The sequence below is a fragment of the Pezoporus occidentalis genome, unplaced genomic scaffold (assembly GCF_034315485.1).
Source record: "Pezoporus occidentalis ecotype Australia unplaced genomic scaffold, CSIRO_AGI_Poc_V1 ctg261, whole genome shotgun sequence".
Taxonomy (NCBI): domain Eukaryota; kingdom Metazoa; phylum Chordata; class Aves; order Psittaciformes; family Psittacidae; genus Pezoporus; species Pezoporus occidentalis.
The window spans coordinates 118,702-184,630 of record NW_026914513.1 but is presented as its reverse complement, the minus strand read 5'-3'; the positions used below and the strand labels follow the sequence as shown (position 1 = coordinate 184,630).

Below are 65,929 nucleotides of genomic sequence, written 5' to 3'. Positions count from 1 at the left end.
CTATTTTGTAGTCACGTATCTTTATTTTGAATAATGTGCAATCCTTGTTCACCAGTCTTCCCTTGATTCCATATGACAGCAGAAGAAGCAGACAAGAGACCTATCAAGCTGTCTTTCCTGAAGGGACTGAGCAACCTGGTCGAGTGGAAGGTGTCTCTGCCCATGGCAGGTGAGTTGGAACTAGATGATCTCTAAGGTCCCTTCCAACCCAAAACATTCTACGATTCTATGACTGCCTTCACACACAGCCTGAAGGTGTCACTTGCCTTCACTCAAGTGAATGGCATAGTCTGAATCTTCTGCTCTTTGTTTTGTTTACAAAAGAAATTATTCCATGCTAAGACAAGGGCAGAAAAGTGGATAAATGTGAACCAGGAAACAAAATGTCAGCGAAACTCCAGTAAGAACTGCAGATCCTTCTGTCTTTGCTTTACACTGTAACCCTGCTCCAGTACTTCCTCACAGTGCCTTTTGCAATGAACATGAGAGACCATGTGCTGTATTCAAAAAGTCCATGTATGATACAGATGCTATTTGCCATATCAGTCTTGGCTGGAAGCCAAACAGCCAACAGGCCAGAATGGGTGCATGCTGCTGTGTTACCAGGAGAACCACCACCAGCAATGTACCCTGTCTGAAATTCTTTACATTAAGCTGCCAGTAATTTCCAGGTAGGAAAGTTAGGGTAGCATAACTTCCCATGCATAAAGGCAGAGGCCAAAATAACCTGGCTTCACATGGGACTGAGGGAGAAGGAGCCCAGCTTGCAGTCTTTCAGCAGGGTACTAAGCTTTATGATCTGCTAGTGCGGCTCTGAGACTGCAACGCAGCTATTAGGTGTTTGCTTCCCCTTGTGTAGCTAGACTTCCCTTCCTATGGCTTCTGCTCCACCACTTTACATATGTCTGTGATAGCCCAGGGTAACTCTTCTTTGCGGGAAGGAGGGCAGTTTTCCTCTATGCTCTTACCATGCATCGCCAAGAAGACTTTCAGCCCAGATAGAGATGCGGACCGCTGGAGAGCTGGGTGCTGCTGCAGGATGGCTCCGCAATGCCACCCACTGGGCAGCGCTGACCAGCCTAGGCACAGCACCAGGAGCAGGGACCCCACATCACTCATGGAGCAGCTCAGCTCAAGGAGCTGGAGACATGGCCATTCTGTCTCAGACCTTCTCACCTACCCTCTTGTCCCCTGCTCTATCACACCCCTGGTCAAAATAGCTTTTCTGTTTCCCCTCTCTCTTTCAGTGCTGGGCTGTCAAATTCCATTTCTAATTAGCAGCTCACAATCACAGTCTGGGAAAGGACCTTCAGAGATCCACTAGCCCACCTCTGCGCTTCCAAATAGGATTTACTAGAGCTACCTGGCAGGGAGGGTCTGTCAAATCATACTCCTTATTCAATATTTTTTTCCATACAAATACGCTTTTACACATGTTAAAATTGCATTTAGTTTTCTATCACACTAGAAGTTCTCATGAATGAGTGATGTGCTTAAGACCATAGACAGTTTGTGGGTTTTCATTTTAAATCTCCTGCTAGTTACTCTTCCCTTTCCCTTGCCAATTTCATTTTTCTTTTCTTGCTTGAAGACACAACTGCTCATTTGCTGTTGTGCCCTGGAAAGAATAGTGGTGTATGGTTCATTAAGACAGCAGCTTAAATACAAGCCCTTGTTTCCTATAGGACAAGTGATTTATAGGTGTTCAGTAATGGATTCCTGGTTGGAGCCCTCTAGGGCTTCCATTTCATTTTGTATCAATGGCAAGTTATGCTGAAGAGTCAGGTGTAATTGGCATTTGAGTTGTTTGGTAAGTTCATAGTACACCACTCTTTAGCACTCCCTGAATTTGCCTTACCATCAATCTTTACGGCACAGCATCAACATCATTACTGAGGTCCACATTTCACAGCAAGGCAGAAGTAATTTTTCACTTATTGCATTCCTTGCCTGTTCTCAGCTGATAACCTGTCTCCCCTGCAATGTTTTCACTTTCCTCTTACTCTGGAGGGTTTTGGTTCATTTCTGAACTACACAGCCAAATCACTATGAATAAGGCTTAGCATGTGCAATGTCTTAGGTTCTTCCAATTGATTATATTTTATCTCTGTATAAAGAACAGACACTTGATTTTTCAGGGCATCGCATCTTGTCAGCTGATGAAGAAAACATGATCCAAGCAGGAACCAGCCAGCTACCAAATGATGTTAAAAACTCTGATATATTGCATGGGTCATTACTTTTCTTCACGCACAAAAGGAAGGTGGAATTGGCTAAGCAAACTGCACATATTGTGTCAGTAGTAATATTTCTGTTCTGACCAGCATCAAAATTGTCTACTTGTGCTGAGATACAGAATCAAAACTAATATGTGTACTGCAACACGATGTATACAGTTCAGACTACCTGGACTCCTGGAAAGTGTTTGACACTGTCGCACATAACAATCTTGTCTCTAAACTGGAGAAGCATGGATTTGACAGATGGATCATTTGGTGAATAAGGAATTGGCTGGATGGTTGCACTCACACTTGCAGTCATAGCGTTGATGTCTGGGTGAAAACCAGCAATGAGTGGCGTTCCTCAGGGTATTGGGGCTGGTGCTGTTCAAACATCTTTGTCACTGACATGGACAGTGGGATTCAGTGCATTCTCAGCAAGTTTGCCGATGACACCAAGCTGTGTGGTTTGGTTGATATGCTGGAGGGAAAGAATGCCATCCAGAGGGACCTGGACATGCTTGAGAGGTGGGCCAATGACAACCTCATGAAGTTCAACAAGGCAAAGTGTGAGGTCCTGCATGTGGGTCAGGGACACTGCATATGCTCAGGCACAGCTAAAGGCTGGGTGGAGAATGGATTGAGAACAGCACTCTGAGAAGGACTTGGGGTGTTGGCTGATGAGAAGCTCAACATGAGCTGTGGCTGCCCCTTCCCTCACGGTGTTCAAGGCCAAGTTGGATGGGGCTTTGACCAACCTGGTCTAGTGGAAGGTATCCAGGCCCATGGCAGGGGGGTTGGAACTAGATGATCTTTAAGGTCCCTTCCAATCCAAAACATTCTGTGATTCTATGACTGTGCTGGTATGAAACCAGTCAAACAAAAAAGAAAGTTTTTTTTGGTTTTTTGTTTGTATTTTTTTTTTTAATAAACCAGGTCTATGTTTAGACCAAGGAGACCTCAGTTTCTAAGGCTGGGGTACACTGCCTGTCTGCACCCGGACTCCTTACTGGGGGTTGCACCACGCACCTCAGAGAGCACCAGCAGATAATTGTAGGTGTACCCTGAATGTTTCTGAGTTGCCCTGCACATTTCTGTAGGTTTGCAGTAACATTTTACTTCTTCATAAAAATTTTTCTTTTTTTCATGTTTGGTCTGTTTTCTCCTGGTTGCTAAAAAGAAGAAAGGGGATGAGGGCAGAAGGGGAAGCCCACACTAATTTATAAACACAATGGAAAAATGTTTAAGAAACACCTAATTACCCTGTGGTTGTAAATCTCCCTTTCTTTCCTTGTAGATCTAAAGTTGATGCTAAAAGATTTCCTTTCCATTCTAACTTTTTTAAACAACACCTGCATGTTTTTGAATTACTGTACTGCCCACGATTATTAATATTTCGAGTGTGTCAATGAAGAATGGATACATTCCATGACTTCAGCCCTTCTCATGGCCATTCAGCTTTGGCTCTAAAAAGCAGCACTACTTAAAAATACAGCTGAGCTTTACCCCACCTTGTTTCTCCATTTCTGTTTAAAATGATCACCATTTTAAATGATCACCAAGCAGCAGAGAGGAAGGAGGAATAGCTAGGACATACGTTCTAAAGAACATAACTGGTGTGACAAAGGCCATCAACTGCAAAGCTAAAGCAACTGCAAGCACCTCTCTTTTCTCTTGGCTGCTGAGTATAGCACACACCTTACTACAGGACAGATTTGCAAGAACTGCAAATCCATGCCTAAAGACAACAAAATGCAACACTAGTGCCTTGTCTGCAAGGTGATGTGCTACTGGTTTGATAGTTAGATCTCGTGTAGAAGCCAGATATGAATTATTCTTCACTTTGACTATCTGTGGAATTGCTCTCCATCTGAATCCATCCCTGATCATTTTCTTGAAAGTATCTTTGGCTGATTTATCAAAAAAAAAGCATAAAACTGATCATTTTTTCCAAGACACAAAATTATTATCCATTCAATGGACTTTTAACACTCATTCTGAAGCACTTACCTTTCATTTTTACTTTAATTTTAGGGTGAACTCAAGACCTAACAGTTTTATTATACTTATTTTTCTTGGTCATTAAGAAATTACATAATCCTTAACATTTCTTACTTTTCAAGTCTTCTGTCCTTGGTAAATCAAACTTACCATCTCTGCCAAATTACTATATCTTCATGTTCCTGTACGATTCCTGATAGAATAGAGGTAGTCACCTCAACTGCATCTTAAAATACAGGATTATAAAAAACTGCTATGATATTTGGCCTGCAAGTATCTCTGAGTTTTCTTTGGTACATAAGCCTCTCAAACAGAAAATGGTTTATTGTTTTAGACTAGATATTATTAGCTGCTATGGAAAAAAATAGGAATTATTGGGGAATTAAAAATAAAAAATCCCTTTTTAAAAAAAAAATTAGATTACAGATTACCAAACTCAAGTATTATACAATCAATGGAACAATACAGAAAGTAAACTGTCCTGTAGAAGCCATCATTTAAACTGAAGTGACTCCTGTTATCTCCCATGACTTCATTATGTCCTCCTCCTCCTCCTCCTCCTCTTTGCTTCTGTACTTCAACTAGAAGTTGTGGGAATGAAGCTAAGTTCAAGAGGTAGCCGGTATGTGGATCACTGCGTGATACACAGGTTTATAACTCCTAAAGCATGCCAATTGCTTGGCTTGCTAAGTGGTAAGCAAGGTCATGCTGAAACTCTTCTTATCAGGATGATCATTTTATCGATTCCCATTTTTCCTCCTGGAAGCTCATAGCCTTCCCAAAGCTTGTATCAAACTGCTTTATTTCCTCAGATATCTGCCCTTAGAAAAATTTAGTTTTAATGTGTCCAGTGAGTTTGGTACGTACTGGGTAGAACAGGGTTGACAAAGAAACAGTGTAGTCACATAAGCTTTTCTTTAAGAAACCATGTTGAAAACAGAAGTTATCAATGTTAGGCCTAAACCTGAAATCTTTCTTAGAGGTTTTAATCTACACTTGATTTAAAAAATACATATGCTGGATACTAATGTAAAAATCATCCCTTGAGACTAAATATAACATCTGTAAGAGAGGATTAGCTACTTTCTGTGTGTTAGGAAGCACAGCTCTTACTAGCAGATAGTGGTGTCCACCACCACTAGGACTTCTAAAATCCTCTCTCACTGCTCCTCATTTAAATGATGGCTATTCCTAAGGTCAGAGACAAGCACCTGGTAAATCCATATAAGCATGAAACAGGTTTGCAGAACGAAAGTTAAAAGATCCTTTATAACATAATGATTTCTTTCTGATTCTCAGCGTAAACCAACTAAACATTCTCATTCTGACAATAAATAACCTATACTGATCTTGGTCAGTATAATACCGGCCTCTTAAACTGCCCGCCTTCTACAAAATCTGCTGAGACCCCAACCAGCTAAAAACAGCATGGAAACATTACTGGTCAGAGATAAGGAACTCCTAAATTAATCACAAATTATTCTCTGTCAGGTCTGCTTGAAAAGATTTCTTCTGCTACATGGTAACAGAAGACAGTGTGCTATATCACCTTTACCTTGGATTTCTTAAGACTAAGCAGACTAAGAACTGATAGCACAATTTAAGGGAGTGTTTCAACATTTTAATTTGTGTTGCTTTACAAGTATAAAAGAAAACCTGTGTATCAGATCTTACATACTCTTATACACATAATAATCCTTACTAAACAATCCCTTGTGTGACTCGGGACTACACAAGTGAGTACAGTTTTCAACAATAGCCCTATAGTCTTCCATTCAACGCATACACCTCTAACATTTGTAGAGGAGAGTAAAATCACAGTCAACCTGCAGTAAAACATCACTCATTCATACACATACAACCTTTACGGCTAATATTATCCTCTCAGTGTAGCCACTGGGTGTGCTGGTAACAACACTAGACTGTCATTAACCTGAGAAAAAAAACTGCTTCTCCTAGCATTACAGCACACTTTAGAAAAGCAAGCTTGTCCTTTAAAACAAAGGTCTTAACAGAGTATCTTTGTCTCTATGACTCGCTCTCATATCTTCTTTCTACCAGCAATGGCAGCACAGCTAGATCAAAACATATACCAGCAGCAATACTTATATCTGCACTCCATGTTGCGGTGACATGAGGCACTGCAAAAGCAACAGCCTTCATGTTGCTGGAGTGTTTAAACTCTTTTTGGTTTGCCTGCACAACTAAGGCAAAACCACACAACAGCAATGTAACTTATGCAAATATCTTTAAATTTTCTCTCTCATAACAGTGATTTAAATATTCAGTTCCCTATGCATGCACTTCAGGAGATTGGTATAAAAATAGGAGGTGATATGGCATACTTGATAAAAATATGCATATACAGTAGCCTTCATCATTGGTATTGTGAAGTTAAATGGTACTTGCAATGCAACCACACTGGATTCCTGGCTGTGTAGCTCTCCTACTGGTAACTTCATTGTAGCACAAACATTTCACTGGCTGTTTGTGAAGCTTCCACTGTTCCCAAGTGGCCAAATCAGAACTGCACCATCATTGCATGGTATTCAAAGCCTGCTTTAAGGATCTGAGAGCTCTCTCTTTAGATACAAAGTACTTCTACATATGAAGCCACTTTTTTCCTCTCCAAAGACTAATGTTTCAACCCAAGGTACATCTGTAGATAGGCAACAGCCATAATTCCCTGATTATTGATGAGTATCCAACTGTGAAGTCAGATACTCAGTTTTAGCTAAGAACACCTGAAAATTTGTCCCTGTGTACTGAACTCCGCAGGTCTGGAAGCAAGGGGTTACAGTCTCACTTGCTCCTTTAACTCACTACTGGGAAAAAAAAAACAAAACACACATACAAAAAACAAAAAACAAAAAAAAAAAACCCACCAAAAAAAAAAGCACCCAAAACAAAAACCAAACCAAAAAAAACCCCACACAGAAAAGGAAAACAAACAAACAAACACAAAAACAAACAAACAAAAAAACAAACTTGAAATATTCTTCTGCGTCTAAAAAAAGTACAGAGAAACACTATACGGTACATCTACATACAGAAGGACAGAGAGATACCACAGTGTCTTCAAAGCATCACTTCACTATTCTATGCTCCTTGGAGATAGAAATTGAACTGAGGTGTTTGGTGTTTTCCCCAGATACATGAGGTACATTCCCATGGCAAGCTCAGGCCAAAAATTCCCATTGCCAGCCCCCAGTAATTTAATGAGAACTACATACACATACCACACAGAGACACATATTAAGCAAAATAAGAAACACAACTCCATTACAAAACTGAAGCATGAAGACATTCATTTACCATGCAGTAAGGAATCAAAACATCTTAGCTCTTTGCAGCACTGCATGTGACATATTTCATGGTAAATGACCTCAGACCTGAACTTGAGACACATCTAGTACAATGATGCTGATGTCATCCCAACTGAAGAACTTCACATCCTCCATGACAACAGGATGAAGGCTAAGCTTAGGACACTAGTTGATGCTTTTGGTCATAGATTACTTGTTTTCACTAGCAGCCACAATGGATAATATTCAAAAGAAATGCAAGGCGCTAAGCAAACAGAGTGCAAAAAGGTTTCACTCAATTTTTGAAAATAAAATTCGTTTTGGGTATTTCCAATAAACTCTTGGGTATCCAGCTGCTAAAGCTTTCTGAGCAACTTGTAAAATAACGGAACACTTTTATTCACGGTGATATAGTGCATAGAAGAAAAAGTCAGTAACTTTCATTTCCTCTTCCAGATTTCAAGCCTGTGATACTTCTGAAGTAAAGAAGTCAGAGGGTTTAGGACTACTGATATTAAACTAACCATAACATATAGCCTAAAAAAGGAGCACTCAGTGTCTTTTATCACCACATAAGTCACCGAGTTGCCTGCTTGGTGTACTACCAACTCCCTGACAATCAGTGTAGTGCTCATCTCTTAACTTTAGCCATCTGAAAAAGAGATGGAAGTCAAAACTAATTGTCAAGGCATCTGGTTAACACTGAATAATAGGTCTCCAGAGAATGATTCATATCACTTGCCTTAAGAGGGTGTTTATAAGACGGATTGAATCATTCCGTGGAGATGTGCTCTGGATTGCACCCACATGACTAGCTCACACTATCTGCCCAGCTTTCAGATATTTAAAGTTATATAAAGTGAACACCATCCTAATACTAGCTGATCACAAACGAAGTATTAGACAAATGATGTCAGAAAAATTAGCTATTCTAGAACATCCCAATTAATGTGTTAAATTTAATTCCCTTGCTAACAAGCAGCAAATGTGAAGGGTGAAACAGCGCAAAGCCAGTAACGCCTCTGTCAGTTCTCGGTAACAAGTCACATTTCAGTATTAGTGCTGGCTAATTGGCTGTTTCTTGGCAACCCAGACTACACTGCATTGTAGAAGTCCAACTCTTGTACCTCAGAGAGAAGTATTATCTTATTACACTTGATTAGAGTGTAAAAAGTCTGCAATTGGATCAAAGCAGACCACAGCTACAGTCAGTATATAGTCAAGGTCTATGCTCTGTTTCCATGCTAGGGTTGCATGCCATAATGACATTCTATCTGAAATAAAATGCCTTTCCTTCCATCCTCAGATTTCCTGAGTGAGATGAGCATCAGGCCAGTTCTTGAAGGATGTCTTCTATGGTGTCAAGTAAGCATGTGATAATAAACCTATGTGCAAGAAAACCCTGAAATAGAATTCTACAAAGAAAGACTGCTCTCAGTACACAAACACACAGAGATACACATACTCATACACTACATTTTCCACAAAGGTAAGCTTGTCAGTTATCATGCAGTACTACACCTGTAAGAAAGCAAACCCATCCACAAGACACAATGTCCAAGATACACAATGTTCCCAGCAGGTGATCTGCCATCTTCCAAAGGCACCTACTTGCTCCCAGGTGTACTAGGCATTGGAAGAAATGCTTTGATGAGGATTCCCCTTTTGAGAATATATTGTCTTGCTACTGCTCTGTGCTTCATCGGAATTTTCAGGAGATTTCACCTCTGCCTTGTCTATAAGTATGCTGGATTTGGGAGGCTTGCAAATAAAGCAGAGGAACTTGAAACAGGACAGCAGACCTTCAGAAATACTGGATGAGAACAGCTTTTTGCAAGGGTGGCAGAACTGGTAGAAGACCAACATGAAGAGGATAGCCATGCAGTAACCTATCAGGAGCTGCAAGACCAACAATGGGGCACATACATACAGGTAGATATCAGTTTTATAGATGTACCACATCAGCAGGAGGAATGCATTCTCGATGAATCGCAGCATGTAATACACAGTCAGTCGGTACCAATTTTGGGATTTGTTAATTAAGTCAGGATCATTGAGCTTCACCTGCACTGCTGACCAGCAGAACATGTTAATGCCAGCATACAGGAAGGTGAGAAGGCACAAGACAATGGTAGTGCCGACCCTGCTCAATGCCTTCTCTATGTTCTCAGGAAATGGGGACTTGCTTTGCCAGAAGAGAATCCATGGGTAGAAGAAAAAACCAAAGAAATTCACTAGCACAACGGGAAGTATCCAGATTTGAAGGACTGAACTGAAAAGGACCAACACCGTAACCCGTATAGCAATCTCAAAGCTTCTCCACATGAATATGCAGAGGTAGGCAGCTGGTTTCACGCTGACATCATAATCATCATACTTAATCTTAATAGCCAGGATGTTGCAGCGTAAGGCACCATATACAATTGACAGGAGAGAAAGGACCATAAAAATACCTACAAAGAGAAAAGACAGATCAGGACCTTCAGCTTAGCAGAAGTTAAAGACATTGCAGATTAACTGTTTTCACAGCAAAAATCCCCCATTCCTTGTATACACATCTAGGTTCTTACTCTAACCCTACCTCCTGTTTCAGACTCCATTTTTTACTTTTCCAAGTAGAAAGTAAAAATGCACTTAACAGAAGCATCTCTCCTCCTCCCCCTGATAGGGGCTGTTTGTACATATACTGTCCTTGGTAATTATATAGCTCAGTCATAAGAGTATCCAACCTGCTCTCAAACTCTCACAGTACTCTAAAAGGCAGAGGGGTGCCACTCCCTCCCCATACAGATGAAAAACTGCAAAATAGGAGCTGAAATATTGGAGTAATTTGGGCATGCAGATACCTCAGTGCTTGTGAAGTTCTGTGTCGTAGCAAATTGTCTAAAATGAAAAGCTCTGTGATGGAGCTCAAAATTGAAAGCCAGAGCAATTTAAACCCAGAACCACCTGCACATTCTCTGCCTGTGCAGACAGAGATCCTCAACTGTGTAAGATTTGCTCACCTGTCTACACTGTGTTTTCCTATACACCTATCTGTATCATGCATTTAAAATCAACACTTTTAAAAAATGTGTTTAAATTCAGATCAACTTTTAGTAACTCCCATCTATCCAGAAACCCTCAAATGAAGGTTTCATGGATTTTAAATTCTCAGAAAGTGAAGGCAGAAGCCAAGTGTTACCTGGCTTCCCCTCCAGCTGCAATAGGAGAAAAGCTTTCTGGCATTCCAGGAAGGAGTCTTGTCTTGCCACATTAAGTAGGTTCAAACATGCAAGAACCCGGATGCATAGAATAAACATCCATTGAGAAAGTACCTTGATGTTCAAAGTGCTAACTGCCCACAGTTCTGTTAGCATTTGCATACTTTCTTCACAGTTTTTACTGACATGCCAATTAGCTGCTGATTCAGGGGATTAATTTTAGGCATTCCCCAACCAATACTTCTCGTTTCAATCTAACATTTTGTCCATGCAAGGAACTTTCAATGAAACTAATCAAGCTTTCTGGTCATGCTACAGAACATTATATGCATCACATATAACAAAACGATCAGAGTTGGGAATTCTTGATTATGTCAATTACTGCTGCATTGCTTAGCAACCAGTGCTTTCTGCAGCATTCAATTAGTTTATGTGTCAATGTCCTACAAATGAACTGGATTCCCTGATTTGCTATAGCTCTATAGCCATGACTATCAGGACTTTTTCTAATTAAAGTTATTAATTTATAAGCACGACTTTGAAATTAACAAGAGAATTTCAGGATCTCTAACAACTTGCTAAGTGGATATTCTTTATAATTTTAGTTAACCTCTCTCCCACCCTGATCCTCAATCACCTCTGAATTATTCTGGAAAATAATTAATCCTTTATATCTAATTTTCCAATAGCACTAAGTTGAAAAATGTTTGCCATATTATATGGTAATTTTCTATAGGCCAGTTTGGTGGTGCATAAATTCTCAGAAGATGGTTACTTATTTGCTTGTTTAACACTTAGATTTTTATTAGGCGTTTTAAAATGTCTTTCTTACTCAGTAGTGTACTTGTTCGCAGAATTTGGTTGAAAGCAGAGCAGCAAGCAAGTGCAGTCAAGAACACTGCTTCACACCCTGTGGGTCTTCACAAGAATCTTTCCTGCAGTTTTGAGCCAGCTCTAGAACTGTGAAAGAACAACTAACCTCCAGCAGCTAATGAAACAAAAGAATATTCTCAAAGTTAAAGAAACAAAAACCCCTACACACTAGGTACAGGGTGCTGCTGTCCTGGAACTCTGCTTGCTTTCTGCTTTGATAAACTGGACATGCATCTTATTACCCAGCTTTATTTCAGGGATTTTTTAATCGATCTCAAACTTGTCTTAAAAACTCAAGCCTTTGAAAGAGCCATTTCTCTACTGATAGAAAACAGATCACTCGTGACTCTGGTTTAATATAGTAGCCCAGTCCTCTTTTCTCAAAAGCTCAGTACTGCCACCAAACCTTCAGTTCAAACATCACTTTTAGGTCTGTGTAAAAGATGGTCTGAAGCAACCACAAAGGGAAACAGAGGAGTGTGACCTTATTGTTGCTTTTACTCATACTGAGCATGCAAAGAAGTGAAAATTTGAAAGGCTCGGGAACAGTCCCAAATTCCCTAACAGCCCTTATAAAGGTGGCATTTCTCTTTTTCCTTCTTGCTCCTAGTAGGCTGAACTTTTCTTACAAATCAAAGGTGCACACTCAGTCATCCAGGGAGACACCAGTTTACTTTGTTTTTTTATTACGTGTTAAATCTTGTCAAGACCTGGTGCTTCCCACTTCAGAAATCTCTAAAAGAGTGAATTCTGCTGTAGATGAACTACATCACAAATACCTATTACTGAAATCTTATATTCTGCTGAAGAATCATAAGTTATCTATTTATATACTATAGTTTTCTAAACTGATAACCAGAACCCTTGAAAAATAAAGGCACTTTTTTACTTAGGGCAAGACACCTAGATATTTTTTTTTTTGCCTTAAGATATAATTTCAACACTTAAAACCAACTATTAATACTCAGACTATGTTGTTTAAACAATGAGAAAAGAAGTCTGCTTAATGAGTTGAGGAGAAGCAACAGCAGAAGCATCTTACAGATATCTAGTAAGACCACCTACAAAGCCGAGTCATGAACATTAGGAAAGTGACACTGCAAAATCAAAAAACCTACTATTCTTGAGGATGGCAGTGACTGCTGCAGATTTTCACTTAGAAAGAAGTACCTTCTTCAGCAGAATAATTTTACTTTTAAATGGTAAGAAATCCACCTTCTGAGATTATTTTGTCACTGTAAGCAACACTTGAAAAGATAACTTGACCGCCGTTAATAGCACAAAAACTTTAAGCTTACAAAAAGATCACTCTTACCAGAAACATATCTTCCACATTCAATACTGCACACTAAGAACTGGCCCTTTTTCAAGGGTAAGAGGCAAAGTCACAGAACCCCCACCTCCAGCTTGTGAGTTTTGTAATTAACTTGGGTCTTTTTGGCACCTCCTGGCCCTGCACTTCTCCAGGTGGTATTCCCTAAGTGAAGAGGTCTGGGTTATTGCCCAGTAAGTAAGTAAGTAAGTGGACCTGAGCCTGATGTCAGGCATCTCTTCAACACAAAGTAATAGCTGGCTCTAAGGCAATGCATGACACAGACAGATGCTGAAGCATTTAATACAGGGCAAAGCCCACATGCACAAGAGAGACCTTAGCTTCTGGTCTGGAGTGGCAATTACAAAGTCACACTGGGCATTTCATACACTAACAAGTTAGGAACTTCTTCCCAGTTATGCTGTAACCAAAGAAAGCCTAGAACTAGGACTCAGATTAGGCCATTACTGGTGGGTTTCCAATGTGGCATTTCACCCAACAACACTTCTATACATTTCATGCTGAACAGTCACCAAAGCTTTATGTCTTTCATCAGTAACCTAGAGGCTTTGTCCTGCTTTTAGTTCTCTTGATCTTATCTTCTTGATGAACAGTGAAATGACAATTTTGGAGAACACTGGCATGATCATCCAGAAGAAAACATCCAGCTAAATTAATGAATGTCAGGAAATACACAAGATGCAGCATGGTTCTTGTTGACAAAGTTCTAAGCAAGGATGCATGCTTTTTGCAGAACTGTTCAATTCAATAGTGGAAGCAGGAATGAGTTTCAAACATATCTGAAAGGGACAAGCCACACTATGTAGCATGATGGTAAACTTCTTTAGGTTCACAGCTGATACTGATCTCATTACCACTGACCAAGCAGAATTTACACATAATAACAGACAGGTTAGTGTAGGAATGCGGAAAAAAAAAAAAAAAAAAGAAAAGGAAATAATGAGACTCGTGAGGAGACAAGACAAAAAACGTGGAAATGAAAAGACAAGGAGACAGTGACATTTGTAACATAAATAAACGGAAAAAAAAATAGTGCACTTTGGAGGATCAGTGTCAAAACCAGGGAAGTTGAAGACATCTGAAGTGTGAAAGAGCTTGACTGTTAAATTTCTTTGATGATGCTGCAAGATCAAAAGGTTAAAGTCATGTATCCGTACATAAGAATAAACATGTACATACATCATGGTTTAAGCCCAGCTGGTAACTCAGAACCATGTAGCCGCTCACTCACTCCTACCCCCCAGCTTATTCCTCTCCCTGCTCCCAGAGGGATGGGGAGGAGAATCAAAAGAATGTAACTCCCATGGGTTGAGATAAGAACAGTCCAGTAATTAAGGTATAACACAAACCACTGCTGCTACCACCAATAATAATGATAAGGGAAATAACAAGGGGAGGGAATACAACTGCTCATCACTTGTTGACCAATACCCAGCCCGACCAGAGCAGTGATCTAGCCCTTCTGGGTAGCTGCCCCCAGTTTATATACTGGGCATGACATGCTGTGGTATGGAATACCTCTTTGGTTAGTTTGGGTCAGGTGTTCTATCTCTGCTTCCTCCCGGCTTCCCCTCCTCCCTGTCAGAGCATGAGACTCAGAAAGTCCTTGGTCAGAGTAAACATTACTGAGCAACAATCAAAAACATCAGTGTTACCAGCACTGTTCCCAGGCTGAAAGTCAAAACCACAGCACTGCACCAGCTATTAAGGAGAAGAAAAATGACTGCTACTGCTGAACCCAGGACAACACAACAAACCACAAGCTGACACTGTGCTATGCATCATTCCCATTTACTCTGGAGGCTGAATAATACTGGTGGATAGAAGGTACTACTGAAGGAATAAGGTGGCTGAAGAGATTGCAGAAAGTGTAAATATTTCAGAAGGTAAAACATACGCAAGAGGAAAGTGGTCAGGACTCTTGCTTTTCTGTTGAATGAGCTCTAACAGACATTGCTGCTGTTCCCAAAACACTGAGTAGACAAAAAAAAAGAAAAGAAAACCACTTTATATATATATACACACACACATATTTTCTTTAAATGTCTATATTTTAGAATTACACCTGCTATGGAGATGGCTCCTGAGAGACACGAGATGACTACTGCATTTGCTGGTGTGTTTACTGAACTCCCTGGTGAGCCAGCTTATCTCTGGTTGTTTAACTACACCCACAGAAGGTCACTTATCAGTCTGTGATTCAGAATTTATTTCAGCAGTGACTGAAAAAAAGTCAGAATAGGGAGTTACAAATCATTAAATATGAAATTCTCTAATCATCTGGAACACAGCACTTCACCTTGGCAATCATGACCAGTAAGGTCAACACCAGTAATAGAAGAAATACAATAAAAATGCCACCTGCAGCAACATGATTGGAAATTCTGCTAATTGCACCACTCAGCAAAGGATTCAGCTGCTTTGTTCTCATCCCACAGCACAGATGCCATGGTTATTCAAAGAGACTACCCTAGCTGTGAAGTAAGGTCAGGAGTAATGTCTTTCAAGTAACAACTGCTATGACCTTAAACAAGTACTTTTGTAAAAAGACCTTAACCTGTTGTAATATGGTTATGCACTGATTCATCCTTTGGAATACTAAAGTTTTCTGTTCTCTGAACTGAGGGGAGAATCCTGACATTATTATAAAGGCTTCTCTAAATATCTTAGTTCCTTAACTTGGTACAGTGCCAACCAAGGCACCAGAACTGAAGAAAGTGTTCCGATTCATAATGTGTTACCCAAGTCTCAGCCTCCCTAACTGTAACGCTGGTAAAGATCCCTGGCCTCTCAGGACCTCAGAGATGGAACGAGATATATTTCAGGGGAAACACACCTCCAGTTCACATAGCTGCCAAAGTCCCTTTTTACACCAAAAGGCTGGTTGTCCTATGACCCCCTGGAGTAGGTTCTTTATTTAGCAGTGTGCCAGCAAATCAAGACTGATTTTTCAATGAACTGGAGCAAGATGCAGAGTCCCACAGTCCTGGTAAGTCCATGTGGTGCAGCACTGTGTGGTGAAGGCTTAACATCTTGGGTCCAGAGATTAGATGGCCACATTTGCATAACAGCTTAGTGAGTCCTACCTTTAGATATCAAATTCAGGGTCTGGCATAAGTGAAGTCTGTTCACTCCCTCAGTCCATATTTAAAACCACATTCTTAAAAGTACACCTTCCTTATTGCAGCATAGAAAAGCATGTTCTGCACTGCACCCCACGGAATTTTCCAGAAAGTATGCTCAAAACTCAAAATGGAACAGAGGTAATTTTTTTGTTTTATCTCTTCAAGAAGACAGCTCAGTCCCTCCAGCTGCCTACCTGGCATGCCACAATAGCCAATTTATCAAATTACTGGTTTTATTGCAACCCAAGTATGCTACATGAATTGTCATAGTCTAAAATATGATCATATAAAGACAAACTTGAGAGCAACATCACCATCAAAACAAACATCAAAAGTTGTCAGGGAGATGAAACCTAGTACAAGTTTGATTCTTGTCCATGACAGCTATACCTGACTGCTGACATTTCTCGTCTCCCTCCCACCAAAATAGAGAGGTGAAAACAATAGCTCTACCTACTTCTGGCAGCTGTGATCTCCTGCTGCAGGACACAGATATAGAGCTGGAGCGTGAGCTGGGGTGCTGAGCCGAGGAATGCCTGGATCACAGATGCCCTGCTGAATGCAGACCTGTGCGTACACAGCTTGCCTTCAGCCTGTCCCACTTCTTTTTCAATTTCTTCTGAGTACCCATCCTTGGGCATCTGCCTCTTCTTTGTGATGCTGACATAGGGCTCTTCAACTCTGCCAGCATGGAAGTAAATGTAAAAGACTTCCACACACCTAGAAGCAAATCAGTAATTAATGTAACAGGAAAAAAATGCCTGCTGAGGTTCATCTCCTCCACCTGGCTGCCTCCGTAGGTAAAACTTGCTGGAATGCAGAGCCTCAAAGTCTCTGACAGGTCAGATTTGGCCAATGAGTTTGTAATGCACAAATAAAGCTTACCTTCTATTTACAAGTATCACACAATTACAAAGCACAGAACTATGCTTGTCTGAGAATTTCCTCCTCAGCTTGACTTTTTTCAACAACTGCAAGTCAGAGTTTACCGCAGCCTTTTAGGGGAAAGCTAACAGACCAAACTGATGAAAATTTAAATAAAAGCATACTGACTTTAATAAACTTATTTTTTCCCCCTAACAGGACCACTAGCAACTTTCAACTGCTCTAGATGGAAAGCAGTTTTAGGATCCTGTAGTATTATCCTTGACTCCCTAGGCATCAGCTACCATTATCACTAAAGCCGTTCAAAGTGCTGGTGTTCCAGAGGCTCCATTCACAGTGGTAACTTTCTATTTTCCCCTTATTAATCATTTCAGTCCCTGCCAGTCTTGTTCCATGTGGAAGACTCCATGCAGCCAAAAATAAAGTGTGAAAAATTAATAAAGCACATCTTATGAAGCCAACAGAGATTCTGAAACAAAAACACCAATTTTATTCCAAAATAAAGATCCCAGAACATTTTTGTCTCACTTAGTATTCACAGCCATCTATTCATCTTGAGCTGAGGGCAAGTCTGAAGCTATTACAGAAAATGAAATCTCAGCATCCGCCTCTGAACTCTTGCTGCGTGTCATTAGAAGTGGATACAGTCTAGGGACCCATCTAAGAAATATGCAGTAATCCCATAATACAGATTATGGGATTCATAAGACTACTGACTATAGCAAATACTATAATCAACACAATGTTGGGGTCTGGAGCAAGCATTTGATTCATGTATATTACCTAGGTATTAAGTAGAAGTATACTATGTTGTGATGGGAAATTTTATACCTGTATAGAAAAGCAAACACAACGTGAAACTGTCTAATGAACAAGCCTCAGAGCCAAAGGACACTTTTACCAGTAAAACGGAGAATAAAAATGGTATGTGCAAGCACTCACATTACAACAGTAACGATGCTCATCTTTTCCCCAAGGCCTGCCCATTCCATCCCACACAGAAAGTGTCTTGGAGACCATGCTTTCTGGGGCAAATAACAAATGCACTCAAGACTAGATGGAGCCACTGCCCAAGCAACTGCTTCAAACAGGAGCAGGCCGTCATCTGATAGAGATGAAAGAGCATTGATTGGTGCTTGAAAGAGCAAGCATTGGTAATTGATAGAGCAAGCACCAATCTAAATGTTTTAGTAAGCACTTGAAGAACCATCCAGGTGAGAAGAGCTCAGAACAGTGATGAAGAATCAATTCAGATCATACACGTGGTGGGTTACAACTGTGCCTGTGAAGTGCATTCTGAAGGGCTGGGCATCTTGTCTTTAAATGAACTGGCTTGTTCCTTTTTAGTATGAAACACAGCTAAGAGACAGTGCAAGAGAGGGTAGATTTAGATCAGACATTAAGAAGAAATTCTTCGCTATGAGGGTGGTGATGCACTGGAACAGCTTGACTAGAGAAGGTGTGGATGCCCCATCCCTGGAATTGTTCAAGGCCAGTTTGGATGGGGCTTTCAGCAACCCCATCTAGCAGAGGGTGTCTCTGCCCATGGCAGAAGGATTTTAACTAGATGATCTTGAATGTCCCTTCCAACCCAGACCTTTCTATGATTCCATGATAAAGCAATTGCTTCCTGCCAGTTTTCCTCCACAGTTACAGACTGCTACAGAATGGGAATTCACTGCTCATCACTGCTCCCCTCCAAAGCAACAGCAATGAGAGATCCCAACTTCTGCACAATCCATCTCCTGCAATGCAGTGATGTTTAGAGTACTTTCAATACATCCTCCCATGCTATCCACAGCAGAAGGCAAGCAGCTGGCCATTTTCACTGCATGTAATGGTAGTCTCAGTACAGGCTCAGAAAGAACTAAAGTTACTCTGAAGAAAATAAATGTCAGATCTACTCTTTACAGTGCAAAACAATAGATAAGTAAAAGATGGGGCTGCTTTCTCCCCTGCTGCCAGATCTTGGCAGAGAGAAGAGCTATACTTTTCAAGGATCCTGATGGTGTCTTCAAAGGGTGATTCAGCAGCCACACATTCTTCTTCTACACAGTCAGTAGGAGGAACAATCCTATATTTACACGCCTGCTGTGAGCAAGCACATCATTCTCTCTTTTAATCATGGATGCGTGGGATTTAAATGCAGGCAAAATAATGGTGTGAAGAGGGAGCAGGCAATAAAACCAGAACTTCCCTCAGCCAACAAGCACTCCCAAGAACAAATCTCTATTCAAGACCTATCCACACACTCTCATTGCCAATGTATAAACAGATTTCCCTAATGGCTCAATTTTTAGTAATTTCTTTTCTTTAGAGAAGCGTACAAAAGATTTGTCAGCCCTGCAGATTTACTTACCTGCATCAGGCAAAGATCCGTTCCTCACTCATTGTTCTACCTTCTATCTGCACTATCTGTTCTGTTCATCACATCATGGACACCTAACACACCTGCTCAAGAACAAGGGAAAAATGAGAAAGCCTGAAAAGGGTCTAGGTGTATTCTCCCCATCTAGAAAAAGAGAGAGATGCATCAACAGTTGTAAATTTTAGAGCTTGCAGAATCTCCTACAGCAAGGTCAGCCAAGTCCTACAGGGAAGAGAGGCTTTTAGACCTGTGCTATTCAGAACTACAAAACAAGTCACTAAGAAAGAGAGACTACTCATGAGACCTTCTGTTTCTGCACAATGTGACTGAAGGACTATCTGCACTGTTAAGAGCATTTTAGATTTCAAACTGCAGAACTGGGCAGCCAAAACATTAATGCCTCTGATGATTTCAGCCTATAGATGTTTTGATTTGTTTTTTGTTGGTTTGGGTTTTTTTCACTTCCTGCTTACAGAATCTAACTTTGACTGTAACAGCAGCTCCTCAGGCAGTTTGACGCAAACATCCTACTGCATCTGCTTTGCTGCTGTCTACACAATACTTAGACACACGTAATTGTTTCTCCTTATGCCCTGAGAAAAAAAGCTGGACCCCATTAAAAAAAAAACAAACCACAAATAAAACAACAAAAAATCCCCCCAACTCTATTGTAGTCTATTGTCTATATCCTTGTCCTGTTAAAATCTGAGGAAAATGGTCATTAGTGTCCTATAGAGAGGCCTGTTATCACAAAATCTCAGCATAGTTAGGGTTGGAAAGGACCTTAAGATCATCTAGTTCCACCCCCCTTGCCACGGGCAGGGACTTTCAGTGTTTTTCTGCAAGAGCAGTTCATCCTTCTGCAGACAGAGACATCTCCTGATTGCATGTTCCTTGTGAGGAAGAGCCTGTATGTCCACATTCAGCTAATAGAGCACTAGGGACTGTAGTTTCAGGGACACCAGCAGTCACTTAGCTTTCTTCTCAATGGAGCTGGTACCAGAAGAAAGCACTGCCAAGCTCACCGCAGTCTCTAGTGGATATGTCACTTCAGTACTGTCTGCAGTAAATTAGATCGCAGGAAACCACCACACCCAGCAGATTTATGGTTCAATACCACCAACACCCCCAACTCGTGACTATAAACCCCAACTGCTCAAGCCAGCTTGTCAGAAATCTGTACTACTAGCTTCAGCCCCCGACCTATCCATTGCTTGCAGAACAGAAAAGGGCAAGGAAGTTAACAGGGGTTTCTCTGGCACCCTTCATGAAGGGTTATTTGCACTTTGAATAAATCCCTAAGTGCAGGGCAGTACACTAGCAAAAATATATCCAGATATTTATTGGAATTGTAACACGACCTAAAATCTTGAGACAATCTCAGTGCTACAGGTGTCATTCAAATGAACAGGGAACAAAGAGACAGTTCTTGGATCAGGAACAGCTGATAATGAGCCAAAAAGCCTACCATGATTTTCTCTAAAGAAAAGAAAAATGTTAAATCTCTCGCTGATATTATGACATTGACTATTATTTAAAATAATTTTTTGTTATAATTTACTTTATGTGGAAAAAAAAATAGATCTAATTTTACAAAAAAAAAAGAGAGGGAGAGAGAGGGAGAGAGAGGGAGAGAGAGGGAGAGAGAGGGAGAGAGAGGGAGAGAGAGGGAGAGAGAGAGAGAGGGGGAGAGAGGGGGAGAGAGAGAGAGGGAGAGAGGGGAGAGAGAGGAGAGAGGGGAGAGAGGGGGAGAGAGGGGGAGAGAGGGGGAGAGAGGCAGTATCCAAATATATTTTCTAAGCATCCAGACAAAGCGTGTTCACAAGGAGTGCCACGGACCTGAAATACTGCAGGAATACCACATGGTCCCTAGAAACTTGCAGTCACTTTGTTCTAGCCAACTCTCTGCATAGTCTAAGGCATGCCTGCATCCTGGGGATCAGAGCCAGGCTACTTAAGGAGGTAGGAATTATACTCTACAAGTTGCTCTGAATATACAGAGAAGTTCTTAGACAGTGGGAGAAGGAATTAAAACTAGGTGCATTAACACTACTCTCCCAGTACAGCAGAAGTCCTCTGCATGAGAAGGGATGCTTCCTAATTTTAGTGCTTCCAGTGGTAGCAGCAGGACAGCAAGTGCCTCCTGAACAGGTGGAGTGTGGGTGTTTGGGGAAGGTGGTAGTATGCAAGAAGGTTTTATGAGAGAATGTACTTTTTCCCCCGTCACGGAGAGGATTCAAAATAGGCTGGATCATTTGGCTTGCAAAGCTAAATAGCCTCCTTCCCTGCCAAGATATTGCCAAACCATTCCCCAAAATTTAAACTTGACTTTTTAAGGGAAAAAGGAAGGGGAGCAAAACATCTAGCTTTTAAGATGATAAAGGAAATTCACACAACATGCATGGGCTGTCTGTAAAGCAGCGCATTGATGTTTGAGTGTGAACAGAGAAATACTGTCCTGTATCATGTCGCAAACCCAAGCTGATTAAAAAGTTAGTGTCAGCTTCTTTAAAGCCATACAAAGCAGAATGCCCTCTGTTGAAGCATGGTCATTTCACACAGCCCAAGGGCTCCTTAACATTTTGTTCTGATAATGTGGGGTGACTATGTATCCTACGTGACATAATTTAACCCAGCCCTCCCTAAAAGGCTGTGGGCTGTGACAGTTGAGATGTAAGAGAGACCCAACACAGGGAATGGAGTGAGGCTTCGTACTGGGTGACTTCAAGGAGATGACTAACAGCAGCTGGACTCTCTGGTTCAAACAAGCAGAGCTTTGCCTAAAAGGATGGGAGAAAACGTCTCCAGAGAAAATGGTCTTTTTCAGCTTACAATGGTTAAAGCTACAATGAAGTGATGACACAGCCAAAAAATACTTTGTCTTCTAGCTATCACCTCAGACTTACGTGTATTCCAGTCCACACAGAATAGAAAGCCTCTTGTGCAAAGCAGGGAAAGGCAAGGCATTTAACATGCTGAAAACACTTCAACTTTACAGTGCACATCTACACCTGGCGGGAAATGATCAGTTTCCTCTTCTGACAGATAAAACAATGTTTAGTGGCAGTGGATAGGAAGACAAGGAACCAAAAGAGAGACCCTTAATGTCTGTCGCAGACAGATCACATCACCTTCCCTCAGTTCTGTCATACAAATAGACACATTTCCCTAAATCTAAATAGAGGTCATTTTCTACAAAACTTTTCCTCTTTGATCTGTAAAGCCCTTCATGCCTTTAGCAGGAAGTAAGTTTCTTCAGGTGGCACTACCCTCTTTTTATCAGTAACTATAATTCCAGCTATCCTGGGTCTAGAGAGAGGTTAACACACGTCACTTTGTACTGACTAAAGGATGCCATGGGAACTGCAGCACAGGCACACTACAACATCTCCAGAGTATCTTCAAACCCCCTGAAATGCTCATCTTGTAAATCTTTGAGAAAGGCACAAATGCAGAGCTGGTGACACACTCATACACTCCAGTATCATGGAGAGGAGAGGGCAGGAGAGAAAAGGGCTGCTGTATACACACTACTTTTACATCAGCCACTGCAGCTGGGAGCTTGCCAACACAGCACAGAGTGTGCTCTGCACCAGATGAAACTTGTGTTGCAAACAGGTAAACTTCTGTTGAGAAAGGAAAAGTGAAATTGTGCTTGGTGGTTAAGGTCAAAGCAGAAGTCTATGTCTCTTCCCAGTAATTAGAAATAAAATCCTCTAATTTGTGGATTTTGTTTACATCCTTTGCTTGCTGCTGCACTTCTTGCAGTTTGACATGACATTCTTTCCTTGTCTAATCTCAAGAAACTGATTTAGAATGACAAAAGTCATGAGCATAGTTTTTATTCTGGTAGTTGCTTTCCCTTTGGGTCCACTCTTATTTTCTGAAGAACATGGAAGTATTTTGTTTTTAGCTTTTAGAAATATCAAGAACCTAACTGTTACGCTATAACTTAAATATCTTGAAAATATTCACAGAAGAAGCAAACAAAATAATCCAGCCACAGTTATAGAGGAATTCAATGGGGGGGTTGAAGTTTAAGATGTTTTGTAACATCCAAACATCACCCTTATTAATGTGAACAAATTGTCCTTTTCCACACTGTCCAGGAATTTCAAAAAATTGGGGATCTTTTCCTAGCCTCTACCACAGAGATACTGTATTTATTGCCTTTCTCTTTAAAGAAAGAATTGAATGTAAATTCCAAAAGAAAGCCCAACGCTTTGTCACGGTACTTCTCTCCTTCTGTAACTTTTCATGTATCTATTAGGTTTTTTTCCTTAAGGGCATTTTCCGTAAGAAGCTGAAATGAAGTTGAAAAATTTCCAAGGCAATTTGGGGCAAGAATCTCACTTTTGGAAAGATGAGACAGACTACAGCATTACTGGTCTTCCGAAGATGCACAGATGAGATGGGTTCTATCATTGTTTTAGACTAGCGACTGAGCAAGTGTTCCTTTTCTCTCTAGGAGGTAACCTCAGGGTAAAGTGTTACGGAGGAACCAGCACCGACCAGTGCTGTTTGCAAAGAGCCGCAAGGAGAGAAAACAAGGGCAGGCACACCACCCGTGAAAGGGAGCGGGACCTCCGCCTGCCCCGCCCCTCCGGAGGGCTTCACCCATCTCCTTCCAACACCAAGCGCTTACCGAGGGCCGCAAAGCACCGCGCCCCCCGCCGCTCTCCTACCTAAGGACAGAATTCCCTGCAAAAGGAAGGATTCTTTTCGCAGCTTCAGAAATAGGACTGGGAGGGATGCGGTGCCGGGTTAACACCGGTGTGGAGCAGCAGCGGCAGCTCGGGAGTGGCGCAAAGGCCGGGGCTCTCCGGACACCGAGCGAGCCCCGCGGGCTCTCCCCGCCGAGGTGGGATGGACGGGGCGAGGCGGGACTCACCGACCTGACGAGGGGCCCGAGCTGCAGGAGGTGCAGCAGCAGCACCAGCGGGCGGTCGCGGCTCACGTCGCGGTGGATGAAGACCAGGCTGAGCTGCACCAGCGCGCAGGGCAGGAGGGCGAAGAGCAGCGTCAGCCACTGCCACATGCGGTCCCCCGCCGCGCGGTACGCCCCGCTCAGGCATAGCGCCGCCACCGTCTCGGCCACAAAGAGGACGAGCGACACGAGGACGGAGCCCGGGAATTTCATCGCCGGCCGCCCCGCACCGTCACAGCCCACGGGGGGCGATTCCGCCGCGCTGCAGCCGCCCCACGCGCCGGCCCGGCCCGGCCCGGCCCGCCCAGCCGCCGCTCGCTGAGGCACAGCGCCCACTAGGGGGCGTCCACCGTACGGGAGCCGCTGGCGCAGCCGCCGCCCCGCGGGCTCCAGCCAGGAGGGGCCGAGGCAAGGCCCGGGGGTCGCCGGGGACCTCCCGTTGGCGGCCCCGGTGTGGGTGCGGTCGGCTGCGCTGGAGCTTGGTCCTGGCAGCGCCTGGGCTGCGCTGTAAATGGGAAGAGCACTCCCTCCTCGCGTCTCCTTTAGCCATAAGATACATAACTGACCTGGGTGGGGTGGGTGGAAAGATGGAACTGCTCTTTGCAGGGGGGCTTTGGCATGCTGAGGAGGAAGTACCCCTGCCTCCTTTCAGGCTAAAGGGCTACACCTGGAAGAAAATTACCCTATGAAACATTAAAATCTGATTAAAAAAACAAATGCAGGAAAGGTGCTGTGAGTCACAGTGACCCTCCCATGATGAACACCTCCTAGTTCAGAGACCTCCTCACCCTGCCAGTGAGCCTGCTGACAGAGCTGCCCTTTTAGGGCTTTCTCAGGTCGGTCTTATCCCTGCTTGACAGGCCTTTGCCTTCAAAGGCTCCCAGGATCATAAAACCCAAAGTGCTGCTGCAACACATGCTGCAGCCAGCGGCATCTGCACGCTGTCCGTGGGTCTTTGTCCCTGCACCAGCAGGAGCTAGACCACCCCGTGCTTTCCTCCCTTGCCACTAGTGCTCTGGAGGCATTCTGGGTATGTGTAAGGTCACCCATACCAGCAGGCAACATCACCGATGACAAGCAATAAAAGACAGCCTGAGGGCAAGGTAAACCTTTGAAGTCTTTCCGAAACAACCTGAATCCTGGTATCTGGCAAGAAACAAGGCTCCTGAGGTTCTAAATCAGGTCAGCAGAAGGTGCCTCCATCCTGCACCAGGGGAGTCTCCTATCACTGCCACTTCTCTGTTTGGTGCAGGTACTTGGTTCATGATCGGCTGGATCTGATGCCTGCCTTGACAGATACTGTTTCAGCCGTCTATTGGAGGTGGTTAGCTACAGACCAGAGACCTACCAGCAGCACAACAGGAAGACAAAATAATGGAGTTTGAGATGCTATTGGTCTATTAATGGGATAACACTAATGGCTATTTCTGCATGCCTGCTACTATTTTATAATGCAACTTGGGTTGTCACTAGATTTATACAGAAAATACCAGTGACACTTTATTTGGGCCATTTCTTGCATTGCTGCACTGGCAAATCCAGAGTCCCCCCTGTTCACCTTTAAGTGAGCTCAGCTCATGATGACAATAAACCTTGTTATAGGCAGGTCTTGGTGAACTTAATGCTGTAGTGCCCTTCAGTGGGAAGAGAGGGGTCTTTCTGCAAAGAGAAGAGGCTATGTATACTGAGCTTTAAGGAGGCTGAAAATAAACACCTAAATGAAAAACTTTAATCTACAGGCCAAAAGCAACCTATCTTCTCTCACAAGGGGAGAGATGCCACAGGGTAGTTTTACCTAATTGTGATGTGCAGCCTGGATGTTTTATCTAAGATGAATGATTTTTACCTTTGATGAAACAGTACCACTGGAAAGCTTTTGGAGCCCTAAGCCCTGACTGCTCAGGAAGGAAAAGTTGCCAGCACTATGGAAAGTAAGTATAGAAATAAGCGATCCAGTGCAAAATCATACTGTTCAAGGCTGGGCTTTTATTTAAGGCAAAATATAATCACAGCTTTAAGATTCATAATATGGATATACACAGAGGTTGTTCTGCCACTATGAAGCTTAGTATTATCACAGCTGTTAAAAAGCTATAAAATCTAGTTTCTATAATAATTTGCAATACAAAACTAATACAATAAACACATTCAAAAGATCACAGTGTTTAAAACATCAGAAGAGCAGGGGTCCTGGTTTTAAACAATAAGGTGCATTTCTAAGAATCAAATCAATCTTGATTCTAAGGGTCTGTATCATATTATGGCTGTGAATGGCTATTACACTGAGAAACCAATCTAAGGTGCAGCATATACTCAAGAAATGAACACCACATGTTGGAATATATTGAATAATCAAGTGTCACCAGCACAAGCTAAACGTGAAATAATGCTATTTAAGTTCCCTGTACTTTTTGTTGGTATTGGCATTCATGTATATTGGGGAAAATGGGTATAAAACTGCTATCAAATAGGGCTCCGCATATGCAAACACCTGTGCTTTCCTCTTACTAGATGAACAACCCTTACTAATTCCATGGGGCTCATGTAAAGTTTGTAGGCTTAGGGGCCAGACCGATGCAGTTTTGCCCCTATTTCACACACGTGGAAGGACCTATCCTTGCATGCCTGAAATCAAGTGAAGATTCACCACTGGCATCAGCAGGTGGCATATCAGGCCCTTAAAATGGGCACAGGAGGCCAAATCAGCGTTGAAAGCAGACTACTGTTACAGGAAAACTTTTGTGTGTGGTCATGGTAATGAAGACAGAAGCAGAGTTAAATTTGTGGTCATACAGCTTTCTCTTCTATAGGAAGTAAAAATAAATTCTTGAATAGGATTGGTTTTCATTATGGGATATAATTGATGTCAGGACTTCTATGTAAAATTTTCTGGGGAGTATGCATGTGCTCATGCAGTGCTGTTGCTGAATATCACTGTATTATAATTTTTATTCAAATACCATTATACCACTAGGCAGAATGGGGTTTAATTAGTTTTCTGTCATTCTAGTTGGTGTTGCTGTACTTGAACTAAATGCCTTCACTATCTCTTTGAGTCATGCAATGAATGAAGTCAAGGGAATTTCTTGTAAGTATTAAAAATAAATATGGATTTATGTATTTTCAAGCAGATTGCTATTTATAAATTGACTTTTTTTTCTGAGCATGATGTAAATATTTTAAATATACATGGTACAGGACCAGCAGTGACATCAGTGACAGGACTAATTAGTCAGGAGGTTTAGTAACTCACAGGCCTAGGTCAAGAAATTGGTGCATGTTGGCTTCTTGGGATCTATTTTTTTAAACTGCCTAAACATCAGTAGAGTACATCACTTTCATTAAATGACTGGAATAGGCAGTAGGTTCAGCTACAGGCAACTCCTTCACAGGCAGACTCTTTTCAGCATATGATGACTTTGCAATAATGGCAATGAAGTGCTGTTCAAGGCAGCAAAAAAACCTGTGCAGTGCACCCTGTAGCACTGTCTGTGCAATGAAGTGAACTGTGCTCTTCTCTTGGAAAATTCCTATTCACATCCCTAAATTGCTGTATTGGATTTTTGGGCCCTGAGCATTTTTTGCTTATGGCTTTGAAGTATGTTCCCTCAGTAGTGCAATTTTTGGTCATTCTCTTATTTCTTTTCCATTTAGCTTTCTGCTTACTTCTTAGTCCAGGACATTTATATAAACTGAAAACCTTTCATAGAGCAGTCTACGCTGTGCTCTTCGCCAGCAATTGCTCATCAGTGTAGCTCTTCATGGGAAGATTACTCTTTAAAACCTACAGGGAAATTCTTATTCTGATATACTAATCTTCATACAGATTAGAATATGCACTCCTGCCAGTGCATATTCAAGGTATGTAGATTACCGCACCTAAGATTTACCTATCAGACCTCAGAGATGCACTCTGTCCATGGATCTTACAGGTTTGAGTAACAAGGATATATTCTCAAAATGCATGCATATGCTAAAATAGGTCATTGTTTGCATAAACCATGCAATATGTTGGCAGATGCTATAACTCTATATGCAGATAACAATGTAAAAATAAAAATTTGACTGCTTATGAAAGTATCCATTTGCACATATTGCACCTGTATGTTTCTCAATATGTCAGATACCTACATTTCATTGTTTTTTTTCCACAGTATTTTAAAAATACTAATCAGTATTCTTATCATACTTTCTACATGTCCATACAATTATTATTAGAACATTAAAGTGGCATTACTTAATTTCACAGAGCGGCAAAAAGGGTAACCACTTTACTTGCATTCATTTGTGCATATTTCCCAGAACTATTTAAATGTGTATTTTGGGATGTGTAGCCATTCCACTTGGTTTTGACGGTTTTCATACAACTGAGATACTAGAGAACTGAGCATGTTCCTTGGAAAGTCTATGTTGTATTTAATGATGTAAAACATCAGTAGCAGTTGCTAGATAATATAATGTTTTTTTTTCCTTGGCAGGTGGGAAATGGCAGAGCCAGTGAGAAGAGACCACCTGGGAGTGTAAAATAATGTAATGCAAGTAAGTGGAACATCCCTCAAGCAAAATTAATCAATCTTATTATCAACAACAAAAGACCTGGGCTGCTGCTTCAGCCTTCTGAAGTTATTCATAGGTTGAGAAATAAAGGCAGGGAAACTGAAGGAAACAATAATGCAAACAAAGCAGAAATTGAAAGCAGTGGCACAAAATGAATATGTTATTATACTGAGAAGTTGTAAGTAGCAGGAAAAAAATAAGATATATTTGTTAGAACTGTACTGTTGATGAAACTTATTGCGTCTGGCTCCATAAATCCTGAAATCACTAAATCTGGACATTACAGATCTAGTTTCCCTCAAAACTATTCCATGACAGTAATCTATGGATGACCTACCAAAAATCATGAATAGTATGTAGCTCCACAAACTGATTTGTAGTCTACAGCTTTACTCACAAACGGCACCACACAAACACAGGTACACCACAAATAAGCACCAATACCCACAGAATGCATACTCTTTGCATTAACAGCACAGAAATACTAGTATATCACTTAAATTCCTATTGCCTGCACTTAATAAACTAAACACAGTCAAGAAACTGATGTGCAAATGTGATGTAGGAACTTGTGTTTTACACTTCGAAAGAGGCTTCTCGGGTTTCCGGTAATGCAGCCTTTTGTCACAGCACCATGGCAGAATCTGTACAGAAATACACTTTTTCAGTCTGTCAGGGCCCAAATCGGGAGCAGGAGGAGAGAGCATCCTGCTGACAATGTCTAATAAAGGTTGATCGATTTCTCAAAGCAGTAAAGGGGGAACACAAAGGACCTGATGTTTTTTCATTGCACTGAAAAGTGCTGATGGCTCTGCTCAGGTTGCTTTCCTGTCAATGTGTTAAAGGTTGCAATAGCATGTATGTTACAGCATACATACTATACAAAGGAAGAAAAGCAGGTAGACAATTAAGAGGAGGAAGAGGGTGGAAAAAAACTTGCTCATTTAATGACTGGCATTTTCAGAAGAGCCCTGGGGTATGTTTACGCTGTGTTCAGCAGCTGTGGCTACAGCATGTCTAGTAGCCACCTTAACCCAGCTAGGTCAGGTGAGAAAAGCCATGAAGCTCAAACTGCCATGTCTGATGAAACAGATGAATAATTATGTTCCAAGGTTTTTACAAGTTCTATCCCATGAGACTTGATATTTATGTTACTGTAACTGATCTTAATTATCAGTAAACAAAGTTTGCATGCTGCCCTTGATGAAGTCAGTGCTGAAGTTGCATGACTTACAGATGTGTTTAGGACCTAAATTTTGAAAACTGGGTGGTTGCATGGGTTTTCTCATTGCTGAATGGCCTGACTCTTACCCAGGTAACTATTTTCTTTCTCAAATGAAGCCAAGCACATGGCTTCATATACGAAGCATGGTTGCAGGTACAGAAGATTTGTTTGGTATGTGCTGTTGGAACACAACACAGAGCAGATTATAGTCTCATCTGAATGTAAATCAGAAAGAATATTTTCTACAAAGAGACACAGAGGGGAAACCACTTAGAAAACTGACACTGAGTTTTTAATGTATATTTCCTACCATTTATGAAGAATTACATTAAAAGATAAACGGAAACACAGCCATTGGAAGTTAAGCATAATAAAATTGAGTGATTTCATGTACTGTTATTATGGTAAATTTTAACATATATGTGGTATATGTTACAGTATCAGCATTAATGACTTGGTCAAGATCTAAGTTACTGTGCTGATTTATTGTGCTCTAGGTTTACTGAGGTTTTGGCAAAGATTTTCTTCAAGCATCTCCTGAGAAATAACTAACTGGAAACAAGTAAATGTCATGGCCCACTGATAATTAAAAAGTAGGCACTGAGTACAAAATCAAAAGGTCATGATTACTGTTCTGATACATGTAGATTCTGTTAAGGCTTAAGTCTGCGGTTGGCTGTGTTTTTTGAGGGTGTACTTATCAAAATGCTAGATGTTTTTGTTTTATGTTTGTATCCCTAAATAAAAGGATTGGCAATATATGCAGATTGCAACAGCTTGAGTTTAGATCATGGCAAAAGCTAGTTCTCTGTTTTACAATAAGATAGGATACGGTTACAGTAGCTATTGAAAAGCTATAGCACAAATATTGTTTGTTACATGTTTTAACTGAGTGACATTACCCCCCAGTAAAAATTGAGACTGAAAAGCTATTTAGCACAGGGGAAAAGTGGATAGGCCCAGTTTTACCTTCCTTAAACGTTTTTTTTAAAACAATTCCAGTTATGAAATATATGAGACACATGCATTACAGGAAGCAACTAGATAAAAATCCTAATGGATTTACAATCTCCACTACTGACAATTGACTTTGATCTAACAGGAGCACTTCAGCATGGCTGGGCAGAGCATGTGCGCATCTCCATTGACTTTTTGATTTAGCCTCACATGTATACCTCCCTGTGAAATTGTCGGGTTTTGGGTAGCTGCTGTACTTGTTGCTGGGGCTGGTGTAGCTCCTATGTGTACACATATCGCTGCTCAGAGTAACAAAGTGACATTAATGGCTTGCTAAGAAGACCTTTTATCCCACAAATAAGTAAACAGATAGCAACTCTACACTGAATTTTAACATTTCCATTCACCAAAAAAATCCCTAAATTCTTGACAAACTGATACTGAGCTGCATTGCTTTATTCACTAATGAAATATGGTTACTTCTTTGACTAACTAATTAGAGCTGCACAGTACAAGACAAAATAGAAGTTGTAATCTGCAGCTCATAATAATGCAAGACATCTCATTAAAATATGTAGCAAGATTAGGAATGAGATTACTCTGTTAAAATGTGGAAGGATTGTCAGACCTGGCTCCGATGTACAGCCTGATCAAGGACTACCAAAATTAAATGGGAACTTTATCCACTAGCCGTTAAAAATAAAAGAATTGTAATATCCTCCAGCTGAGAATGCAGGAAGAGAGACTGCATTGTTTGGCAGTGCATGCATGATAAATTTTTCACCCTAATTCCACTTTTTGACATCCTGGTCTTCCCAATCTGTTTTTAAAGGTAATTGCATTACATTAGTCCCATAAAAATAAATAAATATTAAATATATTTTAAATACAGATATTGATTTTATAGGTTTTAGTACAAATCTATGTGTTTTTAGTTTTCAAGTACCATGTCATATATATAATACATATAAAACAGCATATAATTGCAACTTTAAGTGCTAGTGCAACTAGTATTGAGCAACCCGTTTATTTCTATAGCTGCAAATTATCTGGGCATACACATTATTTTGTTAACCAGGAAAATAATAAAATTTGAAATTTATTATTGGGGGGGTTTTAAGACCAGTATGCCACCCAAGGTTTGCATTCAGTTTGCAGGGATTGTAATGAACAATGCATCAGGGAAAACAAATTTTCCATTCTCTAAAATATGTGTGTTATTGATCAGGAATGCCACTGTAAGTAAGTAATTTTTAAAGGAATTTTTTTGTACCACTGAACAATACTTATCTAGTAATGTTGTACCATGAAGAAAGCATCTGCCTGCTCTATCTTTGCTATAGAACTTTTCAATCCAAGTCTTTTCAATGCTCCATTCATCTTCCCTGTGACAGGGAAAGTATTGACAAGAAGTGACACAGTTACAGTGAATCAGTTAGGAGACCAGCTCCTCATGATAGACTGAGCTCTGCAAGGAAGGGTCACATTAAGTTCTCATTTACACACATGAAACCCCACTAGCTGAAATGAACCTGTGAAACTGCAGGCTAAATATATAGCTATCTACATAAACATCATTATACGCACATGAAGACAAAAGAGCTCCAGGATACAGGTATTTCTAATACATGTTACTAGAACTAGTAGACGTGGTTTAGGTAAAAAATCCCAGATTTTGCCCTTGTTCAGTGTAGTGACATGTCTGTGACACCCTCTCCAATAAGTGCATTGCTGCATGAAGTTTTTTTGCAAGTCTTTTTTTAAAACCTACTGGATGCATCACTGCTTCTTCTTTGCATATCCCTGTAATTCTAGCTTGCCTTTTTTTTTTTTTTTAAACCCAGTGTAACCACCAAGTTAAGAATTTGAGAATGCCCCTTTCTCTCTCACTTGAGTAATTAGATTTTGCTTCTTACTACAGTGAAATATCTACCACATCAGATTCAGTCACTTCCCCCCCCCCCCCCCCTTTTTTGTTTTCACTATCCTATTTTTTTTTGACCACACACTTCCCTCCCAAAGCCCCAGTGTAGTTTCTTTCACCTGACTCCCAGCTATGTTAAGGCTAGCATTAGTGGTACCACTGGCTTGTTCTGTAAATAGCCTGTCTTGACAAATAAGTGAAACTGCAGGTGTCCTCTCCCATCCCCACGAGGATGTGGCCCTCGAGAATGTTGCTCTCTAGACAAAGACACTGAAGAGAGGAAACTCGGCTTGGTTGGGTTGCAGCAAGTCAGTCAGGAAACACACAGTTCCTGAGAAACCTTCATACAGACTATATACACTTTCTAATGCCCGGGAACCAGCCTTAAATTCTTCTGTAAATAAGAATTCTGCAAACCTAGGAGAAAAAGAAAAAAAGGTTTGTTATTATTTTATGTCCCTCTAAGTCTACTTACTTGTTGCTTGAATGCATCATTTTAATAACATTCAATGATTAAAAAAAATAGAATGTTTGTTATTTAATCTTACCTGCAAATTTTAAACTATCTAATTTCCACATGAAACAGATCTAGAAGAGACAAACCTTTTCAATCTGTATGTGTGCTGTGCTTAAGAGCTATAAGCTTTTTCTGATTTCTGTAAGATATCCTTAAACACACTTGTAAATAACTTTTATCTCAATTGTTATTTCAGCAGGATGCAAGCAGTGTTTCACATTGAGGCACCAAATTTTGTAATGCTGAAATAACTACACAAATAAGATGTTCTCATTTCAAAGCAGACGGTTGAAAATAAATCACCCTAATGACTACACTACTTCCCCTCATTAGTCTATGCTGTCAGTAACAAACATTGAATACTGTAAGTTGCAGAAAGACAATTAAAGATAATTGCAGCACTGTGACAATTTTCAGTGGACCATACTTGCTTGCATCAGGACAAAATGGAATTAGCCACACTAGCTAAGCTGAACAGCACAATGTGAAACTGGCTATGGGAATGATAAATTCAAAAACTGTAAAGTAACAGCAAAGCAGTTCTTATACTTATTTTCCATTACTTTCCATGAGTAATAAGGGATAGTGTTAAGTGTTCTGAAAATCATAAAAAATTACATTTTGCTCTCCTCCTGGACACAGGTACACAGCTTGGCTGCTATCTGACCTCATGTCAGAATGAGACCTGGATGCAAACCACTGCTACCTATCTACCCCAGTTCCCTTCAAAGGAGCACAGGCTCTCAGGAAGGGAGGGAGGGAACCCCAGCAGAACCTGATGCTTCTCCTGCAGCAGGCAGCCTGGAGGCAGGACTGCAGGGCTCTCTGCAGAGTGTGCCTGCCCCACAGCTCGTAAGTAGAATTGAACCTGAGGCTTAAACATTCAGGTTACATCTAGGGGTGGTGATCAAAGTCTCTGCACAGCTTTATAAATGTTCCTGAAACTTTGCAGTATTACCCTGAATCCAGAAAGGTTGGAATTCTAACCTTTGTGCCCTGTATATGTATTTTGAGTTTCCAGTGAGCCTATAGAGCAGCAGGAACACATAAGCACTACCAGCCACTCCATGACATATTCCAGGTCCCTTCTTCAACAGGCCTTTCTGCCAAGTTAGCTCTCCACAGCGGATACAAGTGTCCAGATATTGAGGCTTCTTGGAAACCAGGTAAGCTTTGGCAAACAGGTATGCAATGCCTAGGAAAATAGCAGTGAGATTGTCTTTTGTAACATGTAGGCCAAGAGTTTTGTAGAACACATAAGAAAATAAAGATTAATACACTTAAAAACTGCAGTCTCATGCTCTGCACTTGTCAGTGTTAACATATCTATTTGCTACATATGGAGGGGAGAGTATCTGGTATGCTAAAAAGCATATGAGCATATGTTAAGATGTACTTATCCACCCCATGTGACACAACCGTCTTCAGTCTTTTCAATGCATTACTGAATTTCAGGGTTTACTCTAACATTCCCAGTCTTGTAACAATTTAGAACAGTAGTTATATTTTTGCCTTTAATACAGTAAACTCCTAGTGCTATCTTCTATTGGTTTCAAATTTCCATACACCTCACCTGCTTACACTGACACAAGGATGGGCAAGATAATTTCCTACATTGGTAACAGATAATTTTTTATCAAATGAGAAAACGAAACTTTTTTGGTTTTGTTTTTTTTTTTTTTTAAAGTGGAGCCATGCTGCTTTATTCTATTTATAAATAGTTATACATACTAACTTCTGTTTAAAAAAAAAACCCCAAAACAAAGCACCAACCAAACAAACAACCTGGCTTATTTTTAGAGGGGATTTGAATAAATTAACTATAATTTTTAACAGAGCACTGCACAGCTCAGTTCATGGTAACCTTCAAAGAATGCATATGACACATAACCAAATCAAGCGCCTAAGGAAATATTTAGAACAGCTTACTTGTGGTCTGAATATAATATACACTGAAGTAGCTGAAAAGTGTTCTTGTAAGCTACATGTGTATTATTACCCAAAACTAGTGATGGGATACAGGATCCTCTGGGGAAGAATTATACTGATTCATGCATTTGCATGTCTCCAAATGTCCCCTAAAGTAACTTCTTTATGTGCTTTAGGATTTTGTCTCTTTGGGCAAGTCTCACTGCATACATCTCCACTAACAGCTAAACCCAAGTCAAAAGCTACTCTTAAGATGCTGAAACAAAGAGGGCATCTTCCTTGCAGCCTCCATCACTAGGCCAGCCATCCTGCAGAAGTAATTTTTTTCCTTTTAAAAATAAAAAAGGTTTGTTAAACAAAAGCTGGCTTTACTTCATTAGAGTGTGGGAGCAAGAAGTTTGTTCCTTAACCATGACAGCAAAAAGATAAAGCATCAGCAGAAAGCACATTTAGGGGATGTTAATTATAATGTACTTTTTGTAATTTAAATAGAACACCTTTAAAAGTAATGTATCAGTATTCATGGATGTTCTTTAATAAAAGTAAGGTTTTTTGTAACCTTGCAGGTTCATATTACCAAGTCAACATGTCCAGTTAGCAATAAAATTTTGCCTGGGGGTAAAAAGGCTATTTCAATATATAGCATTACTTATCAAAATTGCTAAGGTATAGGATTAGATTCTGAACTGACAGACATAAGCCTTACCTCATGAACCCAAACTAAGGATTGATTCTCTTTATCTCTGAGAAGGATTTTTATATGGGTAACCTTGGGAAAAAAAGGCTTTTTTGCTAGTACAAACTCCCCTTCACATTAAAATACTTTGGTCAAATTTATGCCTTATCCATGTAGTAAGTGCAGCTTAAACTTTGATTCTGATGAGGGGGGAAAAGCTATTCTGAAGGCCTTCCCAGAACTCACTGATGTGTCTATATCAATGTTCTTTTGCATGCTATTTCTGTGCCTACCCCTACGCTGTCTTTTGACTCAGCTGAACCAGTCTTTTGAGATCTGATAATGAAAGGGAGGAAGAGCAGAAAAAACACAGTTCAGGATCACCAGAATTCTTTCAGCTGTGATCACCTATGCTTTTAAGGCAGAAAATACACTTATTTTCCCAGCTGCTTCAGCAATAACTGAAAAACTCTTAACCGGAGAAAAGGCCTGAATATTTTCCCTGCATATCATAAAACATCAAAATTGGTCAAATTTAACCTGGACTATCTTCTATATGGAATCACCTAACATTGAAAAACAATGTGATTAGCATTTGGCTATTCATAGCATCAATGGGAAATGAACCTGGAGCTCCATGACACCAGTGCACAAGCTCATTCTCCCGCTCGATTGTCTCTCCCAGCTCAGGAGGCCAGTTGCTATTCTGTTCTTGGTCCATAAGAAAATCAACGCTCTGCCACACAAGTTCCTGATCTGCTGGCTGCAGGTACTCATAATAGGAAAGTAACATCTGAAGGATTGATGAAAGCCCATGAGCTGCACCTGTAAAGAATAGAAACAGTCAAATTAGAGGGTACGTTTAGATCCTACCTCCACCTCACAGCAACTTTCCCTTGGGACTGATATCCTTGTCAAGTGCATGGCTCTTTCATCTTCTTTATGCCTATTACAGTAGTGCTTGGAATAAAAGCTTTCTAAGTGCAAGACACTTTGTTACTCCTTTCATTTCCAGTTTCCCTACCTATGCAAAAATAGGTACGAATTTTTTCTGCTCTCACTCTCATATTTAAAAAAGAGATTCAGAGCAGCCCTGTGGAGAAGGACTTGGGGGTGCTGGTCGAAGAGAAAATGAACATTAGCAGGCAGTGTGCACTTGCAGCTCAGAAAGCCAACCATATCCTGGCCTGTATCAAAAGGAGCGTGACCAGCAGGTCGAAGGAGGTGATCCTGCCCCTCTACTCTGCTCTTGTGAGACCTCACTTGGAGTATTGTGTACAGTTCTGGTGTCCTCAACATAAAAAGGACATGGAACTGTTGGAACAAGTCCAGAGGAGGGCCACGAGGATGATCAGGGGGCTGGAGCACCTCCCGTATGAAGACAGGCTGAGAAAGTTGAGGCTGTTCAGCCTGGAGAAGGCTGCGTGGAGACCTCCTAGCAGCCTTCCAGTATCTGAAAGCAGCCTATAGGGATGCTGGGGAGGGACTCTTCATCAGGGACTGTAGTGACAGGACAAGGGGTAACGGGTTAAAACTTAAACAGGGGAAGTTTAGATTGGATATAAGGAGGAAATTCTTTCCTGTTAGGGTGGTGAGGCACTGGAATGGGTTGCCCAGGGAGGTCGTGAATGCTCCATCCCTGGCAGCGTTCAAGGCCAGGTTGGATGAAGCCTTGGGTGAGATGGTTTAGTGTGAGGTGTCCCTGCCCATGGCAGGGGGGCTGGAACTAGATGATCTTAATGTCCTTTCCAACCCTAACTATTCTATGATTCTATATGACTGAAACTCCATGCGCAAAGATAAATTGAACCTAAACTGAATACTATTTCAAGATACTATTCTTCTTGACAAACTACTGAATCTAGACCATTATTTTGAAGTCTTTGTTGAACCCAAATTGACACTGGACCGTAAATGGTATTCCCAGTTACTGACAGACAGTATCAGTCAGCCAAAACATAAATTTCAGTGCAAGAATTGTCTGCCAGGTCTGTGGAGCAGCACCACTCATTGACTTCTGCCCTACCAGAGAACTAAGATCTCAAATCAATCTGACACTTTCTGCAGTGGGATATTGTGCCTTGAGGACCCCACTAGGGATCTGCTCAGTGATCTTTCACCACTGCTTCAGATGAGCTCCAACTAAGCTGCTTGGGATGGGTAGGAGCTGATCATAACCTTGAGTTGCACTACTACAGCCAAAAATGCTCTGCAAGTACCCGCTTGGCAACAAGAGCTTACAAACAACATCACAGAATCATACCCTGAAAGCTCTCTCTGGTAACCTTCTGCACACAGGCATGGTCACCACACCTCTCACTGCCTCCGTCCGACAAGGGCATATTTACCCTTAAAATAAGCTGCTGCCTGCTGCTCCCCTGGTGTGGCACAGGTATCCCAGCCTTCTCCAGTGCTAGCCAGCATCAGTACTTCCTTCCAGCTCCTTAGTCCCAGTTAGCAGTTTTAGGAGTTTAGATGGCCCCAAATCCGGAAAAATCCCATACTGGATGTTTGACGTATTTCTGAAACGTCGACTGGCTCAGCATCTATGCACAGCATCAGTTTCAAAGTACACTGTGTGTTTTACTCACCAAGGTACTCTGTTCCATAGTATGAATACATGAGTGGGAATGGTTTCCGCTTCTTCACTGCATACTGCTTTCCCGATTCTAGTATGGCCAGGCAAATTGATTTTATTTGTGCTGGGGTCAGCACCTAAACAGAAACATCAAACCAAACATCAAGTCCATTATAATAATTTTATTTTTAGACATTTTTTAGGACTCTGCTTTTTTGCTGGTTCACAAGACAAGGTACTGCCTTTAATCTTATAAGCATGCCATAATGTGTATCATTATTAAGAGTTTCTTACCTTAAACAGTAAATTTACATGATGTTTCTTAAAAATAGAGTTTCATCCTGTCTCAGGAAAGTGAATGCCACACCTTTAGCTGTACAGAGGAGGTGAAAAGAGGCTCACTAAGAGCTCCTGCCTTGCCTTCCCAGAGATCCATCAGTCTGATGGAAGCTGGCAACAAGCAGCAGGCAAGCTACAGAACAACAATCTCCAGAGTGGAGGAAGAGACATTAGGAGAAGATAGTGGAAAAGAGACCTAGAGAAGTAACTGTTACAGGCATATAGGAACAGATTTTTCTGCAGACAGAAAAGAGAATGCAAGGAAGAGGGTACTAAATTTTACTGAAAATCACGACTACCTATGTGGGTTTAGAAACATCTTAGTAGAACAATCAGGCCTTCTTATTTCAAGAAAATGCTAAGAAAAATGAAGTGCAAGACAGGTTTCTATGAAGGCAGGCTAACTAGGTTTCTAAGACTTTATTATCATGAACAGGTCAACACGGACTTTAAGTCATTTCTTAGGACTTTAATGCAGTCCTAAGAAATGACTAATGCCTTACTCTTAGTGGTGTCAAATGTAAGTAAGACTTGCAAATAGTATATTTCACCAGAAAAAAACTTTTCCAAGTTACTGACCTAAAGAATTCAGACAGGAATTGGTTTTACACGGTTTAATTACATCTTTAATTATATGCAATTCACTACAGTCACTGGCAATTTCCTCTGTGTCAACCACATCTGAACATTACTGACCAATACCTAGGTCATTTAAATCATTTAGCTGAAGTAGGGTTTTGGCTTTAGGCGAAAGCCTGTACGGCAGCTGTACTTTGCAAAAATATATTTCAACTTTTGAAAAGAGAACTGAGAAAGGAAAAAAGCAAAATGAAGCAGAAGAAAAAAAAATATGTAGAAATAGGCTTGACAAGATAAATAGTAATCCTAAAACTAACTGGAATATCAAGGTAATGTATTTAAAATGTTTCTGAAAACATTTGGTTTTGCTATAATTTGTGTTATAATAAGATTTGCAATTACTTCTTCAAGTTTAAATGATTCTGTTAGCATTAAGTATGGAGGCAACATCTGTTATAAACCATATTGTCTCATTTGGCATGTAAAAGATGCTATGGATAATTAGTATCAGAACTTGACTGAAAACTAATGGCTGAAAAATCTTGTCTATCTTACTTTGCTCCCTGTTAACAAGACATTTTATTACAGCTGCTTCAAATGCCTATGATATTTGTATAACCTGGAGAACAGCCTACTTCTGATCTTGATTACTGATCTTTAATGTTACTGCAGTAGAAGTAAATAAGCCTTTAACATCTGGAGACTTCACTCATTTCCAGTAATTTTTAAATGAATATTTTCAGCTTCAATGAATTTAAAGAAAGAATTTAATTCCTAAGCAAATGAGAGCAGAGACACAATGAGAGGCGGTGCATTCTCTCCAGAGCTCTTATTCTACCACCTTGCAGCCTAGAACCTAATCCTGCAAATTCTGTACTTTGTAAAAGGTTTAGTAAGGTAACCCTTTGAAAATAAATGTGAATGATAAGATCTCCTAGCTGTAATTCTGGAAGGCAAAGGCACACTGTTTAGAAAAATCTTAGTCACTTCAGTTACTTAAAAAATGAACTGTCTTTCAATACCGTGTTTTGTGAAGCTTATTTTTATGTTCAGGGCATTTAGTTTTTAAATTCAGTTAATGGCTATTTTAAAATGCTGATTGTGTATTTTAAATGGATTTAAACTTCTACTCAAATCCAGCCTTGTACAATAAAGAAGTATCAGCTACCAAGAAATTAATTGTTCACCATTTTTTAATATAAAGTAAGTGTAAAGAGTCAAACACTTAATTGCTATGATTACTCAAGTACATATATAGTATACCTTTCTGGCTGGCATAATGAAATATGCTTACAAATATCACCTTTTTTTCAGAATGCAAAGAAAGCCCACATGCTAAGCCAGACAAAAACTGATATTTAAAATCATTATTAGAATGGATGATAGAAACAAACCTACTCTGACCCACTTCCACATTACCAAAGAAAATGGAAAAGAAAGTAACCTGTGTATCTTGAAAGCAACTTTCTTCCTGGCCACTTGGATGGACCTGAATGCTTAAGGCAGGTAGGAGATGTGTCCTAACTAATAACTTAATGCAAAAATTTTTGTGCTGACTCCAGCTATCTCTTGCCAACTGCTTCAATCCACAGTCACTGTAGGGCTGCTGCCTGTCTTCTACAAAAATATGGAGCATTTGTATTTGCTTCTTATACTAGGAAATGGTTGTCTGGAACAGAAACCCTCACTTACTGTCATTATTAGCGGCCTCCCAAAGGTTGATTGATCAGAAATCATACTTAAGATCCCCACTGGCTTGCTACACTGTATTTCAACCAATTCTGTGTTAAAATCCCCTCCGATTTTTCACCTTGCCAAGAAATAACATCTCTGGCTAGTTTCTGTATGCTACCTCAGAATATCTTTAAGAAAGCAGCTAAAAGCTTATAGAATCATAGAATAGTTAGGGTTGGAAAGGACCTTAAGATCATGTAGTTCCAACCCCTCTGCCATGGGCAGGGACACCTTATGCTAAATCATATCACCCAAGGCCTCGTCCAACCTGGTCTTGAACACTGCCAGGGATGGAGCATTCACAACCTCCCTGGGCAACCCATTCCAGTGCCTCACCACCCTAACAGGAAGGAATTTCCTTCTTATATCCAATCTAAACTTCCCCTGTTCAAGTTTAAACCCGTTACCCCTTGTCCTGTCACTGCAGTCTCTAATGAAGAGTCCCTCTCCAGCATCCCTATAGGTCCCCTTCAGATACTGGAAGGCTGCTATGAGGTCTCCACGCAGCCTTCTCCAGGCTGAACAGCCCCAACTTCCTCAGCCTGTCTTCATACGAGAGGTGCTCCAGTCCCCTGATCATCCTCGTGGCCCTTCTCTGGACTTGTTCCAACAGTTCCATGTCCTTTTCATGTTGAGGACACCAGAACTGCACACAATACTCCAGGTGAGGTCTCACAAGAGCAGAGTAGAGGGGCAGGATCACCTCCTTCGACCTGCTGGTCACGCTCCTTTTGATGCAGCCCAGGATACGGTTGGCTTTCTGGGCTGCAAGCGCACACTGCCAGCTCATGTTCAAAACCATGCCCAAACCAACAAGAATAGAATACATTAATCATAACTACAGCTGGTTTGACAAAGTTCATTTTCATTTTACTGTAGTAGCAATGCCTCTTTGCACCTGTGAATTATTGAAACAATATGTTTAATTAGGGACAGCAAAGAAACAGAGTGATCATGCCAAAGGCTTTAAAAGGATCACAAATTGGTATCACATCGTCTAGTGAACACTGTCAGATGTTTTGATGAAGGATAAAGCCAAAATGAGAATATGCTACCCAGAAATAATTTCATGCTTGAGATAGCTATATATATATATATACTTTTTTTTTTGAAATTTCTTGAACATCATTTAATATGAGCTGGCTACACAGTAGGTAAAATTATTCTTTATCATGTCAGTACTTGGCTAAGACTACTAAGAGATATAGTGCTGATGGTTTAATATTTCAGCTCTTTTTGTATTTTAAAGACACCACAACCTGTCCTATAGCATTAGAAGTGTTCATTAGTCTCCTTACTAGATCAAGGGTTGCAATGCGTGCATTCCTCATTTCCCCTGCAATTTCCGCATCAGTTCAGCAGCACTTTAATGCTTAGTATTTGTACTACTGCCTGTGCCTAGAAGCCCTACTTACAGTTAAAAAGCCACTGTGTTTCCAAAGTCTCTCCATTTTTCTCTTGTGCTACTGCAGTCAATACGCCTTCTCTCATTAAGGCACTCCACAAATCTGTGAGTTATTTAAGGCAGGTACTTTATTCAGTAAATCCCTGTAAAAAGTCAGGAAAGAAGTGCCATGTCTACAGCAATCACAGAACATCACCCTTTGTTGTTAGCAGTCTTACTCAACCTTTAGATTGTTAGAAGTAAATAATTTCACATCTCCTTTTGATGTCCTGAGATCTTGTAATATATCGGTTATGACAGTGCTAGGCCCTAGATACGTTTTTAGAACTTTAGACAGAAATCTTGACCCTGAGTACTACACTGAAAGGAGCAGGACAAGCTCTTCTTTGCTGTCAGTTACCATAAAATTGTCAGCACTTCATCATTCCTCTGAATGTCTGCTACAAGCCCCTTGGCTTATAATTTGCCTTAGGAAAACCACTGCTACATAGAACTACATATTGTACTGAGTATATTTGAGGACTGTAAGCTCTTAATTCTTTTAGAAGATTTGTATGTATTTTCTTAGAGCTCTTTCCTGTATGTAACAGAAGGCATTACTGAATGCCACGTATCATTATCTTTTTATTGATGCATCAGTACTTTAACATTATTGGGGGAAAAAACTCCCTCTGTGCATGGGGAAAAAAAAAAAGTATCTAACAAACACATAAAACCTCTCTGCCACACTTCAAAAAAGCCATTTACATGAATTTGACCATACACTTTCTCTGATGCTGCAGAAAGTGTCAAAGTAAGCTGACAAAGTTGGTCAGTCTACAATAACCTAACAGCAGCTTTGCCATTAGTCTCCTATGCTGGAAGCCCAGCAGAGGGAGCTTGTGTATTAGTTATAATACTCAAAAGTGCTGTAAGAAAAGATACACAATTCTGTGTTCAGCACGACAGCTGACTCAAGCAAAGATGCTGGAGCCAACTTGGTAATTCAGTGACACCTTACTGCACTGAGTGATACTTAAAGTTCACTCCTTAAACTTGATTTTTTTTTTTTTTTCTACCAAAGATGGGACTGAAATTGTTCAGGGACTTTTCTGTGCAGTCATGGACAGGTTTTTTTCCCTTTCAGGTGATGCTAACGCTTGAAGCCATGGAAGACTAGCATGTACAGAGGGTTCTGCCTCCCCGTAGACTTATTCCAGTTTGATCGATGTACCTCTCCTGCAGCACACTGGGAAAACCAACTCCATGTGCACAGCTGTCTGCTTTCCTTACAAGCAGTGCTACGTTCACCCTTCTTTTAAAAAGTAAAAAATAAATATTTTTCTTAAATCTCCTGAAAAGTTTGTTCAAGGAATCAGATTAGTTCCTGGAGTACTACTGACATTGTTGCTAATTCAGTATGTTCCGTGTTGTAACAGCACTATTAATAGTACTTTCTAGAGAGCATACTTTTCCAAATTTCCCATATTAACACAACTACATGGCAATGTGTGTAGACTCAGCACAACTACTAATATGATTGTGCCAGTTCACTGGAAAATGGTACCGGACTGCAATCTTGAGTAAAACAGATTTCCCTATACATCCCATTGTTATTGCTTCTTTTTAACATGTAAATTTGGGGGGTTTTGAGGCTTGCTCTTTCTTTGCCTCAGCAACATGGAAACAGCAATGTCAGTCCTGTCCTGTTACTGGTAAAGAAGACAATACAGCACTTTTTTTATTGCTAAGAGAGAACAAAATTTCCACAGGTCTCACTTGCCAGGACTGTGTAGCATTAAATCCATCAAATTCTGCTGTTAAACCTGTCCTTGAGAAGGAGAAAATTTCAAACACGACTGCAAATTAAGTGTAACAGAAATGGATGCAGCACAACTGTTACTGTAGCTAGGAGGCTGCCTGAGAACAGCTGGTGCTGTTACACAGTTGGTCAAACACAATGAGCATCTCCATTCTGTCTCAAACACTGGAGAGTTTGAAGAAAAAACAGCAATTGGCCTTTCTTCAAGTCCCCCATTCTGGGCCAATGAAGAGAGAGGAAAAACATTAGGTTCTCCAGTTACACCCAGGCCCCAACATCTTTTCAGTTGCACTGGGTTTGATTGGATACAGATACCCAGTTCTAATATAGTGGCTGTCCTAGGTCTTAGGAAGGAAACAAGAGGTCCCCATCACACTCTTTACCTGAAGAAAGTAAGGAAGCACAACCCCTTGCTCTCTGCTGCTAGAAAACTGAAGCAGGAAGAATGTCAAGGAACAGATCTAAGAGCAGAGCAGTTCAGATAACCAACATGACTGAAGAGGTATCAGCCTGCCTATTGAGAGCTTAGGTGCTGGTCAACCTCAAAGGCAGCAGGGAATCCCTCAGGAGGATGAGTCCCATCACAGAAGAATTGAGGTACCCAGGGATGCATTCCTGTGTTACGCTTTCAAATGGCAGCTGTCTGCACCCCAGCTGCATGTTTTCTTCTGCCTATTAGAGTTAGGGTTACCGCAGAAAGCCAACAATTTAATTTCAAACATCTCTCCCTAGAATTGCACCCAAATTCAAGAGCATGAATTGAAAAACATGTTTAAAAATAGCAAAAATATAACACTTGCAAATTAACTGAGAAACAAACCCAACACTGCTTGGAGAGGCTTTTTTCTACATTACAGAATTCAACTCCAGCTTTTTTCAACAAATGAGAAAGATTCTTCTTTCCTTTATTATTATTATTATTATTATTATTATTATTATTATTATTCTTCACCGGCTGTATAATGCATGGCTGAGCCATTCTGGGGGCACAGAGCCTGGGAAGTGGCCAAAATGGATGCATCAGTGATCAACTTTCTGCAATCCAAATCCCTGTTTGAAGCTCCTGTGTGTCAAACCACGCATACACCAGACATTGGAGCAGTTTATGACAGCTGAAAATGAGTCAGAGATTAGTGCTGCATGGATACTGTTTTTCTTCCATCTACACTCCCCACACAAGTAGGTGGAAGATTATTCATGTAAAAACTTCATCAGTGGGAAATCCTTCAACTCTGTTTAGTCTCAGTCAGAAAGTACATCAGTACAAAAATGCTGTCGTTAGCTTATGCCAAAACTGCAGTGCAGAGCTGTCATCTCCTGGTGGGAGATCTATCCTTCTGCACTCCAAATACATGTCCCTGACAATTCTGCATTACAATGATAAACATCTTCCAAGCTGAACACCTTGCACTCTTGTTTGGGTAACAGGCAACCCAGTGTGTTGTATCTGTACTACCCCAGGATCCCATTCCATTTTTTACACTGGTAAGCATGGAACATCTGCTCTGCCCCTGTGTTCTGGATCAGCTCACTTCCCCTTAACAGCAGGTCTGCTGGTTCACTGGAACTGAATTCATGTTCTCATCTGTTCCACAGACATATCTGGTTGTAGCAAAGCTGCCCTGTTGTTATAACCAGTTTATGTATGCAACTAATGGAGAGTCATAAGAAGTATTATCCATTCTTTCAGCTCCTGAGCAGCAGGAATCAGGGTTTATGAAACAGACTTTGCACAATATAAAAACTATGTAACAAGGTGAGTCTCCCCATACTCTGCAGTAGCCATGTCTTTAGTCTGAACTCAAAAAGTCATGCAAGTCCCCTTCAATTGGGCACCACCATTTGCTACCAGGAACTTAGGCAGACTGCTCCTTGGAAAAATGCATTTACTAGTGTTTGTATGTGTCTGCAGGTCAACATGAAATGGTCAGAACTTGATCTTGAGTCAGTCAGTAAAGGCTAATACTTTTCACAGGGAGGCTTATCTAGGCTTAGAGTTCTACAAATGCAAATGGCAACTGTATATAGCAACTGAACAAAGTTGATAACCCATGTTTTAAGATGTCCTGAAGATCTTAGAAAGAACTGGGCACTTCTATTCCTTCATTCCTTTACTTCCTCTAGAAACAAGAACATTCAGCATCTGACAGGGCACTGATCTAATAAATTGTAATGTGTTTACTTCTGGACCTCTTAAGATTATGAATTACATTGCTGCCAAGTTCATGAAGACATAGTTAATTTTGAAGGTGTCATTAAACACAGAAGTGAAATCAGGCACTGAAATACACTGTTGCAAGGGGTAAGAGGAAATGAAGACATCACTGGTTCATCTCCAAAATTTAAGCTCTGAGAAACTTAGTCTAGTTTTGTATGGAAAAATGTTAATACCTGTAAAGTTTCTTTAAACTGATGTTTAGTTAAGAAAGACAAAGAGACAAGAGCACCATGTATCACTTCATGCACCTGAGTTAACGAAACTTCACTGCTGTAGTGCTCTCTCCCGGTAGAGACTATGCTGGCTAAATACCTCCATTATTCCTTGTCTGGGCTGGGAAGGACCAGCTGGGTGCTACACTGCAAAAGGTACCACAAAACAGAGATGGGTTGGTGTAACTGACCCTAGGAGAGAGGGAAAAGGGGTAAAGAGAGGAGAAGAGAGATAAAAGAGTGAAATTGTTCCTGGGCCCTGTAGGCCGTGTTAACTAGCTGCGTCTGAAGAGGATGGTCTACATTTCAGTGGTCTACATAATGGTCTACTACTTCAGTGTAGTGCTGACCTAGGGAAAACAGCAGGCTGCATGTAGCACATTTGGAGGAGTAAATGTTTTTCTGCCCACCCTTCTGCACAGAACCTGTATGGTCACAAAACTTTTTATCTCTTTCCAGCTTGTCAATACAGTTTTCATGTTGCAATTGTATATAACTGTAAAGCTTCCATTGTTTAAACAACAGTAATTATCTTGTTCATTTGAGATCACAAAAAAAGATGAATAGTTTTATTACACTGAAAGCAACTATGCAATACAGTAAATAAGAAGTATAGGATAGGGATAGAGAAAGATTGATTTCTAGTTCCTTGAGAATATCTCTAAAGATGTTCATAGTTCAGTTCATCTTAAGTGATAACCATCATCTTAATTACTCAGAATGATGGAAAAGGAAAAGAGCCAGTTCAGTTTCATGCAGTATTTACTTTTTTTAATTTGTTGATGTCATTTTACCTATTAGATCATCCATATGGCTCTTAATGTCAAAGTCCTCGCTGAACTGAATGGGTCCTAAACTTGGAGGGATGTTACTCCTGGCAAATGTTAAATAAGAAATGCTGAAAATTTTACCAGTTGGCATAGTATCTAACATAGATCTAAAAATAATTCAATGATCCCCAGAAATGGAGCCTAATAATTCACTTAGTAAATAGGGTTTCTATGGCACGTAATTATTCATATAAATTCTTGTTCGTCGATGTCTTACCAATAACACCATGTGGCTGGCTCGCAGTTGAGGCCAATAATGATTTTGTCTGAGGTAGCCTTTAAAGATTGAGAACACAGGAGTAAGGCCTTCTTGCTGACCTTGCTTGCAGACGCAGAGTAGAAAAACCTAAGAGCTGAGCAAACATCTAATTCTCCAAGGATTGATCCTACTTGCACTTTAGTCAGTTTGGAGGGAAGTGACAAGCAGATGCATTCTCATTCATTGCTCTACACCAATGTGGAATGCATGACTTACATATAATAAAAACATTTGGGTTCTTTCATAATTTTTTTACAATTCAAGGCTGTGTATGCTCTATGCCTGTACTGAATAGAACTGCATGTATAAGCAGTAGTTCTCCCTGTAACCCCTCAAAGAATTTTGCTTCATGTCAACAAATATTCTCAAGGAGATTGTTTCCTATGATGAGCTGGGCAATACACTGTCTTCCACATCTAAATGAAAAAGGATTAATAATTTCAGTTGAGGTGCGAGACACCACTCCCCTGAAGCTAGAATTCCAAGTAATGGTTTATATTTTGTGTTGAGGCAGAGCTTTACACTCTTCCTGTAAAGTTTCTTTCCTACTGCAAATACGTTGTTTGAAGGGCTAAAAACCTAGCAATAAAATGAAAGACCGCAGTTTATACCTCCACCATCAAATTGTACTGAACAGAACTATCTGATCTCAGTCGATATTCGGTTTAACAGGAATACATTTGCCTTTCAAGCTGTTATGCTAGGTCATGGTTCACAGATGCAGCTGTGATTGTAGGACATGGGTCAAATTTCCACTGTTTTCCAGGATGATATTTTTTTCTGTCAGGACTACAGGACTGAGCAGGTCTCCAGGTATGTTCTCTCATCATCAAAATAAAACAAATCAACCAACCACAATAACATACAAAAAATCAAGCAGAAACAGGTGGTGTAGAAACAAGTAAGACATTCTCCTGAGAAATGAAGATAAAAAGACTACTACATTTATTTTCTGGACAGGAGGTAATTAACCACAGAAAGTTGTTTTACCTTGTTATGTAAGAACAAAACGATAGCTTATGAAAAATAGCAAGCTTAAAGACAAAAATCTCTGCTCACCCAAGACTCAAGTAAGCTAGGGAATTTATTTCTGCACAATGAGTCCACTCTCACTGTGGAATTCTAACAAACCAATTGAACCTCTCTATAAATAAGATGACATTTATTTTCTTTTTAAGATTTTAGGTTAACTGCCAGAAGTGCCCCAACACTCCAACTAAATTAAATTACAATTCTTCAGAGCCTGTGATCTTTAAATAAATATTATCACCTTCCAACTTATCAAAACTCACAACTGAAGAACATTTATTCCTGACAGATGTTGCAAGTCCAAGCCATCCAACCAGCTCCCAGAACTCAGCCCATCAATTCTGGAAGAAAGATAAGCCCTTGTGCTTCAGAGCATAAAGCCATTCCCTTAAAAATGCAGGTTAGGCAAGCTACAGACAGCCCATTTCAAAACTGCCTTCCACAGACATTTGTGCAGCTACTTTGAGTCATCTAGTACTGGTACAAGATATTAAACCAGATGGAGTATCAGAAACAAATCCTGAAGAAGAAAAATTTGTTTGTATACTGCTGTCTCCTGACTGCAAGCAAATGCAAGCAGTCAACTGGTTGGACAAATCTGAAAACTGTTATTCAAAGCTGTTCTGCTGTTAAGTGTGTCTCTGCCACACAGGAACAGTTTCTTTCCATGCTTACACTCTGGGTGACAAAGAAACAGAGTGACTTTGGAGGCCAGAGTTTGGAGCACTTCCCTCCAGGCCCTGCTCTGCTGAACAGAATTTGAGTATTTTATATAAGTAATTTCAATCACAGCTGCATTAAGAGACTTGCTCTAGCCATCAGGACAGGCAGCTTAAAAGCATCAGCTTAAATTCTTTCACCGTGTCAGAAAGAGGAGGGTTGTGAATTTGAATTACCAGGTTAGTGATGAAATCTCAAGGTTATTGAATATAAAAAGGAGGAGAGTATGACCCCCACTTGGCCTGTAATTTTCTTCGAGCCCAATTTGGTCTTAAAACCTGTACAGGTGATGAGAGGTGAACACGTTCTGGCCTTGCTAATGGGAAAAGACAGGATGCTTAGTTCACTTTTACTCCATAGCAAGCCAGACCCTGCCTGGGGTTCTGTGAGAAGCGCACCTCCAGCAAACTGGGAGAGAGCAGCTAAGTGGGGCATGCTCCCCACCTGTAGCTTTAGAGACTCTTCTGGAGGAGGGAAAGATGAGCTACGAAGTGAAAAATGTGAGCAAGCTGCTACTACTGTGGGAAGGCAACTAGAAGGAGTTGCACAAACACCATGGATAAAAAAGAGCACTGTAAATCTGTATCAGAGCTCCATGGGCAGCAAGTCATACAGCTGTTGGCTCATCAGTTTTGGTGTACCTTATGAGCCCCACAATGCAGCACTCTCAGGATTTGCATGCTTATCATAAGATGCCTACAAGACTTCAAGGGCATAAACTAGGTGCCTTAGGCATTTAGGTATACCCAAAATTAGTCACCAGCAGGGAAAAGCTTTGACTGCAAAGCTTTCAGGTCTTGGCATACAGAGTGGTTTTTAGGCAATGGAAAGGCCTGAAGAATCACAGAAAATGAATCTGTAGTATCTCTGTTGGGTGCTACAGCTGTGTAAGCAGTCTAAAATTTCATTGACCTTCTGGATGCCATCTTGTGTTAACCTCTATCAGGACTGGTTATGACTTTTCATTTATATTAGCTGTTCATTCCCATGCAAGATGAATACAAGGAAATGTAATGCTAATTTACATTAAAGTAAGTGTAGAACTTGTGTTCATGTTATATCCAGATGTACAAGCAGTGATGTAGCATATGTGCAGATGAAATGCTAACACTCATGTGAACTGAGTACACAAGTAACTCAGGCCCTGTCGTGTTCAGCTTACTTGAATCTGTTTCTTCCTAGCATACAGGATAAGTATAGATAATGCTCCCCAGGCACATGGGCTTGTACTGCTAAAAATAAACCTTGTTTTAGTTCATTTTTTAATCTCTTGAGCTGTTTTCATACTTTTCCTCTGTCTGTGCATGGTATTTGGCACTTGTCTCGGTTTAAAAGCCAAACCAATTCTTATCCAGTGAGCTGCCTCTTCTGGATCACTAATGGAGATAATAAATAAGGCTGGTTTCTAAATCAGTCCTTTATTAGAAGTTACTATTAGCTTTGCTTGTGGTCTTTCAGCCAATTCCAAATCCACAATGTCCCCATCCAAGCCAGCATGAATTACGTTTTCAAGGAAGATTATCTTCAATGCTGCATCAAAAGCCCCATTCAAATGTAAACAGGATATTGGCTATTGCTCTTTCATCAGCTGTTAATTTCATAATTCTGTTATTTGCAACAACTGATCTTGCTTGTCTAGCAAGATTTCTTTGTTCTTCTAAGTCATGCTGCTTTATATGCATAGTTCTATTATGCAGATATTTATGAGTCATGTGACATCTAGAAATATGTCTAAATATTTGCTGCTGAGGAACAACGTGGCAACCTGTGAAATTAGTTAAATGAGGTAAATGACACAACAGCATCATTCACAGGCTAACAGAATCATAAATTAGTCACTTTAAAGTAGCACCAGCACCGCTTTCAAGTAAAGGTAATTCTGGAGAACTCTACGCTGGCATTATGCCACTTTTACTTTGTGTGATGATCTGCAATTTGTGCCATGCCAATAAGCCACTGAACAGAAATATTAACTTAAGCTACAAGAAGAATGCTGACAACATAATGCAGGAAACCCAGATGAAGGTGATTGAGTCCTCTGAGTCATCTGACTTTTATCCTACTCTTAGACTGTGGTAGCAGTCTGAAGTAGCAAAATCCTGATGATCTGTAGGTGGCTCCTGGATCCTCCCAGGCACATTGACAAAGACAGTTCTGAAGCAAAAAACAGTAACAAAAGAGTTTCCAGTGGCACACAGCGCCATTAACAAAGCCTGGCAATATGCCCACAACTCCAAATACAATTCAAGTTGTACTTCAGACACACACAGTCACTTATAATTTGATACTGCCACATTTCAGGAGCACAGTAAGAGTCATAGGATTAATTTGAGGAAATGTGGGATACTGTGGTCTTCCAAACGTAGCTTACTTGGTAAGTAACGGGATCACCATCTGTGCTTTTCTCCTGGTTAAAAGATTGCCAGTTAGTACTATATTGCAATTAGGAACGTGTTATCAATCTTCCCTTTGAGCTACTTTTTCTCAATTGTGACCACGTATAAAGCATGCTTTGGGAAAAAGAGACTGCTGTGCCAGAAGGTGCAGTCCAGATTACTCTGGAAAAGTTCAAACCTAACACAAAAAGAAGCAAGAGGAGTAAGAGCCATGAGCCAAATCATACCACCATCAACAATAATCAACATTAACTGCACTTAGCCATTAACCTGCATTTCAAGATCTTAAAGTCCTGTATAATTAACTAAAAGGAATTACTATTACCCCATGCTACAAACTACATTGTGTTGTTCCTGCCCTGGAAGCACTCAATGCCATGCTTCTCTTTTGTTGCATTTGTCATTTTACATGATTCTTCTCTGCAGCCCTACAGGAAGAACTGTGCAAAGTGAGACAGAAGGGCCCAGCCAGCTGTTTCGGGACCTACAGATGACATAATCTGTTTTCCATGTCAAGCTTATTATGTCAAACTACATGTACTTAAAAGCAGCTTTCAGAAAAAGGTTTCATCTTCTTCCCTGATGCCTTCTTGGCTCCTCACACATAACGTGTGTGGGAGGGAACTCCCCTCCTTCTCTGGCAAGCATCAACTTGAGGTGTTTGATTAATATGAGCACTGAGGAAACAAACTTGCAGTAACTCAGGAGGGCAGGTACTTTTAGGGTACTTCTTCCGTTAGCTGTGTGGCATGCTCCACATCTTACCATCATGTAGACATTTTCACTAACGGACACTCAATGCTGCAGGGGCGCAAGGCATCCAGAAGCCCCTGGGCTGCAGCATGCTCCAAGACTGCTTTGTTTTTGTTAAAAAATATCTTTACACTAAAGCTCTTAAAAGTCCAGAACTTTACCAATTATCGGCAAGAGCCAGGAACTATTTTGTTCACCTTAATACTTAGCTACCAGGGAAAGACTTTGCCCTTCCTTGATACAGCAAAGATTGACAAGGGCCGGAACCAGTGTTTAAGGCTCTGTGGCAAAGCATGGTGCCGAACGGCTCCTTTTGACCCTTCTGGACTTCAGACTCTTCCCCACTTGCAACTGCAGGGTTAAAATCCTGCAATCCTTTGCCTGTCCAAGGTCCTAGGGGGACACAGAGTAGGTGGAATAGCACTGTGAGCCTGCTTTTGGGGAAAGAGATGAATGGAGCAGCAATGACTGACATTTAATTTTTTTACCCTTCCATGGGTATTTCCCATGTATTAACTCAGGGATTGTTCAGTCTGAAGAGAAGGCTCAGGGCAGATTTTATCAATGTTTATAAACACCTGGTGGGAGAAAGCAGAGAAATCAGAGGCAGGCTCTTCTCAGCAGTGCCCAATGACAGAAAATTCTACTTATATATAAAGCTTTCTTATTGTGAGGGTGGCCAAACACAGGAACAGGTTGCCCAAGTAGGTTGTAGTGTGGGGATACTCAAAACCAAGTGGACACAGCCTTGAGCAACCTGCTCTTGTGGACCCTGCTCTGAGCAGGAGGCTGGACCAGAAAATCTCCAGAGGTACCTTCCAGCCTTGGCCAGGTTTTGACTCTGCAACTGAGCCAAACCCAAATGTGATGTATGTCAATACACTGTTCAGAGAGATGGTGTGGATTTTACTCTTCTAGAGATCATTAGATTCAAGTCTGAGTTTGATTCAGCTTACCTGTGTGGTTTTTTAAAATTTAACTCATAATATTTGTTCTACCAAAATAAGCGAGCAGTCCCACAGTGCTCAGAGAACAAAATCATAACAGGATAAACGCATTCACACTATAACTCTGTCCACATTTTGTCTCCTGGATGTATGGCAGTTATATAAGCATTGTTTCCAGATATTTTTGTTGGCATAATAAAAAATGTGTATGTATGAAAATGGCAGCCTAGCATAAGAAAGCTCATGATTGATTCAGCTCTGCAAGACCAAGAACAAACAAATCACTGTTTATTTAAAATAAAGAGCCTGAAGAAGTTTGTTTTGCTGTTCTACAACTAAGAATTTTCCCCGAGTTCATATCCGACCAACTTATGTTTGTTCAAATTTAAACAGCTACATGTGGAATGTGTATCTTAGGGTCCATTGCTATTATAACTGTAATTCTGACTAATTAATCACTGGCTTAGCCTCAGAAAACTGAAGCAATTAAGTACAACATTAGCCATTTCAGAGATGACAAATAGAAATATCTAGGGATTGGGAGTTAGCTTTACAAAGGGATAAAGAACCTTTGTGAAAATGGCATGCTCAAACTCCTATGAATGTCTATAGCAAGGTTGATGCTTCCAACCCTTGCCCACAGTATTACCTTATTGCAAGACAATCTTTACTTTTGTTAAGACAGTTCCAGTAAGCCAAAGAACTTATTTGGTGATGTTGTTTGAAACTATAAGAAACTTTCATAAAAATAGAAGGATAGACTTCCATTGACTCATGCTGCTGGTAAATCCAAGAATGGATTCATGGACCTCACAAATGGCCCTCACTGAAGACACCAGAATTAGGGAGAGAGACAACACTGAGCTTTATCTTTACATTAGCAACAAAAGCAAATCACAAGAACACTGTAAGTTTAGCCTCCAGACACTTCTTCAAATTTCACTTATTCCTTCATCTCTAATGTGGACAAAATAAATAATTTAATATGATCCTCTCAAACATATTTTTTCAACTATACTTCCACTAACTCTATCACTTCACAGATGTTTCCTGAATATATAATGGCACATGCGGTGTTACAAAGTAGAATAACATATTTCCAGTTTTATTCAGGGTACAAAGGAAAGGAGACTCTCTACTTGGCATTAATGAAACAAAGCTCCTTCAGCTGAAGAAGCTTCTCATTTTGTGTATCATAGCGCAGCTTCTGCGGTTCACTGATTCCTTGTCTTTACATGACCCCTACCTATTTCACTTGTTCAGAGGTTTTTCCTAATGAATACTTGTCCATGCAGTAGCTGAATTACAGCAGGTCATGAGCTGGATGTGAGTCAGCATCACACTGGTGTGAGATGTAAACACCTTACTGAGTTGTATAAACATAAACAAGACCTGGAAGAAACACAGTTATTCCTTTGCTCAATTAGAAAGGCCCATGACAGAATCGTGTCCAATTTTTGGCACTCTTCACGAAAGGCTGAAGGGAGTCTGGCAGAGTGCAATGGATGACTTAGAAATGTAGAAAACATGACAAGCATGGCAAGATCAGAAGTATTAGGATTGTTTCTTTAGAAAAGATTAAGGGTAGAATTTATAGAAGTCTTGAAATATACAAAGAGCTTCTGTAAAGAGGAACAGAAGTTCTCATTATTTCTCAATGGTCAGGAAAAGGAGTATCAGGTTTAAATTAGAGCAAGATTCAGATCAGTCATTACGCTAGACTTTCTCACAGGGAAGCTAACAAAACAGTGCCTCAGATAGCCATGGCAGACTGCAGATGCTCCATCACTGGGGGTATGAGCAGCATGTTAGGCTGCTAGGATAACACAGGCACAGTTAAACCTGCCTGGGGGCTAGACGGCAGCCTCAATTACCTCTCAAGGTCCATACCAGTTCTTTGATTGTGGAAAGGACATAATTTGGTTGTCAGGACTGATCACACAAACTGCAGAACACTGACAGTATGGAATACACAATACCCACCATTTTCCAGTTTTGCACTGACCCACCAGTGGAGAGCTGCTTTGTCCTGTGCTGCTTCTAGTCGCAGGCCCAAGCACTTTTAAAAGCAACTTCCATTTCCTTGACACTGAAATCTAAATTTGACCAGCACATCCCCAGCTTACAATCCTCAATTACACTATCATTGTACCAATGCCAGAACAGAAGTATTCTGTGAAGAAAAAGATGAGCCACACAAAATAATTAAATATCTTGGACAGCTAGAAAGTGTATTTATCTGACACAGTTTGTTTCTTCCCCCAGATCATTCAGCGCTATCTGGTATCCATTCCATCTCACTCATGAACCACTGTTTTTCAACAGGAGATATTAAGCCATTAAAATGAGAAATTCAGGAATGCTGATCTGCTGCAAAAATAGATTTATGGTTTTGCTCTCACAGGTCAAAATATACCAAGCCGAGAAATACCAAATGACTCAGCAACAGCCTGGACTGCTACTAAGATACCTTCTGGTCATGTTTGCCTAAAATGAAATAGCTATTTCAATTATTTTGCCTTACTACTCCTAAAAAAAATAATCAATCAGCTTGCTAACTATCACTTGAAAATAATCCTACAACATAGATAAGAAATAATTGGTTTTGACTGCTTATTTTCATTGAGCCCTGTTGTAATGGAGTGGACAGGAGGTTATGCAACATCACTCAGTGCTTAATCTCATGCTTGTCAATGGTCAAAGAACTGCATGACAGACACAGACAAAGAGGCATTTTGACAGACTGTCTTGTCAAAAATGGTGACCTGATTGCATACACTGAATTACAGTATGCTGGAGATTGGAAGGGACCTCAAAAGATCATCTAGTCCAAAATTCTGATTTTTTAAAAAGGGGCTGGAATAGGGAAGTTGGCTGACAAACAAAACTCCCATTTCTAGCAATTACACCATGGCTACAGCATTACACCATGCTGTGATGGGATGCTCCTGCAGCAGTAGAGCGGGAGCATGTGACTTACCATTTTAATTGCTTCCCTGATCCTCTCTCCACAGCTCCCTTACTGCCTGGAGGTGAGGCTGAAGACAATGGTTTACTGGCTGAGTAGACAGCTCTGCAGTCTTACACAGCCTGTCAGTAGGGTGGTAGGTTGATTTTAAGATTGCCTAGCTAAATTAACAGAGACTAGGGTCTATTGATTTAATGGAGGTGAGAGGAAAGAAGAGGATGTTTTCTATTTTGGGGCCCTGCTAGTTGTGCTGCATAGCTGTGCTGTGATTTACATACAAGTCTAATGTTCTAACAGTGTGTATCAAATGACTATAGAGAAACTTAAGGCTTAATTTTATCCCTCCATTTCACTGCTGTAAAGTGCTGAGGATGTTATGAGTTCATTGGCAATTGTTGTTAGCCTTGTGCTCTTTCTTCCTTCTCAGGATCAGCTCAGTCTTTCACATTTCTGCTTCTTTAGCCTCGTACCAAACTAAGGTTTACTAACAGCATTAATGTTTATGTTATGTACCAATTTGTAGTATTGTGTGCATGCAATAGAAAAATATCAGTGTCAGAAGTAGTACAGTAATGTTCATGAAAATGTCCATATTTGCTTCTGGACATTAAGTAGTTATTTCAGCTTATCTTAGAGAAAGAAAATATAGAATATCAGACATAATACTGTGTTCTGAATATGCAAGCATCAAATGTGATGACAACTGTTTTTGTAAGTGTATGAGACTATTCAAAGAGAATACAGTGACAGAATAGTGACAAATAAAAAAAAACAAGCAGAAAAAAAATTTGTAATTTTCCTCAAAGAAATGTAGCTTACTCCTCTGCCCACTTCCCTAACCCATTTTCTCCCTGCCTCTACTCTTCTGTTGAACTTTTAGATCAAGTACATTAGCCATCAGATCCACACCAGTTTGCCAGAGAATCTTTTAGTTCTGCAGAGGACAAAGACACTGTGTTCAACACCTCTGCTTCTAGCAGGACGAGGAAGTTCTCCCTGGTGATGATGAGGAAGACAACTGAACTGACACAGTTTCAGAGTTAAGTTCCAGTATGTGAAATTTAACGGAGTTAGAAGGATGGGAAAGTAGTGATCTGTTTTGGATTCAAGAGATGCCTTTGGATAAACATATTTCTTTTTTGTTAAAAACTGGTATTAGAACATTGGTATGACTGCTTGGGCTGTTTTTCTTCAGCAAAAAGATGCTGCTGCATATGCACATTCTTCCAACAGCACAAAGCAGTACAGAGATATGACACTGCTTTTGTACAAAACTGTGTTTCTAGAAGACAGTGGCAGATTAATACCACTCTTCAGCTATAAGCAGTTGAAATCCGTGTTTCTGCAACAGAATATATAATGTATGTAGCTAAACTTGTGCCAACCAAGCCTCCAGTCCTGGCAGGGTCTACACCAAACCCTCTGTACTATAGTGCTTTTTTTACTGGCTGTTAAAGGATACACTTGAAATTTCACTTTTTCAACCCAGATTTTCTACTTTCAACACTACAACCGGATATTTAGTGTCGCCTGTGTTGAACTGAATCCAAGCAGCCATTATCAAGATGTCCCCATCTCATAATTTTAAGGCTGTTTAAAATAAAAATGATTCATGTTGCCCTGCTAAAGAGAAACAGAGACATTCTGAAATGTAGACCCAAACTATTTCAGAACACTCTCTAAAACAATACAGGTTCAAGTAGTTCCCTTTGTTTCACTGTTTACTTTAGAAAACTCCTATTTTTGATTCCTGGTTTAAATTCACCAATTTAGGCAAATTAATGCAAAGTCTATCCCATGTGTGTGGTTTGGGGAAACTACAGCTAGAACAAGGTACATTTAAAAGAGGCAGGCTAGGATCAAAAGCCATTTATCTTTACTGTTACCTTATTTTACTTCTCTGTGGCAAAAAACCGCAACAGCCTGGCTGTGCAGTGGCCTGTGTAAAATGAAATCATGAAATCAGTACAGCTCCAGCTAGCACCATGATATCTGACATTTCAAACACCACAATGTTTCAGATGAGATGGCTAATTTTTCCACAGGGGGAAACGACTGTACTGGGCACAGAGAAGGAACAAAATCTCACCTCAAAGGACAACCCTCCCCTTTCAGGCACAGGTGAGATTAAAAGCCTAACATGGGGACTCTGTGCTACAGCACTTGGAGGTTCATCTCTTCTGTGGATATTTTTTAGATCTCCCTTTCTAAGATCACTCCATCAAGTGTCTGTCATAAGCACTATGTTCAGCATTAATACATTTACATTCTACTTTAATGATTTGCAAATGAACATGTTCTAGGCAGGATTTATGAAGCTCCTTCCTCTCACACTTTCTGAATTCTTTTCTAAGAGGTAAAAAAAAAACCCAAACCCTACACCCCCCAAAAAAGAGAATTTCAAAATTTGGAGCAAAGTTTCCTACAACAGTCTTTTAAAACATTAGCTGGAGGGATCTAAGGAACAAGTAATATCATCTAGAACTGTTTGAGGAGCTGAAAGATAATTTTAATTCATTTGCATCCTCTCTCCCAGAATATTGTGAAATTTACTGGCTGGACCTGTCATTTCCATACACTGCCCATCAGCCTGTTCCACTGCCTTTTAAAGCCAGTTCTGCCTCACATTTCCCTTGCTGTGGCACCAAGATCCCACACACTACACAGCAGTGCTATTTGTGTTTTCCATGCATCAGGTAAAGTTGATCAGCTTGATTTGCAATCTTGTGAGGTCCAAAAGAGGCTCTCTTGATAGACAGCATCCAGGGAAAGTATGGTTTTTAGCAGGGCACTACACTCAGTGTAGTCCTGCTGGAAAGACCACTGCCCTTCCTACGTGTCCCACAACAGACTAACAACATAACTATGCCCTCCCCGAGACAGTACAACAATCTAGGAAACACACAACAAATCATGACACTGCATTGGTTGCAAAAGGAAATTGAGATGCCCCTCTGCCACAGAGACATAAATCTTAACCATATAGTAACTGGAAGAGCTTAAGGTCTCTGCAGACACTCAAGACTCACCTCAGTGGGTCAGCCCCAAGGGAACTGTTGTGGCTGTGTTGCTGGAAAAGTGTGCTGCTTCAGCTCATCATCTCTGCAACTGCAGGCCAGGATCTCCTAACGGTGTCCCCAGTGTCTTTCAAAACTACAGTCTCTAATGAAACCACAGCATCAGGCAGTATTGCAAAATGCTGCCCTGCCTCCTCTGTGGTATGCTGCTATCCATCACTGCAACTCAAGGCTAGTGGAAGTCAGTCAACCCCATCGGTTCAGTCAGTCATTAAAAGAAAACCTGAGCTGTGCTAAAAGGCAGTACCATCTCAGCAGATGGTGATGCAAGAATCCACCTGAACTTCCGCACCTTGTCCTCGGTCATCTGACAGCTACATTGCCAGGAGGAAACACAACTACTGAGACACACCATGCTCCATCCACCACGAAATGGGACAGAAACTCCACTGATTAAAAATGAGGGGAGGATAAAATAACATGGGGGGACTGGACCATCATTTTAATGGTGTCTTACTACTGTTTGCACAAACAGTAAAATAAAGACTGAGTAAAAAGAATTAAAAGCAGGACTGAGCGATTTTCACAAGAACACATAATGAATCAACATACAAGCATCAGAAAAAGAGGTACCCTCTTTGGCAGAACAGAAATAAAATTTCCCCTGAACAGTGAAAACACAGCAGTTAAGGGCAGCTAAAAAGCATGCACCTTATTCATACGTACCTTAGACAAATAACACATTGCTTCTGCAAAACCAGTATTTTACCCATTTCTGCCTGGGAAGCATTGACTACAGTGTAATGAAAATTAAAGAAATTAAACAATGGAAAGCATCTCTCCTAATGTGTAGTGCATCATGAAAGTCAGATCCTGTTAAGCCTCAACTGCTGAAGTAATCCTTATTCATGCAAAAACTCAGAATTAATTAATCAGGGAAAAATGCTGTATTAGCCTAAAATTGAACACCAGCTAAATGCAAATGTCTTCTTCACACGAGGTCAGTGTTATACAATAGACTGGATCCTTCAGGACAGTCCATTAACTTTCTGAAGAACATGCAATGCTTTAAAACACCGAGACTCTTTAGCAAGAAACTGAAGCATCAGTACAGAGCAGCTGAGCTAAATTGGTGTTTACTGAACACCAATTCCTTCCTTCCCTGCCCGAAAAAAAACCAAAAACCAAACCCGCAACACAAGCTGTAAAAATTGCTCAAAAAGCCTTTCTTCAAGGGCAAACCATTTCTTGTATATAGGTCACCATTTGACTTCTTCAGAGGAAAAAAACAACCATATGGGCAGCAGCGGCTGTGTTTTAATGTAAGGAATGGATTTCACTTTGTGCTGGAAATGTTTGCACAGCATCCTCAAAAAACAAAATCCCCAAACCCCAAAAGAACGTGGGAAACAAGAAAACATGCTGCAGTGAGCCATGTGAGATGGAGCACAATCAAATTACAGGAGGTAGCATTTTCTAGTGGTTCGAATCACAAGGCATTGCTTCTATTCTGGGATGTACCTGGCTTACCACTTGACCTTGAGTAATAAATGACATGCACTCTCTGGGCATCCCTTTTTTTATTTGTAAAAAAGATGCATGGTCGGGTCTGGAAATGTACTAATTAAGATAATTCTGTATTAGGATGGGAACATTTATCAAAGGACCCAAATTTTGCTCAAGCATAAGTACATACAGACTAGAAATCATTATAATTTTCTTCATTAAGGAGCAAAATATTTTAATTAAAAGTTCTAATTGTTGTTAAAACAAAAAATAAAAATGGGTTTTAGCAATACTTAACAGTTTAGAGTCTTTCTTGCACTATATATTTAAAATTACAATGTGGTGACAGAATAAATAACACTGTGGAAGGATGTTAGCTTACCGATTAAAACATCACCAAGGGGGCAGAGAATATGTTTTACTGGTAAAATAAACCCCTCTATCATTGTAGTTAGCCCACCTGCTAAATGCATTCCACAAGTGTATATGTGCGCTCATCTGTGGGGCTGTTTAACTCTTTACGCTGCATAAAGGATGATTTTTCCAGAAGCAAACAAGCAGAGAAGAGAGCTTTTCCCTTCCTCACAGTGTCAGAGGTGATTGCACCTACTCTCCAAACTGTTCAGCAATTGCTCTCAAGGACATAAGACATGGATGAAGGAATTAAATGAAGCAGCAGAGGCCAGGGTGCCTCCTTATTCAGCTGGTATGTCACAACGTTACCATAAGCACCCCATATGGGCACTAGACATGCTCCCCCAATGCAAACTGAACTAATAGGTATGGCTTATTCCTCTGTGGGGAACCATCCCCTCAGGTTGACACTGCTGCACTCTGCATATAGGATGGTGATACATCTACAAACTTGCCTCTCATATAAAATGCTGTCAGAATGGAAAGTTTGGTTATGTTATGGTTACAAACAACATAACCATGGTTATAATTTTCAGACAATCATAGAACCAAAGAACTGTTTGGGTTGCAAGCGACCTTAAAGGTCATCTCGTTCCAGCCCCCTGCCATAGGCAGGCACACCTTCCACTAGATCAGGTTGCTGAAAGCCCCATCTAACCTGGCATAGGTTACAATACAAATAAATAAATACAAATGCAAATACATAAAAATAAAATACAAATAAAATACAGTCCTATACAAAGAAACAGCACCTATGGTATGCTACTTTAAACACTTAGTGCTGTAAGAAATTTTGTTTAAGGGAATCAAAACATTCAGCGGTTCCATGGACTCTGACTGCAGTTACTGGTATTGGATGGGGCAGAGGCGCTTGTTTTTACATCATTTACTTGTAATAGTTGCTTCTTCTCCCAGAAGGAAAGAAAGCCAGAAGCATGTGAACTTGCAAATCAGGGATTAACAGAGGAAACACAGATTGGACCTGACAAGAGGACAGGAACAAAAATGTAACAAATGCCTGCTCAGATACTGCAGTGACCACATAGTAACAAACACCACAGCAAACAGAATCAGTTGCATTAATTATTATGCTGTAGTCAGTGGAAGCTCTGAATTGTCAGCACTGACAATCACAATATCCTAGGGTAAAGTCCCGGCTGAAACCGCCAGCACGTCGAACCATAATCACATCTCATGCTTCTAGAAAAAACCCAACCCAGCTCTTATTCATGAAAAGCACCACAATATATGGCCAGCTTTCCAGAAGACTACCAGATTCTGTATGCTGAGGTTAGTAAAACCAAATGCTTCTCAAAATCTGTATTCTTGCAAATTAAAGCATAGTACTACTTATTATTATGAGATCTCTTACTCTGTTTTACCCAACAGTATTCCTTTTCTCACCCACTTCATTTTACAGAAATTATTCTTGAAAAGCCCGGGGTGGCTCCTGCCAAGTAGTTCACCATCTGGCAACCAAGAGCTGATGCTCTCAGCGCTCCCCGGGAAGCGACCTGGAGAGGGATGGAGAGGGATACAGCGCCCTGCGCCCTGCCCGACTCAGCGGGACCGCGTCCCGCACCCCTCGCTCCCTCTTGCAAAAGATGAATTTTTATTTCAGGGTAGGAGCGCTGCTGCTAGAGAAAGCTCCCCCACCCGGGGCTCTTCCTGAAGCCTGCCCCCGAAGTGCAAGCTGGAGAAGGCGCTTTTCTGCTGGTGTTGATGTTGAGAGCACCGGCACAGGTGGATTCCCCTTTACCGCGGAGCAGAGGCGAGATCATCCCGGCGGCAACGCGGGGCGGGCCGCCGGCGTCCCAGCTCCTAGATCTACCGACAGCCCCGACGGCGAGGCCGGTCCCCCCGGGGGGGGGGCGTCGCGCCCCGCGCCCTTACCTCCATGCCCAGCCGCTGCTTCAGCACCAAGGCGGCGCACAAGTACCCGGCGCGGCCGACGAAGAGCTCGTCCGAGCCGCACTCGAGGAAGGAGAGCGGAGCGCAGACCTCGCTGAGCTCCCGGAACTTGCCCAGCGGCCGGGCGAAGTCGGGCAGCCCCAGAGCTCTGTAGACCAGTGCCGCCACCGCGTACACCCCGGCGCCCCCCAGCAGGAAGGCGGCGCGGGTGTCAGCGTCGGCCTCGCCGCTGCCCTCCTGGTAGCGCAGGCAGGCGTCCACGACGCGGCGAGCCGCCCGCAGGTAGGCCTCCCGCGACGGCGCGAACAGAGGGCACTGCGCGACGTGGTACAGCATGTAGGCCACGCCGGCCACGCCGCCGTACAGCCCGCCCTGGCAGCCGCGGGGGCCGCCCAGGGGCGGCAGCTCCCGCAGGATCCGTTCGATGGTGGCCGTCACTAGCGGCACCGCCGCCGCCTCCTTGCCCGGCGCCGCCTCCGGGCTGCCCGGGTAGTCATCGAAGCGGTTGGCGAAGCAGCGCTGGCTCTCCATAACCCCGCCGGCGCGGCGCTCTGCGCAGCGGGGAGCCGCGGGAGGCAGGCGAGGAAGGAGCCAGCGAGCGGGGAGCTGCCGGAGGAGGGGGCGGGGGAGCGGGGCGGAGGGAGCGCGGCGGGAGAGGCGGGAGGGAGCGGGAAGGCGGGAAACGAGCGCCCCGCCGGCGGTGCCCGTGAGGGGCGGTGGGAGGGACGGACCTGCCGAGCCTCAAGGAGCGGAGGTGGGGGGAGGCTGGTGGGTGCCCCGCCGTGGTGCCGGGGACAGGTCTGCCACAGCGCGGCCGCTGCCTCTCTCTTCCACCCCGAGGCGGAGCAGAGCGGAGCGGCCGCCGCTGCCGCCTCAGTGCCCCACCTGCCCTCAGCGAGCGCCGCTTAAGTGTGGAGGCACTGGTGGGGCTGATCAGGGCTTCCAGACGGCCAAGCCGAGCCACGGGGGCGGCCGGCCCGGTTCTGACTCGTCCTGCCCGGGGTTCCTCCTTCCCGCATTGAAGGCGCTGCAGCGCCTTCGCCCGACCCGTCTGAAGATCCCTCAGGCAAAGGGGTTTATTGGGGTTTTCATAGTCCCCCGCCATGGAATATTTGGGTCAGGGTTGAGTGCAGGGCCTACAGGGGAGAGCCAGGGCTAAGAAGAGTGGCCAGAGGTCTGCTGAGTTATTCCTGGCCGTGGAACAGCCCCTCGAGGGATGATGCTATGGCCAAATATGAAGGATGATGTAGCCAAGTCCAAACGAGGGCAGCCTGAGGCCAGTTTACATGGAAAGCTAGCAAGTCCTCAAAAGACCAGCAATGGAACCAGTCCACTTTTGGCCACTTTCTGTCATGTGGAAGCCAAGCAGAGCCTGTGAGGAGCAGAAAATTTAGGCCACTGAATAAATTCCCACTTAAAAAAAAAAAAAGGAAAACAAACAGAAAAGGACAATCTTGAAGCAGATACTAAGAGCATCACTTACATGATACAAATAAACAGTAGTCAAATCTTCCCCTTATGATGTGAACTTGTGCAGTGTAGGTGGATTTATCAGAGATGCTTGACTTGTGGTCACCTGGTGGTCTCTGGTACTTTCCCTGGAGATACAGCCTCCATAAACAAGGGCCTTTGCAAAGGAAAGTGGGAGCTGCTTGCTGGAGGCTGCAGCTGGTAGCCAGCAGCTGGCCCAGCAGCAAAGCAAGAGCCAAAGCTCTGTCCTTTGGACATGGAAGGACCTTTCTAAAGTTGTGGCTGGCTTCTCTCTGTTTTGTGCTGGCTGCTTGTTTCAGCCCTCTTCCTGCCTCTTCCTCAAGTACCTTCAACTGTGTGTAGCTCCTCACATGCATGTTCACACCCACTTTTTGTTTCAATTCACCTGTTCTTTTTCTTTCCTTCTTTTTTTTTTTTGGGGGGGGGGTTGATACACTCAGACATTTGCTTCCACCCTGTTTTTGCTTTCTACACTTTCCTTGAGTGCATTTTGCCATGTTTATGTACATTCCAGATACCACCCGCTAGTCTGTGTTTGTAGTTTTCCTTAAAGCCCCATTTTTCTGGCTTGCTCACAACTCTACCATATGTGGTTTCTACCACACATATCTTGGCAGTCTAGAGCACTGAAAATGTGAAAATGCCCTACCAGTGGATAGGACATCTAATTCATACATTATTTTCTGTCATAAGCTGGCTTTTTGTCAGCCCATTGATAAGATTCAGGGTGTAGCTAAGGATTTTCCAGCATAATTTCTGATGGTTGTAGAGAACTGCTTTTTTAAGTAAAAATTTGGA

At 41.3% G+C, this 65,929-nt stretch overlaps 2 protein-coding genes and 2 long non-coding RNA genes across 5 annotated transcripts; 2 read left to right on the top strand and 2 right to left on the bottom strand.

Annotated features, from left to right (window-relative positions):
• Positions 1–7,376: 7,376 nt before the first annotated feature.
• XK (X-linked Kx blood group antigen, Kell and VPS13A binding protein) lies at positions 7,377–24,537 on the bottom strand. The gene is made up of 3 exons (XM_062624088.1): positions 24,208–24,537; positions 16,517–16,779; positions 7,377–9,978 (listed from the first exon to the last, which is right to left on the bottom strand). The coding sequence occupies exons 1-3, from the start codon at positions 24,450–24,452 to the stop codon at positions 9,152–9,154; spliced, it is 1,335 nt and encodes a 444-aa protein (XP_062480072.1). The 5' UTR covers positions 24,453–24,537; the 3' UTR covers positions 7,377–9,151.
• Positions 24,538–24,677: 140 nt separating this feature from the next.
• LOC134166443 (uncharacterized) lies at positions 24,678–29,538 on the top strand. 2 transcript variants are annotated; one of them, XR_009965877.1, is made up of 3 exons: positions 24,678–25,075; positions 26,100–26,170; positions 28,718–29,538. It is a non-coding gene; the product is annotated as an uncharacterized LOC134166443 (long non-coding RNA). The 2 variants fall into 2 exon arrangements; XR_009965878.1 differs by lacking the exon at positions 24,678–25,075 and adding an exon at positions 25,086–25,342.
• Positions 29,539–33,015: 3,477 nt separating this feature from the next.
• Positions 33,016–64,303, bottom strand: LANCL3 (LanC like family member 3). Its single transcript, XM_062624087.1, has 5 exons — positions 63,623–64,303; positions 38,616–38,739; positions 36,652–36,849; positions 34,407–34,614; positions 33,016–33,319 (listed from the first exon to the last, which is right to left on the bottom strand). Exons 1-5 carry the CDS (start codon positions 64,169–64,171, stop codon positions 33,160–33,162), a joined length of 1,239 nt encoding a protein of 412 aa, XP_062480071.1. The 5' UTR covers positions 64,172–64,303; the 3' UTR covers positions 33,016–33,159.
• Positions 34,447–44,613, top strand: LOC134166444 (uncharacterized). Its single transcript, XR_009965879.1, has 4 exons — positions 34,447–34,585; positions 39,033–39,210; positions 40,835–41,026; positions 43,786–44,613. It is a non-coding gene; the product is annotated as an uncharacterized LOC134166444 (long non-coding RNA).
• Positions 64,304–65,929: the final 1,626 nt, after the last annotated feature.

Coding starts and splice junctions, on each gene's coding strand:
- XK (XM_062624088.1), bottom strand. CDS start 24,452: ATGAAATTCCCGGGCTCCGTCCTCGTGTCGCTCGTCCTCTTTGTGGCC. Junction 16,780..24,207: donor CAGCTCGGGCCCCTCGTCAG/GTCGGTGAGTCC, acceptor ATTTGCTTCTAG/GTGTGTGGAAGTCTTTTACA. Junction 9,979..16,516: donor GGAGATCACAGCTGCCAGAA/GTAGGTAGAGCT, acceptor TTCTCTTTGTAG/GTATTTTTATGGTCCTTTCT.
- LANCL3 (XM_062624087.1), bottom strand. CDS start 64,171: ATGGAGAGCCAGCGCTGCTTCGCCAACCGCTTCGATGACTACCCGGGC. Junction 38,740..63,622: donor AGCAGCGGCTGGGCATGGAG/GTAAGGGCGCGG, acceptor GTTTCTGTTTAG/GTGCTGACCCCAGCACAAAT. Junction 33,320..34,406: donor TACATATACAGGGCACAAAG/GTTAGAATTCCA, acceptor TTTTTCTCCTAG/GTTTGCAGAATTCTTATTTA.